We start from the raw sequence: 72089 nt of genomic DNA on the forward strand, positions 1-72089 counted from the left end.
CTGGGCACATTGCCATTGCTTGCAGTCTCTGTTTCATGCTTATAGTCATCCATAAGCTTTTGTTCGAGCATGAGGTTATCATCTGGTTCAAGCAATCAGAAGTATTTCATAGCTGTCTGGGAGACCACCAAGTAGAAACGTGGGTACATGTAAGTCCATTATTCTCCTCCAAAATCATGTAGCCGCTCTACCATCTATAAGGTACTCCTTATATAGTCCTGCATATGGCAGTCCTTAATTAGCTTATTTTGATATCTACTACACTTTGTGGCTAAAATGTTCTCCTTCACACACACATTCTGTATCTCCTCCTATGTTTCTTTTGTAGTTTCATGCGTGCATATGTGAACAGTTTGATCATTACTTGTCCGTCGTGCTCTCTTTCTCATTTGCTAGTTCTTCGTCTGTGGGCATATGGGACCAACGGAATGACACACATATGGGTCTGACAACAATTAAACACTGGGGTGGTGTTGTTAGGGTGACGTAGTACTTTAAAGATGTCACTTATAATTGGGCTCCAGTCCATCTCTTGAATGCATAAAGAATTTTATTTATGCTCCTTCTTGTTGTTGAGTAACTATATATTTCTCCAATACTTCTCTCTTGCATAGTGGCTTATTAATAGAACTCTCTCCTCATTCCTCCTACATATTAGCGTAGCTAAAGCAATAAAGTGATCAGGTCTGGATTGACAATCCTATCCAGTAACTTACTGCTGCACAGTTATTAAGCTTCATTAAGCTAATTATGTTGGGTTATTTTACACTCACATTTTCATCATTGGCCCAACAGACTCTTTTTTATACTTACAGGCAACAGCTGCCCTATTATAGCCCAAGCTTCTCATGTCTCATGGGCTGAGTACTCTTGGTAGACAGGCTGTCATCAGGAGCAGGCTGGGCTGGGGGACAGGGGGGCATCTGCCCCCTGAGCTGGTCCCATAGTGGGCTACATTGGGCTGGTCACCTTCATTTTTTTTCCCTTTAAAATGTTCCTAATAGGCAGCTGAATTGAGTCTTGCCCCCGAGGCTAAAATTTGCCAACCTCCCCTGGCTGTCATACTCAGTTACCCAGACTCTCACTGGAATGCTCTAATACACAGTCACCCCAGCTCTTAGAGGTACCTCCCCTGCTTCCTCCCACACTCCAAAAGACCCCCTAGCAATGACACGCTTGCCAATGCACTGCTCAGCCACACATGCTTAGGCTCCTACTCACCCTCCTGTTGATATCTCCCTGACGTCACCAGTGGGCATTGTCCTTGAAGGGGTGTTACACCAGCTTGGCTACTGTGAGCTTTATTGAGTTGCTATTAAAAGCCATTTTTCTGACTTCCCTGTTCTGTCCCAGGTTTATATTCTGTTAGCAGCAGATAATTTAGGACATTGACCAGGCATGCTGAGTGTTCTTATCATAGAACAAATCTTACAAGCTGCTTCTTACACTGCACCAACAGTATTATAACAGTATCTGCAATAGCTTAATGCTTAAAGCCTTACACTACACCGAGGTCAGGAAATCACGTTTTACAAGACTATTATTTCTTGACTGTTGCTACCAGCCAATGTTGGCAATAGGCCTGATCATCAGCTCTACTGTCCCCCTGATTCAGAGAGGTATACAGTATGTGGCTGGTATGTGGGAAGATAGGCTGAGAGTAAGTAATCTTCTCAGGCGAAGTTAAAGGTAGAAGTGTAGAGATGTGTGTTCAAGTAGTTTAACATCTTACTCTAACTAAGCTACAGGGCGTCTGCTCAAGTAGGAGTAGGGTCTAAGTCCAGTTCAAGATCAAACATACTGGTATAGTCTTGATTGTGTCTGATAGTTGAACGGAGGTACGCTGAGCTGAAGATTGAGAGAGAGAGAAAAAGAGGAAGAGAGCTGCAGTTGAGAGATACAATAAGTAGAGTTCTGAGTTGGAGATTAGCGAGAGACAAGTGTACTGAGCCTAAAACTGTCAATGTAATCCATTGAGCATGCAAGAGTGTTGAGTGAGTGTGAGCCCAGGTATCTGTAATCTGAATAATATACCTGTCTGTCAGGGATAGCTCCCTCTGGCTACTCCCTGAGTTAATAAGCTCTTATGTTAATTATTGTAGATTCCCTGGATAACTTTTTGAGATATTTATATATTTATATATCTACATTTATATATGTATATTTGTGCAGTATGGACATCAAGGATTTGCACTGTGCTAGTTAATCAAAGAAAAAAGACAATGGGCCGGAGTCATTTAGGAAAGTAAGGCAAAAAAAAAGAGTACGTTTGTTCCCGGACAAACCCTGTTACAATGAAAGAGGTGCAATTTCATTTATTATTTTGCACATGAAGAAAACACTGGCTTTTGTCTCACGTAGCAAACAAATACTTGATAGCTTTAATTTTACACTGAAATTTAAAGTTGATTTAGGACATGCTCTATGCCAACTATAAATCTGCCATCACATTTTAAATTTACCTCCCCCACCAATGCAACATGATTTTGCCAAGGTGCAAAGTTACTCCCTTTAATTTAATCTTTGCTTTCTTTAATGATTCATGCCCAGTATCTGAAGACCTTGGCTAGGGCTGTGCCGTTTAGAAGTCCCCATTTTGTGAAAATTTTGTTTTCCATCTATATGTGAAAGTAGGACTCAAAAAAAACACTTCCCTATTCCTAGAAGAGTTTGCAACACACAGGAAAAGAGTCAGACACATCTCTCTTACAGACGTAAATACACAAACATATACCTGATGTATACAGTCCTCAATACAGGCTCCACGTTTTCATGAAAACAATCATTCCAGACTCCCAGGATCATGAGCTAAACACAGGTAACTAGATAAGACAAGAAAACTAAGGAACAAGAGAGCAGATGGAGGAGAAAAAAATATTTGCTAAGTAACAAGATTATACATATTTGACGCTCTGATGACTAGTGTAAAATGTGATAGTACATCTGCCTCAAACGCACCTATTGCCTATACAGAGAAGCAGCTATGTTGTGGTCTGTAGCAATATTTATGGAAATACAGACATTACTGGAATATTGATAGGAGGTCTAGTAAAAATACATACATCAACTGTGTGATAGGTGCACTTTACAGGAATACAATTACAGTTTTAGTCATTGACATTTGTTGTTGTACTTGTTTTACCACTTAACATTGAAATGTACTGTGTATTTTTCTATACAATGAGACAGAAGAATGTATGATAAGTGTTTTTTCTAGAATGAACGGCAGTGAACTAAATTCTGAATGGTGAATTCTAACTTTTTTTTATTTGCATATTATTTGTTCAGATAAAGAGATGGTATAGGATATTGTATTATGTAAAATAAGAGGGCATCATAGAAAATATGAGGCTAAAAGCTACTGGCTAGATCAAGAGCCCTGAGTATATCTTACACGGATACTGCACATGTACAATGTGGTGCTTTAAACAGTAATAATGTAATGTCATCCACATATATATATATATATATATATATATATATATATATATATATATAAAATTATATGTATATATAATATATGTGTATATTATACGTATGTGTGTCTATATAATATATTACATGTATATATATTATATGTATATGTGTGTATGTGTGTGTGTATATATATATATATATATATATATATATATATATATATATATATATATATAAAGTGGGCCTTGAAATATGCTACCCCAATGAAGTATAACTGGAATTTGCAGAATGCATCCCATTTAAAGGTAAAGGGGGAGACGGCATCTCTGCTTTCTCAGAGCTGGTGCAAAATGTACGTAATTTTGCAGCGTGAAAGTGGCTGTATGCAATTTCCTCTCCTTTAATAATTTTAATAATTTAACTCAGCAATATGTAATCACATCTTTGCAAAACTAGGCCAAACAGCATGCCTACATTTTCAGCTTGTGTGCTGTGATTCTAACCATGGTGTCATGGAAAAAATAGCTGCACGGAGAGCTATAATGCTCCTCTCACCCTCTGGGTGGTACTGCAGCTCTAACTTTACCTGAGACTATGGCAGCACCAACCAGGTGCCTTTGAAATTGCTCAGTATGAGGGATTTCTGGAATACCAAGAGCTACAGTGCTACACTATACATATTGCACTTGTCAGAAATATAAAGCTTTTGAGAAATGTGACACATAGGTATATTAGAACTAGAGATGGGCGGGTCTGGTTCCCCGAGAACCGAACCCACCCGAACTTTGGGTATCCGAGTACCGAGCTGAGCAGCTCAGTACTCTCCCGCCCGTTCCGAATCCAAATCGAGGCCGAACGTCATCGTGACGTCGTCGGATCTCGGGGCTCAGTTCTCGCGATACTTCAACTTTATAAATACATGCCTCCACAGCAATCCATCGCCATTTGACAGAGGGAGAGAGCAGGGTGTAGTCACAGGCTGATTAGAGCAGGGACAGAGAATCCAATATTCTTCTTGCAATTGCTCTAACAAAAATCGCTAGTGAAGAGAGGAAGATAGAGGTTTAATATTTTTTGTTAATATTTGGCACTCCCCAGTGCTTTTGGGGTGTCCCCCATAATTGTGCATCAATATTTCTGCCTGTCAAAAGTCATATCTGTCAGCAGTATCTACCAAATAATTTTTAGCACTCCTCTGTGCTTTTGGGGTGTCCCCCATAATTGTGCATAAATATTTCTGGCTGTCAAAAGTCATATCTGTCAGCAGTATCTACCAACTAATTGTTAGCACTCCTCAGTGCTTTTGGGGTGTCCCCCATAATTGTGCATAAATATTTCTGGCTGTCAAAAGTCATATCTGTCAGCAGTATCTACCAACTAATTTTTAGCACTCCTCAGTGCTTTTGGGGTGTCCCCCATAATTGTGCATAAATATTTCTGCCTGTCAAAAGTCATATCTGTCAGCAGTATCTACCAAATAATTTTTAGCACTCCTCTGTGCTTTTGGGGTGTCCCCCATAATTGTGCATAAATATTTCTGGCTGTCAAAAGTCATATCTGTCAGCAGTATCTACCAACTAATTGTTAGCACTCCTCAGTGCTTTTGGGGTGTCCCCCATAATTGTGCATAAATATTTCTGGCTGTCAAAAGTCATATCTGTCAGCAGTATCTACCAACTAATTTTTAGCACTCCTCAGTGCTTTTGGGGGGTCCCCCATAATTGTGCATAAATATTTCTGGCTGTCAAAAGTCATATCTGTCAGCAGTATCTACCAAATAATTTTTAGCACTCCTCTGTGCTTTTGGGGTGTCCCCCATAATTGTGCATAAATATTTCTGGCTGTCAAAAGTCATATCTGTCAGCAGTATCTACCAACTAATTGTTAGCACTCCTCAGTGCTTTTGGGGTGTCCCCCATAATTGTGCATAAATATTTCTGGCTGTCAAAAGTCATATCTGTCAGCAGTATCTACCAACTAATTTTTAGCACTCCTCAGTGCTTTTGGGGTGTCCCCCATAATTGTGCATAAATATTTCTGCCTGTCAAAAGTCATATCTGTCAGCAGTATCTACCAAATAATTTTTAGCACTCCCCAGTGCTTTGCGCTCAGAATGGATTCAAAGCAGTCCACATATGATCAGAATGAGCAACCAGGTTCTTTTACCAGTCCTGATGTTAGTGTTCCCAGTACGTCATCTGGCCAAGGCAATGTCAAACAACAGAGTGTTTCCAAATTAGTGCAAAAAACAAAAACCCCAAAAAAATTTACTGTATTGAAGCGAAAAAGAAGTGTAACTGAGCAAAAGTTAAGTGACAATAAAAAAAAAATTGCAAGCATGCCATTCTACACACGCAGTGGCAAAGAGAGAATGAGGCCTTCACCTTTGGCTTTTAGTGGCAGATCCCAAAAAGTTACCCAGCCTACAATTGGTGCACAACTACTGTTACGCGTCAAAGTCGAGCTGCAAGATAACAGTAAGGCATTAGAGGAGAATGTTTGCTCTGATTCACAAATGACAACAATCCCTGTGGAGAGTCCATCCAACAGTGGGATGTCTAATCGTGAGCATTCTGCTGTGTGCCTTAATAGCCCGAGTGTAGCCGGTGATACCCAAATTGAGGATGCCACTTTGGAATTAGAAGAGGATGAGGGGGAAATTTGTGTAGGCGACGAGGGCGCTAATGAGGATGTTGATGAGGATGAGGTTGTTTGTGTAAGTCCTGCACCAGTGGCAGCAGTTCTGGCACGTGACAAGAAAAAGGCCATTGTCATGCCTGGGCATAAAACAAAAAAATCCACTTCTTATGTGCGGAATTATTTCTACCCAAATCCAGACAACAATTGTATAGCCATTTGTAGTTTAAGTCAAGCCACAGTCAGTTGAGGGAGGGACCTTAACCATCTTGGAACCTCGTCTATGTTATGCCATTTAACGAGAGTTCATGGCAAAGTGTTGGGAAAAGCTGAAAGTTCTTCCCAAAAAAATACAAGCACTCCATCATCAGCTAAGACCCTCCGCTCACCGACATCCCGACGGCTACAAAATACACCCACCACACCATCCTCATCAATATCCTCAGTAGCGCTCGGAGTTAGCCCGGCATCCCACTTAAGGCTGGATGACTCCTGCACTATTATTGATTCCTCTGAAGAAAGCGTTAGTCCCACTGCTGCTGCTGTTGCTGCTGCTGGGAGTGAATCGTCATCCCAGAGGCAGGTCAAGAAAATGAGCAGTCCTACATTTCAGCAATTAAATGTGAAACAATCATTTGCGAGGGGAAGCAAATATGACAGCAGTCACCCAGTCGCCAAGCGAATCACAGACACCATGGCTGCAATGTTAGTGTTAGATCTGCATCCAATCCCAACAATAAACGCAGCTGGTTTTTCACAGTTAATTGAGGTTTTGTGTCCGCGTTACAGAATTCCATCGCGACACCATTTCTCCCGTAAAGCAATTCCACAACTATACCAAAAAGTGTGTAAAAATGTAGAGATTGCGCCGAAAAATGCCATTCTGCCGACTGTTCACTTAACCACAGATATGTGGACAAGTGGAAGTGGCCAAACCAAAGACTATATGACTGTGACAGCCCACTGGGTTGGTCATTCACCCTTACCAGCAGGAACAGCAGCAGCATGTACACCACTACGTAACATTTGTCACAGGCAGGCCACTCTTTGTATCACCGGCTTCACTAACAGGCATACGGCTGACAATTTGTTACGCAAACTGAGAGATGTGATTGATGCATGGCTTATACCACTCGGACTCTCCCCAGGGTATGTCATTTCTGATAACGCCAACAATATAGTGCGAGCATTACAGCTGGGTGATTTCCAACACATTCCCTGTTTTGCTCACACCATCAACTTGGTGGTGCAGAGCTTCCTACGAAATAACCGTGAGGTGCAGGAGATGCTTTCGGTGGCCCGTAAAATTTCAGGCCATTTCAGGCATTCAGCCACAGCATGTAGGAGATTACAGCAGCTCCAAGAGCAGTTTAACTTGCCCTGCCACCAACTTAAGCAAGAGGTGGTAACTAGGTGGAATTCCACCCTGTACATGCTTCAGAGGATGGAGGAACAGCGCAAAGCCATCCAAGCATATTGCACAAGCCATGACATTGGGAAAGGAGGGGGGATGTATTTCACTCTTGCACAGTGGGGAATCCTTTCCGTGCTGTGCAAGGTGCTGAAACCATTTGAAGTTGTGACATGTGAGGTGAGTGCAGACTCTGCTAGTTTGAGCCAAGTCATTCCTTTAATTAGACTATTGGAAAAGCAGCTTGAGAAAATGAAGGAGGAGCTGAAAGCAAGCAATTCAGCAAAGTATGTTGGCCTTGTGGATCAAGTACTTAATTCGCTTCACAATGATCCTCGAGTTATTAAGATCTTGAACTCGGATAAGTACGTTTTGGCTACTGTGCTTGATCCAAGGTTTAAAACCTACATTGAGTCTTTACTTGTAAATGAGCGAGATGTGAACTTTTGCAAGGAGCTATTGCTCAGCAAGTTGGCTGCTGAACTGGGCCTCGGCTTGACGACGTGTCCTCCTTCACTTTCTCAAGCTGCTGCTGCTCGTAAAAAATTAAATTTCCAAAAAAGAAGTAGGGAAGACGCAGGGGGCAGACCAGAACAATTTAACATCTGGGCTGGTTTGAAGGATTTTTCAAAAAAATTTGTCACTTTGCCCATAACTCCATCCAATACGAGTATAAACATGCAAAGGATGGTGGAGGATTACTTTCAAGAGGTAGTTGATATGGAAATGTCAGACAGTCCCTTTCCTTACTGGGAAGAAAAGCAGCCCATTTGGAAACCCATGTACAAACTTGCTTTGCAATACCTAAGCTGCCCACCCTCCAGTGTGTACTCTGAACGAGTGTTCAGCACAGCAGGGAACTTAGTCAGTGATCGCCGTAGAAGGTTACTTCCCAAAAATGTGGAGAAAATGATGTTTATAAAAATGAACTACATCTTCCACGAGGAAGGCCTTCACCATCCAAGACATCCAAGCACCGACTGTTCTCTAATAGCGGATTTAAGCGGCGATGAATTGATAGTCTGTGATGATGACGTACACACTGATGAGGGTGAGGATGAAGCTGAAGATGATGACGATAACATCTTTTTAAAACTTTCTATGTAAGTGTAGGGTGCAATCTACCCCCAAAGAGGAAAGGGACTTGTGGCATTTCCATATCACGTACCATCTGGAAAGGCTGCTGTTAGGGCAATTTATCCTTAAGGGTAGGGTGTCATAGACAGAGTGACCCCAAACTGGCTTTGTCCATTTCTCATAATATTGTACAGTCTATAACGGCTGAATTTTTTGGTATTTTATACAAGTGGAGGGGGGCCTAGAGAGACAGAAACCAAACTGGCTTTCTCCATGTCAATTAATATTGTACAGTCTATAACGGCTGAATTTTTTGGTATTTTATACAAGTGGAGGGGGGCCTAGAGAGACAGAAACCAAACTGGCTTTCTCCATGTCAATTAATATTGTACAGTCTATAATGGCTGAATTTTTTGGTATTTTATACAAGTGGAGGGGGGCCTAGAGATATAGAAACCAAACTGGCTTTGTCCATTTCAATTAATATTGTACAGTCTATAACGGCTGAATTTTTTTGTATTTTTGACAAGTGGAGGGGGGCCTATAAAGGCAGAAACCAAACTGGTTTTGTCCATTTCAATTAATATTGTACAGTCTATAACGGCTGAATTTTTTGTTTTTTTAAACAAGTGGAGGGGGGCCTATAGAGACAGAAAGCAAACTGCCTTTTTCCATTTCTTTACATATTTAACTATAAGTGTAGGGTGTAATATACATCCAAAGACGATGGCTGCATTGCCAATATGCATAGATGGAGAGAAAGACAATCTGTTTTGTGTGTAGAATAAATGAAGGCCTACCAACGAAGAATTAAACTGTTTTTTTGGATGATTTATTACCTCAACAATTAGATTACTTATCTCTAAAACAGTTGGAGCACTAAATTGGGTTATTTTAGGCCCAAAAACATGGATTTTCCAACAAAATAGCAAAACAAAACCAAACAAAACCAAAACCAAAACACGCAATGGCGGTTTTGCAAAACCAAAACCAAAACACAACGGTAATCCAGATCCAAAACCGAATCCAAAACCAAAACACGGGGGTCAGTGACCATCTATAATTAGAACAGTGTTTCTTAAACCTGGTCCTCAGGATTCCTAACAGTTCATTTTTTCCATATCTCCTTGCTTGGGCACAGGTGCATTCATTACTGACTGACACATTGTAACAAATCCACAGGTGGTATAATTATTTCCCTTGTCACCTGGAAAAAAATGCACTGTTAGAGGGTCCTGAGGACTGGGTTTGAGAAACACTGTACTATAACAGCAGAATTGACTTAATAGGAGAAGCCCTGCTGTTGTGTTATATTATACATAATGCAAAGGTATTGTAATGTCCGTAACTATCGTCATCAATAAAGATTGTCCTATGCAATCAATGTGGTTCCAATGCACAAAGAGATTTAATAGCAAAATATAACACAGTATAACTGACACATACATGTGCGCACTGGATCCAGTAAGAGCTCATCAATCCTGAATTCTGTGTAGTGTAGTCAGAGAGACTGTTACTGTGCCAGTGGCCTGGTTTTATATAGTATGGACTAAAAGAAAACAGTGATGATGTCACAATGTACATAAAGATAGCACTAAGATCATTCTTCATTGGTTCAGGGTTTTAAGATACCCCAGTACAATGCAGGTCATAGGTCAGTTCAAACGATGCTTCTCCAAAGGTGGGGGGCAAATCACTCCAACAGCTGTGTAATTTTATACTAATCATTACTAGTGATCGCAATGTGCAATCGCTTATCCGATTATATAGAATTCCTGCTGGTGAAATGGGGATTAATATAAGACCAAACACATTACTTTGCTTATGACCTGAACCATAAATATCTTTAATGTAGGTTTACTTTTAGTAATAAATCTCATAATTTTTTATATTAATAAAAGAACGTGAGTTGGAAACTTTATTATAAGTGAACCATTTACAAATGTAGGTGTGAATGTAAGTGTATTTACTTTGTTTTACTATGCGATTGTGTAATTAGTGACAGTAAGCTGTTGTGTACTAATTGCAATCGCATAGGAAAACATTACAATCGGTATTTATTAATTTAAAACAACTTCATCCAATTATTTGACTTCAACAGTATTGTATGTAACATTGATAACCTTCTTGTCTTCTTCCTACATTCAAGGAAGTGAAGAAAATGGGGAGACCCAATCCTGTGCAAGGACTGTGTGTCCTGCTCTGCCCTCTTCTATACATGCAGGGGACTCAAGGTCTGTATACACTAATAGAGTTTCTTTAATACACAAATACTTTAATCATTTTGTTCGGATTAGCAGCAGACAGGCATGTTGCTTATGATCTTCGATAATGTTTGGTTGATACGATATTAATATCAAAACCCTAACTTCCAAGAAAAGATGAGAAAAGATGTGGCAACATTTTGCGTGAATCTAATTTTGTAGCCGAACAGGCAGTTTTGCATATGTACAAAGTTCCATCGATGCTCTAATCAAGATCCACTTTTGCAGTGCAATTACACAGAAATATTTTATATATATTAAATTATATGGATATATATATATATATATATATATATATATATATATCTCCCCACTCTGAACCATATTTGCTCCCCTTGTTTCAGCTGTGCCCTCTTCCACTTAGAATGTAAGCTCTCTAATGAGCAGGGTCCTTTTATTTTCATGTCTGCATTTATTTTGTGTGCCTTGTATGTCCGTGTTTTATGTATGTACTGTTTTCTCTACTGTACAGCGCTGCAGAGCACTGTGGCGCCTTACAAATCTATGATGATGATAATAATAATAATAATAATAATAATAATAATAAATAACTTGGTTTGCTTTATTATAACTACACTGCTGACAGATTTAGCCAACTGTATCCCAAAACTGCTGACGTCTCTCTGACTATGAGACACAGGCTCCAGCTATTTGTATGTTGCATTTGATAAAGTAATTCAGGCTTTTCACCATTGCGTATGCTCATTTATTAGTATTTACTCTGATTGTGCAGTACTGCTTATTGAATCCAGGGGTTCACGGAGGATTGTCGGGGGGGGGGGGGTTTCTCCCCGCCAACCCAAAAAAAAGAAAACGAAAAAACCGAGAGAGAGCTGCTGCGCATGCCCCCACGCTCCATTTCGCCAGCGCTGTCCTATACAGCAGCCGCGGCGCTGTCTAAGAACGTCTGCGGCGGCTGCTGTATAGGACAGTGGCCACTTAGTTAGCGCAGGGGGGGTTTCTAGAGACTCAGAAACCCCCCCTGCGTGCGCCACTGGAATCATCACATGTTTAGTATAGGAAATCACTTTTATGGAGCTTGATAAATAGATGCTTGATCTCTCATTCTGTTTCTTATTTAGACATCTGTCTTATGTTACTGTTTCAGGTTCTGCACTTCTAGACTCCCTTACCTGTGTCAATAACTACAAAACGCATTGGAAATGTAAATGGAAAGAAAGCAGGGATTCTCATAGACTACTTCCCATGAGCCTCTACCACTGGAACGATCTGGGCAGGTATTTTTGCATAGTGATCCATATTGACAAATGAGAAATCTGTATGGAAGCAATGATATGGGGAGGGCACATCTATTATGCGGTTTGCATCAGGCGATATCAGCAGATACAGATAGGACCTCATTTAGAGATAAACGCAAAGTCTGTGTAAGAAGTGTAGGAGTGGGAGTGTGCCGCAGCTTGGTAGGGTATTACGAGTATCAAGCAACCCCAGTTGCGTCCCACTCTTAATACCCTATCGAGCTGCGAGCAGTTCCTGCAGCTAGCTAACGCTTGCGCCACCTAATTCCTGCCGCACAGCTTTAGCCCGGTTTTGATGTGTGTTGCGTCTGCGCCTCACTGCGACTAGGATGTATTTACATGGTCACGCCTTCACAAATCCGTGTTCCTCCCATTCTCTCGTAGTGAGTCGCAAGCTGTCGCAAATGTTAATTGCGTCCAAGATGCAGGCGGATTTGGTGCTTTCTGCACATGCGTGGTAGTGTTTTTTTTCTGGATGCGCCTAAAACGGACTTTGCGTCTGACTCTAAATGAGGTACATAGTCTACAACTGATGCCTGTCACTTCCTCTTCATGGTACCGCTTGTGATCGATCCTTTTTATGGCATGCTCCCCATTTCCAAACAGCTAACAGCCAGTCCTATCACTATTTGCACTCGGGTACTGCACTGACTTGTGAGTGACTGGCAAAGTCCAGTACACAACACAAGACATTTATTGAATGTCAATTATAGATCCGTCAATGAAATTGGCTACTGGATATGGGTCTATATATTAAATTGGACTCTACATATAGGTCTGCATTTTAGAGTGGACTATAGATAAATATTTTGCATATTATAATTGGCACCAAGGAGAGCTCAGCGTGTTTGATTTGGTATAAGATATGACTTAACTTTGTATACTTGGCATCAGATATGGCTCAATGTTTGTGCATTTGGAACCAGGCATGGCTCAGCACATTATAGTTGGCACTAGATATGGTTTGGATTTGTATACTTGGAACCAGATATAGAACATTTTATTATACCTGGCACGAGAAATGGCACAGTTGCTTCTAACAATTTGTGCTGTCTCCTAGATTTGGGACATATTTTTAAGACTTGCTCATACTGTGCTGCTATGCTACGCCCCCCTAACAGGACTGCTATGTCCTGTTAGGGGGCGTTGTCACTGTCCAAAGTGCTAGGCCGGCCACAACACTCCTCCCCTAAAATCACACACAATTGTCAGGGTACCAGAGACACCATACCTCCCATCTTCCTGCGAGTCAGGACAAAGGTTCTCAGTACAGGACAGTCTACTCAAATCAGAAATGTCCCAACAGTTGGCAGGAATGCCTACTAGCTGTGGAGGAGAACCAAGAAACTGCTGTGCAGACATATGTGATAGGCTCCAAGTCAGTGATGTAGCAAGACAGGCTCCTTGAAGCACTGAGAGAAAGTTGCAGGTATGAGCTGTGGCAGTAGCTGCTTATTACATTGTTTTAACGCAGTAATGCACCTTCTCTCCAACTGCAGTAAAAAATAATAATTAATAAGAGCAAACCTTCCATGGATTTAGTAGTAGAGCTTAGAGAAGCAGCAAATTAAAGTTCAGACATTGGCTACACAGTGACAGCAGCCATTTTGTGAGCAGAACCAATATTCATAAGTATGCAGTCTATTAATTCACTAGTGACATCACTGAGGCACAAATATGAGTGCATGCTGATCTACAATCTAGTAAAAAGTGCCCTTTACTCTAGCTGGAGCACCAGAGGATGGTCTGTGCAGCCATTTTTTCCTTCATACCTCTTACAGCCCCAGTTGAACACTGAAGAGGGGTGTGAGACAAAGGACAAATCACAAACCGCAATCGAGGTTGCCTAAAAAGAATTGTTAATTCAGGAAGTGTTCATTCATTTTACCTTTCTGCTACCTAGTTATTGGCATATTACGGTATTATTAACCCAGCTTTCTGCTGGAAGCTCAGGGAACTGCGAGCAAAAAGCCGGCGTTAACCCTACCGTAATAACGGTATTTATGTGCACTATTACCGTAATAACAGTAATAGTGCGCAGGTCGCGTTTTTCAAGTAACGCGGCCAATTGAATTCCCCCTTAATATTAATAATAATTAATCACACATTAATCATTATCATAGAAAATAATAACTTCAATGTACATTGTGTTTTAACTTCTATTATAAGATTACTTGAATACAGGTGCCGTAGATCAATGAAAAGTAAAAAATTAAAACGATCCAAAGATATAGGGACATAAATAGACAGGGAGACACTATGTCCAGCATGTATACTCCTGCAATAACTTTCTGTTACAAACAGCAGCAAGAACAGACAACATTGTGACCCTGACAACTCGGACACTCAAAGAGATGAGGAAGGTTACAAGACCTGTCGCATTAATGATAGGTTCATCACGGCAATGAATACCAAATACACATTCCTACCAGAACGAACTGTGCATATAGAGACCCGCATCATTCCAGCCTCTAAGGGTAAGAGACCAGACATCAAACAGCCATAAAGCAGCATCTCTGATCCCCGTTCACACCATAATTAACCTAAACCTTAAAATACAATTTACCTTATGAAACACTGATAAATATATATGTCAATTTATCATACCTTTGGAGATTTGAGCTTGTATTTGCATATGCAGGTAAGTGCAAGGTATTGTTCTGTGTTTCAGGCATTTCTAATACTCATCAGGCTTCTGGGAGGTTAACAATCTGTGTAATTGTGTAATTTAATAGACTTTTAAACAAATATGCCCCATAATTCCAACTTGATCCTTAATATTTTACCATCCACTAAGCTCTTAAAAATGTTACATATATATTTGTGTTTGTTACCAGGTTAAGGGAGGAATCTACTAAAGGTCGATTTTACCACCTTTTTTAAAATTGCTTAAAAAAAGTTAAAACAATACAAAAAAAAATCCCCAAAAAATGAGAATTCATTGTCCAAATTCTCCACCGCTTTCACCATTCATTTCAATAGTGTTTCAAATATGTGTGCTATATATGGCAGATATATATATATATATATATATATATATATATATATACACACAAGTTAACCCGTGCATGATACTCATGCATTCTAGTCAAATCAAGCTACTTAAGGTGTTAAAAAGGTTCTTGTCATGCATTTGGGCCATAGCCAAGGCCTCCTCAGGGGAAAAGCGTTACTTCCCGACGCAAGCGCCCTTTTTTAACGTGGTTTTTGTCCACATGTCACCACCTCATCATTCTTCTCCATCGCCTCATCCTTCATTTTCATCGCTACATCTATCCAGATGTCTATCCAAACACAGGGATCTCTCTCAGCGGTCCTGAGTATCACACTCCTCTCACTCTGTCACCCCCGGCAACCACCAACCACTCCCCACTGTCACCCCTGGCAACCACCAACCACTCCCCACTGTCACCCCCGGCAACCACCAACCACTCCCAACTGTCACTTCTCCTTCTATAAAATCTTTATAAACACTTTTAACAATTAACAAATTAAATTAACAAATTAAAAATATCTTCGTATACCAAATTTCAGCCCTTTCTGAATTTTTTTTCCCACACACACTAAGAATTTAGTAGGTCAGTGTATAACTCGCCGAGCAGGTGGCGCTGCAGCTTGGTTTTATTTTTTACACACACACACACACACACACACACACACACACACACACACACACACACACACAGACTAACACACGCCACTAGGTATTTATATTATAGATATTAGATAATGCTAAGAATTTAGTAGGTCAGTGTATAACTCCGCCCAGCAGGTGGCGCTGCAGCTTGTTTTTTTTTTTTTCACACACAGACTAACACACGCCGCTAGGCTTATATATATATTAAGATACTGTCAGTGATATATTATAATGAATAGTGTTTCCTATCCAACTTTCTTGCAGTTCGGATGTCATCTCCAGAAGCTATAATGGTCCAACAGTCTGGAAATGGTTTGCTCAATGTGAGCTGGAAGATGCCAGATTACATTTACTCCCCTGTATCTCTGCTATACCAAATCACATACTGTAGAAAGGATTGGGAGACATGGCAGGTACAGTAACTTAATATTATTATTGCCTCTTATATCGCCTGAGGGGAAGGGTTATGGTTATTGTGGTTGTAGGTGTCTTCCCGTCGCTCCAGAGTTCTGGTCTTCAGCTAGCACTGAGGAAATGAAAGACTTCCTGAGTAATAACAGCCCTGAGTATCTCCAAGCATGGGACCCCCATGTTTCAGCTAGCAGGGATAGGGTGGGAGGTGGTAGTTATAGCTACGTCATTCGCTAACTGGAGCAGCTATCTTATTTTATATCATTGGTCTCTGTGTTATCTCTGTCTGTAGGACGCTGCTGTGCTTAATGTTTTGGGAAACATGGAAGTCAGCCTTAGTCCTCAGTTATTTGTGCCAGGGAGCACCTACCTGTTCAGAGTGCGTTCTGTGTCTGCCGAACATCATCAGTTACGCAGTACTTGGAGCAAAGAATCAGCCTGGACAATGCCCCAAGGTATTTTAAACAAGTATTGATTATTTATAACCATTGTACTTGTAAAGAATAAAAACAAATTGAACACATTTACAGATTTACTGGTATATTAGAGCTGCACCTAGGAACATATTTTCCTTCTGTGGCCCCTACTCTTAGCTGGAGCCCTGGGGGCTGCTGCTTGCTGTCATTTTTCTCAATTCACTGCTGGTTCTCTATAATCAATAAATCATCATCTTTAAATAGAGGTGGAGGGGATATGAATACTCGCCGCACGTCCTGGTTTTTGACTAAGGTTTTGAGAGAAACTGAGGTACCCTGGCTACATGTAGGGGGTAGGTGCTATGTTAGGGAAACATTTTACTAGGTGATAATGCAGCTTTAAGCTCACAATTTCAAGGGAATGGCAACTAATAATATAATAGAGCCTCAAACCTAGATTGTAAGCTTGCGAGCAGGGCCCTCTTACCTCTTTGTCTGTATGTATTACCCAGCATTGTTTTATTACCATCATCATTTATTTATATAGCGCCAACATATTCCGTAGCGCTTTACAATTGGGGACAAACATAGTAAACTAATAAACAAACTGGGTAAAACAGACAAAGAGGTGAGAAGGCCCTGCTCCCAAGCTTACAATCTATTGGACAATGGGAGTTTGACACATGAGGTTAAGTCTACACTTGCAGTCGGCCCAGCCAGACTGCAAAGGTAAAAGTGACTCATAAGCTAAGTGATCCTGTCACACAACAATGGTGATCAAGGGGTAGTTGTATAACAGGTGGTAATAGGGTAATGTAATGAGGTTAAAAGGGTGGTTGAGGAATATTATAAGCTTGTCTGAAGACGTGGGTTTTCAGAGAACTCTTAAAAGCTTGTAGACTAGAGGAGAGTCTTATTGTGCGAGGGAGAGAATTCCATAGAGTGGGTGCAGCACGAAAAAAGTCCTGTAATCAGGAATGGGAGGATGTAATGAGTGTGCATGAGAGACGCAGATCTTGTGCAGAATGGAGTTGCCGAGTTGGGAGATATTTTGTGACAAGAGAGGAGATGTATGTTGGTGCAGCTTTGTTGATGGCCTTGTAGGTTAGTAAGAGTATTTTATATTGGATTCGGTAGAAAACAGGCAACCAGTGTAGAGACATACAGAGTGATTCAACAGAGGAATAATGTTTTGCAAGGAAAATCAATCTTGCTGCAGCGTGCAAAATAGATTGTCGGGGTTTGAGTCTGTTTTTGGGAAGGCCAGTAAGGAGGGAATTGCAATTGTCAATGCGGGAGATGATAAGTGCATGAATTAAGGTTTTTGCAGTGTCTTGTGTGAGATATGTGCAAATTCTGGAAATGTTTTTTTAGATGTATGTAACATGATTTAGATATAGAGTAAATGTGGGGAACAAAGGATAGGTGTGAGTCAAGGATTACACCTAGGCAGCGAGCTTGTGGGGTGGGATTTATGGTCATGTTATCAACAGAGATAGAAATGTCAGGTATGCTCTTGTTGGTGGGTGGCAATATTATTAACTCTGTTTTAGAAAGATTAAGTTTGAGTTGGCGAGAGGACATCCAAGACAAAATGGCAGAAAGACAGTAAGTTACACGGGCAACACAGATGTCGAGAGATCAGGAGAGGATAGATAGATTTGGGTATCATCCGTATAGAGATGATACTGAAATCCAAAGGAACTTATTAGATTTCCAAGAGAAACGGTATAGATAGAGAGCTGCAGAGGACCTAGCACTGAGCCTTGCGGTACTCCAACTGATAAAGGAAGCGGAGCAGAGGTGGCCCCAGAGAAATTAAGAGTGAAAGAGCGATTAGAAAGGTAGGATGAAAACCAGGATAGAACTTAAAGCTCTAGGGATTGCAGTGTTTGTATGAGAAGAGAGTGGTCAACGTTGTCAAATGCAGCAGAGAGATCCAGGAGAATTAGGAGAGAGTAATGGCATTTAGTTTTAGCAGTGATTAGATCATTGACAACCTTAGTCAACGCAGTCTCTGTGAAGTGTTGAGAACGAAAGCCAGACTGAAGAGGATCCAACAGGTTGTTTGCGGAAAGGAAGCGTGTGAGGCGAGTGTAGGCAAGTCTCTCTAGAAGCTTGGAGGGGCACGGCAGCTGAGAGATGGGACGGTAATTTGAGAGAGAGTTTGGGTCGGAATCTTGTTTTTTTATAATAGGAGTAATCACTGCATGCTTGTATAGTGACAGAAAGATGCCAGTAGAGAGCGAGAGATTACAGATTTTAGTTAGAGGTGAGATGAGCACAGGAGACAGGGATCTACCAATTTGTGAGGGAATAGGATCAAGAGGACAGGAGGTAGAGTAGGAGGATAAGAAGAGAGTAGACATTTCCTCTTCATTTGTGGGGTCAAATGAAGAGAGGGTGTCAGAGGTTGGTGGGAAGGAATTGAACCAATTGCTTGTTGAGGAAGAGGATACCATTTCTAGTCTGATCTTATCATTCTTGTCCTTGAAATAGGAAGCAAGATCCTGGGCACTGATAATGGACGGAGGGTTTGCGGTGGGAGGATTGAGAAGAGCTTTAAGGGGTCTATTTATGACCCTTCATTTTTTTCACTTGATACTTTCAATCCTTATCTCCTTGATAAGGATTGAAAAGTAACAGCTATGTATTAAAAAACTTCTCAGGGACAGCAGTGTGGATAGACTGCTGTCCCTGAGAAGTGACTCACCTGATCATCGCAGTCTTTTCTCAAGTTTAAAGGCTGCGGTGATCTTCTCTTTTTTTTTCCTTTTTTGTTAGTGCGCATGCACCGACTGAAAAGTTGGTGCATGCGCACTAGCATAATGGACAGCAAACTGCAGGATGATTGACAGGGAGGGATCACATGATCCCTCCACACATGCGCTGTCCAGCTCTGCTCTTCAGAGCAGAGCTGGACAGCGCAAAAGTTTTCAGATATGTTAATGTACGTCAGCTTCAGATGGCGCCAGCTTCAGATGGCGTACATTAACATGTAAAAAAAGAGAAAAGTTTCTCTAAATAGACTTTCATACATAGCGGTTCTGAGCACTTCCCATACACTGTTATGGGGAGTGCTCAGAAAAACGATAGCAAATGCAAAGCAGCAGATATCTGAGATATCTGCTGCGATGCTTCAATAATACATAGCAATTTCACGGTAAACACCCAAAAACTGTTGTTTTCGGGTGTTTAACACAGGAAAAATCCTTGATAAATAGACCCCTTAATGTCTTAAAAAGGCGTTTGGGTTGGAAGCCTAAGCATAGATAAGAGATTGGAAGTATGTTTGTTTTGCAGTGTCCAGAGCATTTTGATAGGAGCGGTAGATAGAAGTATATGTGAAGAAGTCATTAGAGGTGCGAGATTTACGCCAGTGACGTTCTGCTTTACGGGAAAGTTTTTGAAGATTTTGCGTTGCTGTAGTCTGCCATGGCTGACATCGAAGTCGACGTGTAGTATGTAGTGTCGCTGGAGCCACTTGATCAATGGCTGTTGCTAAGGTTTGGTGAAAATGAGGTACTGCCATCTCAGGGGAGGAGAATGTAGAGATAAGGGAAAGAAAGTGTTGGAGAGAGGTGAAAAATTGTTGAATATTAATAGAATTAAGATTTCTGCGGGTATGAAGAGGTTTGGTAGAGTTAGACAGTAGAGAGGTTAGAGCAGTGGGGGTGAGCGTGTAGCTAATAAGGTGATGGTCCGAGAGGGGGAAGCGTGTGTTAAGAAAGTTAGAAAGTGAGCATAGTCTAGAGAAAACAAGATCAAGGCAATGGCCATCCTGATGAGTAGATGATTCAATCCACTGCGATAGGTCAAGTGAGGAGGTTAGAGAGAGTAGTTTGGAAGCAGCCTTGGAAGGTGGGTTATCAATGGGGATTTTGAAATCACCCAGTATGAGGGTGGGGATGTCTGAAGATAAGAAGTGAGGGAGCCATGCAGAGAAATCCTCAATAAATTGTTGGTGTGCTCCAGGGGGACGATAGATCACTGCAACACGTAGAGAGAATGGATTAAAAATGCGAATAGCATGTTCTTCAAAAGATGTGAACGTGAGTGATGGGACATTTGGTAGAACTGTGAATGTGCACTGTGGGGAGAGAAGTAGTCCAACCCCACCTCCTTGTCTGCCTTCAGGTCTGGAGGTGTGGGTGAGTTGGAGGCCACCATGTGAAAGTGCTGCAGGTGAGGCAGTGTCTGATTGCATGAGCCATGTTTCAGTTATTGCCAGAAGGTTGAGGTTTTTTGAGAGGAAGAGATCATGAATGGAGGTAAGTTTGTTACAAACAGAGCGTACATTCCAAAGGCCACATTTAAAGGACTTTGGAAGAGAGGGGAGACAGGTGATGTGTTTGAGGCTTGCTATAGAGCAGTAGTGTTCTGATGCATGTGTGTGTGAGGAGTGTGGGGGACCTGGATTAGGTGATATATCACCGGCTAATAGAAGCAGAGAGAGAGAAAGATAGGTAAGGGGATTGTAAGATGTGTGACCTTTTATTTTCTGGCGACAGGTGGAGGCTTTACTTGTTAGAGATAATAAATAGGACAAAAGTTCATGGGTATTAACTAGAGGTGAGTGGAGTAATGAAGGTACAATGTGGACAAATGTTTGTGTTGGTGGAGGGGTGAAAGATGATACAGTCCTAAAGATAATGCCATGAAAAGAGACCAAGAAGAGCAATTTGTTAAACATTGTGATGAGAGTAAAAGAAAAAAGTTAGGGGTTTTTAAAGAATTACCTCTTTGCAGTGTACCGTATAGATAGACAAGTATTGCAGAAATAGACTTTGCAGATATAGCTTATTCCTGGGAGTAATCCAATGTAGTCCAATGTTTGTCCAACTGTGTTGTCTAACTGTGCATTTTCGTCCACTTTGTGAGAAAATCCTACTTAGTGTAGAAATCACACACGTCTAACCCCACATACGTCACCCCATAGACTGTTTCTTCCCAGTTGCAAAGCACTAGGGAATTTGCTGGCACTATATAAATACATTTTTAAGATGAGGTTGATGATGATGAAACCTATAGTAAGTCATAGGACTCGATAATTATTGTTTACTGAACCAATATATTAGAAATTAAGGCTGGAAACTGTCAAGAATAGCCCTAGAAATTCCAGATAACCTGATTTGGGGCATACTGCCTGTATCTCCAAAAATGATTAGCTGTAATGTGTATGCACCACTCATAATTGAGCATAATCTTACACTAGTTCTACTTAGTGTAGGGATTTTGGTTGGGTCACTTTATGCTCACAGTGTTTTCTACAATACCCTGTGTTGCAGAAGACACAAAAAAAAAATTAGTTTAGGAAACGATATAGGGCCTGAATCATTGAGGAGAAAAAAAGCATAAAAAAGTAGTAGCTTTGCACCTCGGCAAAACCATGTTGCATTGGGGGGAGAAGTAAATTTAAAATGTGGGGACATATTTATAGTTGGGGTAGGGCATGACCTAGATCAACTTTAAATTTAAGTGTAAAAATAAAGCTATCAAGTATTTGTGTGCTACATGAAAAAACAGCCAGTATTTAACTTATGTGCAAAATAATAAACTAATTTGCATCCCTTGCATTGTAACATGGTTTGTCCCGGAAAACATTCACTCCTTTTTTTGCCTTACTTTCCTTAATGACTCAGGTCCACTATGTGGACGATTTATAAAGTTAAAGAAAAGACACACATTAAGGATTTTCAAATTTTGTTTTGTGGTCAGGCATTTAAGGCAGATGGAATAATTATAGTGCCACCTGGCCTCTTGTGTATTTCACGTGTGTCCACTGGAGTCATCATGTAAAGCAAGGGTTGGCTGGAAAATTTTGGCATGGCCCATGAGTAGCACTTCATCCTTAAATATTGGTTTTAGGTATACAGCACAGGCTTGTGAAAACCCCCTTCAGTGAAGAACTCACCCGGCCTATATAATAATGGGCATTGGGGGATCCTATTTACCAAGCATGAAAGTGGCACTTAATGTTGTGGTAATGCGTTCCTCAGAAATATATTTTAAAAAAATCTTTGTTCTTGAAAAAATGCAGTAGTCTTTATTTTTTTTTTTATTGATTTAGAAGAATAGAAATGTACTTGTTAGTTATACAGGTACCACTAAAGCTCACCTGTGTCTTCCACTTGAACCACTGTTGCAAATCTCCCACTTCCTCAGGGACAAACGCAGGATTTGCAGAGGGGGGTTTCCACACCACGCCGCCAGTGGGCGTGACCAGCATACATGGGGGCGTGGCCATAATTTTAGACAGTGCTTGGCTGCTCTTCAACTCTCCCTATCCCCATAATATACATGGGCAATGCTGCGTGCACTACTGTTAGGTGCATGCAGCTCTCTATTTTCGAGCAGAGCCGTGTGAAGCGGGGGCAGGGTCCAGGCACCTCAATTATTCAGTGCTCCAGGCTTGGAGGGGGTTTCCAGGCACTAGGAAACCCCTCCGCGGTTTGCCTATGTTCCTGGCTCAATGAATAAGGTATCACCTCAGCCAGACAGAGTAAGAAAAAAAACATTGGTTTAAGTGGAAGAAACACACGGTCATGGTGAGCTACAGTGTTGTCCAAATAATTAACCAAAACAAAATAATACACTTTACAAAGTAAAATAAGTTTAATTTAAAAAGAAAACATTAATTAACCCCTACTACGCCTCATCATAACAACTCAATCAGCATCATTAACCCCTTAATAATCATTAAATTCCATCATTAATTAACCCCATCTCATCAATTAATTTCATGCCCATTCATTAGCCCCTCATTACCCCAACATTCTCATTAAAAGAACCCCTTCATCGTAATTAACTTCATTAAGAATATTAACCTCCTTACCCTCATAATCAACCCCCAATCATTATTCCTAACCCCCCTGTATCCTCGTAATTATCCTCATTCATATTCCTCTCCCCCCCCCACTCACCTGTTGCTGATCCGTATGATAGTCAGAGCGTAATTGATCACATATGTCTAAAAACTATTTATATGCACAGTTAATCAATTACAAGTTATAATTAATTTAGAAATGTAAATGAAAGTACAATATAAAAATAAAAATGATGCAGCTCAGGGCCATACTCAGCTCCGGGTCTGGCATGTTGTTTTATTCCTACTTTACATATTCCACCGAAAGGACACACTTCTATTATAGCCCTTGTTTTAAGATCATTTTTTCTGCTCTGTACACCGCAGTGTGAACAGAATGTTACCAGGGCCTGAAACAGGATTAACTGATCCCTAATGAAAATAGACATTTTAATCACACCGACTTTGTTGCAAAACGGATGATGAACCTTGAATCCAACCTGTGCTAGTATGCTGCATATATGATCATAGGTGGGAATGTCTGACCCAGAGATGTCGGTGGTGTATTACCATGACAGTAATTGACATATGCAATATCTTTTCTAAAAAAGGCCCCTGCTGTCGTGGGATGCTGTTAATTACTTTGATGTTAATCCTTGTCTCCAATCCGCCAGTGTAATACACTGCCCAAATCTCCAGGTGAAAAATTCACACATATGTCAATATTCCCTCCTCTAATAGGCGTTAATAACTTTGACGTCAATCACTAGTGATATTCAACCAGTGTACTGTAATACATTTTTCAGGGGAGATATTTCCACCTATGTTCATGATTCAGCATTTATTTTATGTTCGTGATTCAGCATTTATTTCATGCATAGAATGCTCGGTCACGGTGTCACTTGGGATCTCTGGTCCGTATTTCCTGCTCTTTGCACTGTTCACATTGTGGTGAAAGAAGTGAGTGTGGTGGGGCTTACAAATTAAGGCTATAATGTGTTTCATTGCTACTGCACTTCATGTCCCAGGGCTGCACCAGTTTACAGACACAGTTAGCCAGACCCTCCCATATGACCTGTACTGAATGAATTACTGAATTTTGCCCCCCTCTCCATGTATAGCGAATAGTGAGGGGTTCTCCTGGGATCCACCTGTTACTTGAAACGAAGAGACAGCTTTTGACACTAGAAGACTCCAAACACAACATTTGAAAATAACTCTGTGGAAGCTTGTCAGCTTACAGTGTGCATAACTACGGGGAAATGAGCATGAATATGACAGGAAACATATCTGATAGGTTACTATGGTTTTAGTGCAGGTTTGAACCTTTGAGCATGCCTCCCAGTAGTCCCTATATTGACAGGACTGTCCCAATTAGCAGCCGGCATGGGTTCTAGGTAATCTGCGCTTGATTTAGGTGGATCATGGTAGAGGATTTTTTGTGTCCTGATTTTGCTTTTTGGAGTGTTGGGAGGTATACTTTGAACAATGTTAGTAAATAACTGTCAATATATATTTTATCCCAGTCAATGAAGCAGCTCCTCAAAACCTACATTGTGAATATGATGGTTTGACACAGATGAGGTGCAGCTGGGAGGTTAGAAAAGAATTGGTCAGTTCTCTGTCCTACACGTTGTACTACAGAGAGTCACCTACAGATGTCGATAGTGAGGTCTCCTCTTCAATCAGCAGTATATCGGCTAAAAGGTAAGCAAAGTGTTTTTGATGTTTATACTTACATTAATTATATATCCTTGTATATTTGTAATCTGTGGTCAGGCCTGCTCCATGTGTATGGAATATCAACTGGAAAGTCATTCACAAGTGGTTTTGCAGTCCCTCCTCAAAGGTTTACAAGAAGCAGTAGGTGATATCCTTACTCCACCAGTGGTCAACCTGAAAGAACCCTTGCCCAACTCACCAAACAGATAATATACACCTGTGCATGGGAGGTCAGGTCAACACAACGGCCTGATTCATTAAGGAAAAGAAAGTAAATAAAATGAGTAACTTTTCACCTTGGAAAAACCATGTTGCATTGAAGGGGGAAGGTAAATTTAAAATGAGATGACAGATTTATAGATGGGGTTGGGCATGTCCTAGATCAATTTTAAATTTCAGTGTACAAATAAAGCTATCAAGCATTTGAAAGGTGAAAAACAGCCATGATTTAACTTATGTGCAGAATAATATACTAATTTAGACCCCTTGCATTGTAACATGGTTTTGTCCAGGAGAAAACTAACTAATTTTTTGCCTTACTTTCCTTAATGAATAAGGCCCAACATGTTTATTACAGGGAAGTAGGTTTGTGATAGGGTAGGTGTATGGTAAAACATAAACACCATTCTAGTTTATAGATAATCTTGGTGAATAAAGGACTAGCATACCCATCTCTTGTGTAATAATCTCTCTCTAATAGTGCATATAACAGTGGAATGGCCAACCTTTCAGTAGTGCACATTCAGGACTCCATGTTAGTCATTATGAAATAGGACACTAGGGGGTACATTTATCAAGCTGCAGGTTTGAAAAAGTGGAGATGTTCCCTATAGCGACCAACCAGATTCTAGCTATCGTTTTGTAGAATGTACTAAATAAATGATAACTAGAACCTGATTGGTTGCTATAAGCAACAGCTCCACTTTTTAAAACCCGCAGCTTAATAAATTTACCCCTAGGACTCAGTCTTTATTCTGGGTGTTCCTGGGTAAAGTGCAAAATAAATCTCTCTTATAGAAAGTTCTGATTCTGATTGAAACTACATCCTATCATGGTTTAAATATTCCACTAACCTGATAGAACTTCAATCTCTAAATTGTCTCTAGGGAGTGCTTACCTATGTATCCTCATGAAACAATTATAGTGAGGGACATTAATACTCACAAGCCTTCTAGTTTAAGAATGTTAGGATGGCAATAGAGGCGCTTGTGCTTGCAGGGTAATATCAATTGATTACATAACACCTCCAAGTGACCTATCTTCTCTGCTGTGACTGTGGTGACTAACATTGAGCTAGTTTTTTAGCCTGATGATAGCAAGTCTTGGGGCTGCCCAAGGGGATTTCCAGCCCCTAACCTCTACACTGACTGGTAGTAGCAAGGCAGCAGAGGAGTAATAGATTTATATATTACAAGGAAGCAAGAAAGAATCTACAGCCCTAGGTTTTTATAAACTGAACTGTCTTCTATCTTGCTTGTGTGAGGTGAATCAGTGTTTAAATAAATCTCACAGAGAGGTGCTACTACTAAGCTGTTACACACATAAGGATAGTAATACAGAGCGGAGTTTATCTAGGGTAGTGCACTGACAGCCAATAGTATTAAAGGTCGATTACAATTTAATTTATTTATTGAAGTTAAAAGACAAAACTTTATTATCCATTCATTAAAATCCTTATAGAAATAAGGAGACAGCAAAATACTAAAATAACTCATAGGGGCATATTCAATTAGGATTCGCACCCACGATTACGCGCGGTAAAGTGTCATCCCTATGGGGTGCGCACGGAAATCCGTGATGTTGCAGTACCAGGATCCGTGCAGCCACGTGTAACTGCGGGCGCCAATCCTAATTGAATATGCCCCAAAGTGCTCAGTGTAAGGTGACAATACAAATAGTGAAGTTCAAATGTAGATCAAAACAATTATAGATAAATAAAATATTTATCAATCCTCCTATATTAAACATAAATATATATTATAAACACATACTTGCCCACTTTCCCGGAATATCCTGGACTTCAAGGAGAGCAGGCCACCCTTCCGCAAACTGGGATGGGAAACGTGAATTGCGCCATATTGGCCTTACCCCTTTAACACAATGACGCGTACGTGCCAGAATCTTCTGGGTGGGTGGGGAGGATGGGAGTCATAAAGTTGGCAAGTATGTATCAACAGTGCATGTAATAGGGATGTGATTGGATTACACATCTCTCTTGTTTTCGTGTTTATCATCTTGGTTATGACCTTTGTTACCAGGCCAAGCTTATCTATATTTCAGGAGCTATGGTAATCCACAAACTCAGAAGCTCCTTTAAAAAATATGCAGTCTTATCTAATAAATTGTACTGAAATATGTAACAAAATTATTTGCTTCTGAGGTCCTTTATTTAAATAATAAAGGTTTCTACCATTGATATTATGGTTTGCCTTTACCCCAGATTCAGCTTTCTTTGAAATTACCTCTTAGTGTAGTCACAGTATAAACATTTATACAAATCACAGACAGAGCGGGTTTGGCAGAAATATTTATCAATATCATACTGAAAGCTGAACACTTTTGAAAAGACTTAAAATGCTTAACGGGTGATAACACAACCATAGACCTTTTTGGTCTTAACCTTAACCCTTATGTGATATAATAAAAGACACCACATTGACTTGTTGGCAGATAAAACTTTTTTATTTAAATAACCGTTTGTTATTATGGTAGTGGGACAACACTGTACTCAGCCTTGTCTATCCATAAAAGCACCCTAGTATCTACATGTTAATGGGACAACCGTCTCCAGGCATTCCGTAACTTGCACCCTGTGCTAATCGTAACATACCGCAAGCCAGCCCAGAGGAGCTGTACTTACACCGAACCTAAGCCGACTCTTTGAAGGGAACAGGTTCCAAAAGCCTGACTACCATGAATGTGCGCTTCACCCACCTTGCTTATCCTGTACAGTGTTCTCCTGCCACGCCAAAGGCTGAACCAGCCTTAGGACTTCAATACGTGGATTGCTCACACTCACCAAGAGACTCCAAAATACTTCCAAAGCTAAACTAGCACCTGTACCATACCAGGGAACCTGCACCAATTGGCCTTCATACCTCCGGGGCTTAACCAGCACACCAGAACCATACCACGGCCTGCGTTCCTTGTTGGCCCAACATACCTCCGGGACTGAAGCAGCACACCCGTACCATACCACAAGCCCACGCACCAAGTGGCTCATCATTCCTCCGTGCCTGTACTGGCACCCGTATTTTAGAGAACTGGGCCCTCGCATCAATTGGCCACCAAGATTTGGTAATTGTCCCTCTCAGTACAGGGTACTCATATCAGCAGGAAAGGATACACCTCTACCAGGAAGCGATAATGGGAGAAAAGTGATGCTTTCCCTGGAACTAAGAGAGCTCACTAACTCCTCCCTGCTCTTTTAATCTATTCCCTTTGCTCCTGCCCCTTATGACACTTGTCCAGTCATCACCACACCTTCCTGCTTTGTTAACCCGCAGTGATTCAAATAGTTATGCACACAAACCTCAGCTTTTATCTTCCCTTGAGCTTAATCCATCCTTCAGTTGTATTTACCATTTGTGTTTTGCGGAACGTCTCATCAACAAAATTAACTTCTGCTGCAGAGTTGGGTACGATATGGCGACGGTGAATCTGTCGACACCAAAATGTAGACACCAAAATGACGTAAGTCAGGCTGTCGACAAATTCATTTTGTCTACATGTTTAAAAGGTTGACATTGTCAACAATCACAATGTCAGCATTTCAAAGGGCTTTCAGTTCTGACAGCGTGGCAGAGTCCCAGGTTATAAATAGACCTAGCGGCTGTCATTTTTTCATTATGCAATGGGAGCCTGTGTGCGTCGTTTGTAATGGCTTTTTATTTTGCCAAGCATGTTCCAGTGGAATATTATGCTTTATCAAGCTTGAAGAACAGAAGAATTTTCTTTTTCCAAGCTGGAATTAATTTTAACTAGGTATTTCTTGGGGGAAGGGAGGGGGGGGGGGGGGCGGTACCATGACCATAGTTGAAATTTTATTAGGTATTTTTTGGAGGGGACAACCACAGAATTATTACAGATGAAGATCCAGGAATAGGGTGACTATTACTGAGGTTTTTTATTTTTTTCCCAAAAAATTATTTAGGAAATGAGGTGTGTGGTTTATTTAAATTTTGTCTTGGTGCACTACAGGTCACAGTGGGCCCTGGGTTCCAAGGCATGCTGACACTTGTGGTTTCCCAAGTGCAAACATGCCCTGGCAGCCATGGGTATGCTAGTGGTTGTAGTGCTACAAGCACCTGCATGACCAAACTGTTAATGGCAGCCTAGGCTTGCTGGGACCTGCACGAAATGGTGTGTTTTACTATAAATATATATTTAATTGCCCCACACCCACCGCCGAGGGGTTGGGTACTCCTGGGGGGGGTCATCTTTTTTTTGCGGACCCCATCCCCTTAGGAAATCCAGCCCTTTGCTGACCAACATGGGGCTGGCTGTCATTATGGCTGCGGGTTTCCTTGCTATAGTGCCAGCAGTCCTGGCTGGCACAGCCTAGTTCTGGTTTTAGCAATATTGGGGGGGACCGTAGGCACTAGGGTTAATCTGTCTGAGGGCAGGGGAGCACGCTGTTTTTGTTGTTTTCGGGTATTTAACACAGGGGAAAAGTTTGATAAATAGGCCCATAAATTACAACCACAGTTCAAAGGTGCATATGGCATCCCATTAAAGTTGAGACTAAGGCCGGCCCAATCACTGCCAACTCTAAGGACATTTAAAAATTAAATCCTTTTTAGGGACAAAATAGGCTCTATACCCCCTTCTAAGCGACAAACACCCCATATGTGACTTCTTTCCCATCCTTGAAACTCATTTAAATATCTTTTCCCACAAAATGAGATCTCAGTTTTGCATGTGGTCATGAGGGTGCCTGATCCTAATATAAAAAGAGATGATCCAATCCACTCAGTTCCTCCCATCAAAAGGAGCTACATTTTAAAAATGCCACTGTTGTCTTGACCTGTTAATCCATACACTTACCCATATTATCAGGCGCAGTGCAGAACAATGGGTGCATTTATACTACAGGTCTGCAGGTTTACAACTTTGTAAATGATCTTTTATGTTTGTATCGAGATATAATAGAATTGTATTCTAATCAAGTCCATTGATAATGTCTACAGCATTATATACCTGCATAGTGTAATAGAATTACTTTGATCCAGTAACCTAATTAGTATTGTAGAAGCAGTGGCTTGGACTCTACTAACTAACAAATTATTTGCAATTTCAAATATCTTAAGGTCAGATGTACCAAGTTTTACACCATTGTTTATAAGTGTCACAAGATACATTATTATATAAGATCTGTTGGCAGATTTCCCAGTCTAGTAAATACCTGACAAGTAGTAATGAATGTCCAACATGTGTTCCGAATTGCCTGTCGAAGGGGGTAGGTCCCCGAAATGCGTAGCAGGAACACAGACGCTGGTTAACCTGGTTCACACTGTACAAATTGTGATTGGGATTATACTGTATGTTAACACCGTGGCTAGTGCTCACCAACCAAACACAGATGTGTGTCTGTCACAATTACTAGTCCTTGAAATGTAGACTATGTCTCTTCTTCTGCAGAGAGAAGTCATGTGTCAGTGAATCAAATCAAATCAAAGATGGGGTTCCTTATGTACAGTACAGCTGCACTTTACAAGTACCTTCTTCCCAGGCAAATAACTCGTTTTACATCCAGGTCAGACCCAAAGAGGAAGTGAAAACTTTCAAACCTTCTGAAAATAGTGAGTATTATGCTACATAATAAAATTCTCACTCCAGGCAGCTGGAGTAGGATTTCAAGAAGAGTGTTGTATGTAGTAGGGCTTTCGGTGCTAATAAGGTGCTTAGGCCGTTTTAGACCTAATTGCCCATAATCGCTGTGTAAGACATTTGACACTGTGTCCACCTGTGTAAGTGTGCGCCAATAAACTTATGCACAATCGCACATGCATAGTTGTCATGTACATTGTGCTCTTTCAGTTTGACCTTCAGAATGACTTGCAAGAAGTTCAGAAACTTTTATATCTGCTTATTATAGCCCTCCTCTGTTTTGTAGCCCCTTTTTGTTCAAACGTTTAGACGTGTAGACGTTAAGGGCCCTTCACATTAATTAATTTAATTTGCTTGCTGTACAGGATGATTACGGAATGCTGACCAATGGATGGATAGCATGCACAATGTCACTTCATGTGACAGCACGTCTTAAATTCTAACGCACCAAAAAGTATCCGTTTTTGGTGCACTGGCCTTTAAGATACATCCATTGAATATAAGGATCAATGTTTGAATACAGAAGAAATGATACTAAGATAACAAATGCCAGTGGAAAAAACCAAGACTTTTCTGGAAATAACAGGTCAAACCTTTACATTCAACGTGATCACATTAGTGTATTTTTCTTTGTCTCAGTTCAGACTAAGCCTCCCAAAGATCTACAAATAAAGGATCGGTTAAGCCATGGATACATGATGAGGTGGAGCCAACCGGTGGTTGAATTTTCCACTATCCAATTGACATACCAGTTGTGCTACTGGAAGCAGGTACTACAATATGACCATAAACATATGGAGCCTTTTCAGATATTACAGTGTTCTCCCCAGAAAATTTTGCCAAATGGGTGACGTTAAGGAATAGCTGGGTGGGACAGTGTAATACTTTGCAATAATAAACTGCATATGTCATATGTCTTAACCAGTGTACTTAAACCTTAATAACAGTAAAACTTATAACTTTAAATCAAGAAATAACCACACGACAACTAAGTTGGCAAAAGGTAAATTATTTATTTATTTAAACCCTGACCTAATTGGTGGCGAGAGCAGAGCAGTCAGCAGGCAAACGCAAAGCCAAACAGTGGTAGATCCCACTGGTCCCAGGAGTAAACTCCTTTACGATTGACCTGGTGTTAAATTTGGGCTAACGAGGCAGCTGCGCCAATCCTGGACTCGATATTGGCCCCGCTCAAAGCCTGCCAAGGGATCCTTCACTCAGGAGGACCATGAGTCATAATTCTTCGGAGGGTGCAATGGCCCCAGCCATACTGGTAACACCATCTGCTTATTTACGGCTGACTGCCCGCTCTCCTACTAACGATGGCAAACGATGAAGGAACCAAGAGACCGGCCACACCCACAGGGAAAGGATATATACTGAGCACTCTGTCCCTCCCTGTGCCCCTATTGGCCGGATTCTGCACTGTCATAATTAACCCCTTTCCAATGTTAAGTACCTGTCAGACCATATACCATCAGTTTAGGCTCGGTTAGCCTACTTCACTCCTCATAATGAAAACTTTTGGAGGTTATTGCCCACACCTGCCAGAACTGGTAGTCAGTGGTCTAACACACACTGCTGGCTGTAGTGCTCACATAGTGTATGTTCTAATAGAAGATTCAATGGTTATTTTATTATAATTGGACTCTGTTGGGCTCCAAGAACCGAGTGGCAGGTAAAAACAGACAGGTGGTGCACCCAGGAAATAGGTGCTGGGGAGAACACTGTATTAGTATCACTCCCTGCCTCTCTCTTTCTCACACTCTATCTGTCTTTTACCTCTTCTTATTACTCATTTCCATTCTTTGTTATAATTAGTCCTCCAGCTATTTATTAGCTAAACATTAACTATATATTCTGACTCTTTTAGCTTACACTTTAACATGTATATATTCCCTTAACCACTGTGTTTATGACTTTGTAGGGTGACTCAGAATGTCCTGATCAGTCACTGGTCAATGTTTCTGGCAACCTGCCTGAATATTGCATTCCAAGTTCTGAACTTCAAGGTTCCACTTACTATACAGCCAGGGTGCGTGCAAAGCCTGATGGGAAGTCTGGCTATAATGGTCCATGGAGTGACTGGAGTCAAAGTTACTCATGGAAGACCGACAAAGGTAGCGACAATTTTTTACTGTACTTTCACATTTCGCATCTCTATTTTGTCTTTCATTATTCACCTACAGCTCTGTTATTCATCCTTTCAAAGTTCATTCTGATGCTCATTGTCTTTTAAATTTTCCAATATTGTTCATCACATTTCCACAGATTTTATCCATTTTCTGCTGAGCCCTTTCATTTAGCACGCACTTCAGCCAATTGCCACTCTGAATTTTAGCCGATCCATCCAAAAAATCATTTCAGTCAGTGGCTGTCCTTTTTACATGCTCCTTGCTTGCATGCGCCAGGTGCTCTATCATTTGGCAAACATTTTAAAATAGTTTCTAGGGACACTGCTGCAGGTGAATCTAAACATCACGCTGGATACTGTCTCAGTGGACCTCAGCGCACTACAATCCCCATTATGTCATGTGTACTGAAGTTGATTCTAATGCAGTTTTTTTACATTTGAAATAGTTTTCAATAAATATAATTTTATAGAATAGACATTCAAAATAGATGGTAATAATTACATCTAAAAAAGGGTCCCAGTCAATGCCCAATACAAACCTTTAATTTAGAGAGGGAGAGTTAAAAGGTAAGCATAGGTGCCACTATTTTGAAGGGTTGAGGTGTAGTACAGGTGTCAGCATAGGGTATCAGTATTGTGCATGGTGGTAGTGTTTTGTAGCTTGCAGAACAGTGGAAGTCAGTACTGTATTTGGTGCAGTGTAGTGTAGATTTTTGCATAGTGTGGGTGTCAGTATGGTATGTGGTAGCAGTGCAGATTGCAGCTTAGTGTGGGTGTCAGTATGGTATGTGGTAGTAGTGCAGATTGCAGCTTAGTGTGGGTGTCAGTATGGTATGTGGTGGCAATGCAGATTACATCATACTTACCAACTTGCCGAAGTTGGCTTCCGGGAGCGGTGGGCGTGATGGGGCGGGGCCCCAAAATTTGCGTCATTTTTTGGCCCCGCCCCTGTGACGTAATGACACAAACGCGTCATTTGACAGTAGGGGGTGGGGCCAAATGCCGCAATTCTCGGTAAATCATGGCGTTTTGGACCTAATTCTGCCAACTTCACAAGGAAGTAGGCAGAATTCTGCCAGATGCGGGAGATTGCCACACTCTCCCGGGAGTCCGGGAGATTCTCGCGAAATGCGGGAGTCGGGAGAGTTGGCAAGTATGGATTACATTTTAGTGTGGGTGTCAGTATGGTATGTAGTAGCAGTGCAGATTACAGCTTAGTGTGGGTGTTAGTATGGTATGTGGTAGCAGTGCAGATTACATCTTAGTGTGGGTGTCAGTATGGTATGTTGTGTCAGTGCAGATTGCATCTTAGTGTGGGTGTCAGTATGGTATGTGGTAGCAGTGCAGATTACAGTTTAGTGTGGCTGTCAGTATGGTATTTGGTGGCAGTGCAGATTACAGTTTAGTGTTTGTGTCAATATGGTATTTGGTGGCAGTGCAGATTACAGTTTAGTGTGGGTATCAGTATTGTGCTATTTGTATTACAATGTGAATGCCCTTTGTTTTTGAAGTAGAGGTGCATTGTTGGATGTAGCATAATGTAAGTAGTTTAAGTCATAGGCAAACCGAGGGGGGGGGGTTCCTAATGCCTGGAAACCCCCTCCAAGCCTGGGGCAATGTATAATTGAGGTGGCTGGACCCTGCTCCCGCTTCACACAGCTCTGTTTGAAAAGGGAGAGCTGCGTGCACCTAACAGTAGTGCACGCAGCATTGCCCATGTATATTATGGGGATAGGAAGAGTTGGAGAGCAGCCAAGTACTGTCTAAAAGTATAGCCACGCCCCCAAGCATGCTGGTCACGCCCACTGGCAGCATGGTGTGGAAACCCCCCTTTACAAATCCTGCGTTTGCCCCTGTAAGTATTGTGTAGGGTGACAGCATAGTGTAGCTTGTAGTGTGGTGAGGGAGTACTGTGTGGCCGGGATGCAGTATAGTGTTGGTGGAAGCAAAGAGTTAGTATCTGTACTTTGTGAGTGTACTAGGCTAACTAAGGCTGTAGCACAATGTTTGTGTCTATTGTGCAGGGGGGAGGGGGGCAGTGTAAAGACATTGGATACACAGTGCAGGTGTCAATATTGTGTGATAGTAGCAAACCTCCCAATAAGAGGGTGAGAGGTAGGAGTGCCAAGCAACGAGGAATTGACTGCATATGCATATACATGGAAGTGCTACATAATGATGTCAAGTGATGTTTTCAGGAAGGACAGAGAAGGACAAAACTAATAAAACAATCATAAAGTGTGGTATGGTGGACCGTGACCTGTGGAGACTTATGGTAGTAGGAGGACAGTGTAGGGTGAGGATGTTACTGTAACAGGTTGCCAATTCCAGCAAGGGGTCATTTACAATTTGCATTGAGCAATGCTACACTTGTTACCTCAGAATTAATAGTACACATAAATATTAACATAATAATTACAGGAGTTTCACAACATTTTGGTAGGAGGTGTAGTTGTATCAATAAATCTATATTAAAGCAGCAGTCTCAAGAAAAAAAACATATTTTGTTTTTTTTTAGCATAATAAGAAGATTGTCGGTATTAACCATTTGCCTTGTAGGTTGTTCTTCAGGCTGCTATTAAAAATGTATGATGCTGGACTGCCATGGCAACACCACAGTCACATGGCACATATTGTAGTGAGCAGAGAGACTTTCGATTGCCCTTCAGAACTCTATTTGCACTGCGACATCCTCTTTTTTTCCCCACTCTGCCATCACATAATATGCAGTAAGCCTGTGTAATAAACTGACTGTGTCTGGCTATGGCAGTATATTTACATTGCCTCCTTGTTGACAAAGCCACAGCTGGCAGAAAATTAGGGTCACCGTAGTTGGCATAGCCCTCAACCCACCCTCAACATATAATGAGAAGTTTCCTGTTGTCTTGTTGTTTTGCAGTTGTGGATACAAAGACCATATGCATTTATGCATTTGTTATCTCCATAGTGCTCTCAGTTTGTGTATATCAGGGGTACAAGTACTGCAATAGGTGAGTAAACGCAGAAACAATATGATGGACGCTAAAATAATCACTTGTATTGACTATTCATTACTTATTATTTACAGGTACGTTTCCAATACTAGCTCACCTATACATAGTAACAGCAATTAATAGTGACAAGAAAATTAGAATTTTCCTTAATATGTAGGACATTATTCTGCTAAAGGGCTTGTACGTATGGGCTATGTAATCAGGTGGCCTTAAAGCCGGCTACAAACACAGTTTTGCTTTGAATGCTCTATAAAAAGTGAGAACAGAGTACAAAGTTGTGTCTCCGCTTTTAACAGGTATTGTTTTCCAATGCTCCTTGTATGGGACCTAATGGAGATGAGGTAGATTTTCACATAACAAGGCCTTTCTCTATCTCAGGTCTTCTCTCAAACTATCTCACTCCATAGTCTTGAGGCCAGTTTGCCCACTCTTAACAGTTGAGTGAATCTGTCTGTTTCAGAGAAGCTTGCTTTGACTCATTTTATAGTTCATGAGTGCAAATAAGCCATCCCATACAATGTGTCGCCATTAAAGACTTGGCACAGTCCTCCCAGTACAGGTCTGGTAAGAAAACTAGTGTACAGGAACACGGTGGGGTTGCCTATAACAATGAATCAGATGTTTGCATTTCTTTTTCTAAACTACTCTACAAAAATGACAACTGGAACCAGATCGGGCAGTGACACAGTTTTCCCGTGTACTAGTTTTTATAAATGTTCCCAAATGTCACTTCTGAAAACATGGCAAGTGCTGGTATTGAGAACCATAAAATTCTCATGAACCCCTAAACCCTAAATTACAATTGAAAATCACCACCCCCCCCCCCCCCCCAGAAAAAAAATTAATTAGTTCAATTAGTTATAAGTTAGTTAAATACGGCTCCGCCCTCTGGAATTATAATTAATTTCCTGCCAGCGTGGGTGAATGAAGGTGTGTTTATATCACAACTTACACAATCTGCAGTGTTCTATGTGTATGTCCTGCCCCACCTGACATCAGTGCGTTTGTATTCCACAGTGAATAGCTTGCCCTGTGGATTTCAATATGCAGAGCACATACATGCCCAGAAGAATGACACATGTTTACTTTGCAGGTCCTTTAATATAAGCTCTTTTAACCAAAAATATAGGAAATTTACAAACATGGGTCAATAACATACATTAGCATTAAATAATAAAAAAATGTCCACAAAAAAGGGACTAACCATTTAGTTATACTTCCACAACCTCCCACTAACAAAAGTAGAAACTATTGTCTGGAGTCATCTAGCTGACGACAGGGATCTAATAAAATGAGTTTCACACTGCTATATAGTGAGGAGTCTGTGTCTTCATCGGATGGCACTTCTACGATCAACTTAGTAAATGCAAGATGGTAAAATGATGACAGACAACATCTGGCCTGAACAACTCTCCAAACTGTCTAAACTTCTTTCTCACAAAACAGAGGGCGAGTAGGCCCAAGGGAAGACAAGTGCAGAGAGTGGGCCCTCCATCCTCATCTGCACAATGGGGGGATGGGTGGGGAAGAAGGGAGGTGGAGGGAGGGGTTAGGAATAGGGCCAATAGGAATTCAATAAGACAGAAAAGATGTGAGAGAAAAGTCAGACATTAGGGAAAAAATGGGATTTAAAAGAGGCTACAAGAATGCTGTGGGCAACCTGCCTTTATTTTTTCCACATATGTCACCATGATATTATTATATTAAGTATTAAATGGTTGATGTATTTTGTGGGCCACAACAGATACATACACCGTGGAAATATACTATTTTAGTCTAATAATATAAAAACATGCAAATAACATAATTTCTACATTAAAATGCAAATTAGTGCTGAGTAATCACAGCACCTGTATCAAATACTGCAAATCCATAAATACAATCTCAGTGGCATAAAAAAAATCACAATGGGATAAATTGGTCCTCTAATGCATATAGATTTCCTCCAGAGGAAAATAAGGGATATCCAAATGTCTGTCTTTTTCCAATTCCTCTGAGTTAAGAGAAAAACTCAGAGAGAAAAAAATACCATAGGCGTCATTGGCAATAGGGAGATCAAGGTTCCAAAACTAGATTTTATTATATCCGCAGAATAGTGACTCATGACAGTCACTTGAAGAGTTCAATTAAGCTTTTGATAGATATGAGCACAACATAGAACTGCGCATATCTCTAAAAGAATTTCCTTGGGCATATTCGCATCAGACCTACTTTCCTAGTGCTGTTTTATATATTGAGACACCTGTTTGGAGCGACTGAATCTTTTTGATGCTTTTGCACTATATCGCTGCACTTTTCAGTAGTACGTGTGGAGATTGCGGAGAAGGAATCTTTGTGGAACCTCTCGGTTCTTGGGGGAAGGAGGAACAGTATAACCACCGCATATATTGGGTTAGATTTACCCACTAATTAGGCTCCGATGCCCAACGGAGCAGCGTGAACATCCAGTCATCTGCTAAGGTGGTTGATTACTTTATACAGGCTCCTTTATGCTTGGAGAAGAGATATACCCCCTCGTACATATTGACTATATGCTCATGATATCAAGGAGATTCTAGTTCATTCCCTCTCACACTATCATCATTACCATCATCATTGGCAGGGGCAGGGGGGCATCTACCTCTGGGGCTGGTCCCATAATAGGCTACTTTGGGCTGGGTCACTGGGCCAACGACATTTTTTCTTTTAAAATAGGCTTCTGCGTCGAGTCTTTTGCCCCCCTGGCTAAAGTTAGCCAGCCCTCCCCTGATCATTGGGCAGAGTTATGTGCAGTTCTATGTTGTGCTCATATCTATCAAAAGCTTAGTCAAGCTCTTCTATTGACTGTCATTAGTCACGATTCTGTGGATATAATAAAATCTAGTTCTGGAACCTTGATGTCCCTATTGTCATTGGCACCTATGGTAATTTTTTTCTCCTTTATTCAACTCAGAGGAATGGATAAAGACAGATATTTGGATATCCCTTATTTTCATCTGGAGGAAATCTATATGCATTAGAGGACTTATCCAGTTTATCCCATTGCGATTTTTTCATGCCGCTGAGATTGTATTTATGGATTGCACTATATGATAGAGGTGTTGTGATTACTGAGCACTAATTTCCATTTTAATGTAGAAATTGTGTATGTTTGCATGTTTTCATATTATTAAGCTAAATTATTATGTTTCCGCAGTATATGTGTCTGTTGCGGCCCAGGTACATCATTGCATTTGCGTTTTTTCAGATACTTGTTTCTTTGGGGGACCAAAGACCACTTACAATTGGTGGCCTCGACCACAGCCTATCAAGCGCCCAAAGATTTACTGTGTTTGTTTGATGTATTTTGTGGCTGGTGGGGGTGGCGAGGGCACCAACTGGTATGTGACTTATTGTTTCTCTCTCTTTAGATTGAGACAGAGGTGGAATGACTCCCTACCCAACCCCAGCAAAAGTGAACTACTCAGCAAGCTCCCACTGGTGAGTACCTCCCAGCAGAATGATTAAAGGTCGGAGAGACAAACGACATTAAGATTTTAAAGCAGAGTGAACTAAAGATAAGAGGAATGCATTGCTTAAAGAATGTATGTTATTAACAAGATTATGGGGTATGTTTATTAGAGGTTAAAAACCCCTATTGCCTGCAGAAGCCCCTACCGACAATAAGATTTGCTGGGTATTGTGGTGGTGCAGGAGAAATTTAATGTAAGAAATGCTTTATTCTTTGAACAAATCATTTTTTTCAAATGACAAATTATTTTATTAAATATTATATTTTATTTTTTATTATTATTATTATTATTATTATTATTTTATTTTTATTACTGAAAAGTCGAAGTCTCCACTGAGCAATGTGTGAACCGCTAAACCATTTAAACATGTATTAAAGAGGTGTGATAGGCACACTAACCCTTAATCCATGCAATGTAAATAATAAATATAATAGACGATATTACTGTTACAACACTTCATCTAGTTTCTAAAAGGTTATTCCTAAAGCTTAAACTTGTTTACTTACAGAGCCATTATTTTGTCTATATCTCATAATACCGTTATCTCCTCCACAAATCATCTTGTTAGTCGTTTTCATGTGTCATAATTAGAGATGGGCGGGCTCGGTTCCCCGAGAACCGAACCCGCCCGAACTTTGCCTATCCGAGTACCGAGCCGAGCAGGCTCCGTACTCTCCCGCCCACTCGGATTCCAAATCGAGGCCCGAACGTCATCGTGACGTCGTCGGATCTCAGGGCTCGGTTCTCGCGATATTTGAAAATTATAAATACCTGCCTCCACAGCAATCCATAGCCATTTGACAGAGGGAGAGAGCAGGGTGTAGTCACAGGCTGATTAGAGTAGGGACAGAGAATACAATTCTGATTACAATTCTGATTACAATTCTGATTACAATTCTGATTACAATTCTGATAACAATTCTGATTACAATTCTGATTACAATTCTGATAACAATTGATAGAGAAGAGAGGAGGATAGAGGAGTCTTTTTTTTTCAATATTTGGCACTACAAGTGCTTTGGGGTGTCTCCCATTATTTTGCATTAATATTTCTGGCTGTCAAAAGTACTATTTTTCAGCAGACTAAAAATATAATATTTAGCACTCCCAAGTGCTTTTGGGGTGTCCCCCATTCTTTTGCATTAATATTTCTGGCTGTCAAAAGTCATATTTGTCAGCAGTATCTAAAACAATTTGTAGCACTACAAGTGCGTTTGGCTCATAATGGATTCAAAGCAGTCCACATATGAGCAGAATCAGCAACCAGGTTCTGTCACCAGTCCTGATGGTAGTGTTCCCCGTACGTCATCTGGGAAAGACGATGTCAAACTACACAGTCTTTTGAAATCAGTCAAAAAAACACACACCCACAAAAATTTTACTGTGTTGAAGTGCAAAAGAAGTGTAACTGAGGAAAAGTTAACTGCCGATAAAAAAAAAATTGTCAACATGCCATTCTACACCCGCAGTGGCAAAGAAAGAATGAGGCCTTCGCCTTTCTCTATTAGTGGCAGATCAAAAAATGTTACTGAGCCTTTTTCTTGTACGGACACTCATGACAAAGTAAAACCAAGTAATTTGGAGTCTAAAAGTGGTGCAGTGGTGCAAAAGTACTGTTACGTGTGAAAGCCGAGCTGCAAGAAAACAGTAAGGCATTAGAGGATAATGTATGCTCTGAATCAGAAATGACACCAATCCCTGGGGAGAGTCCATCCACCAGTGGTATGTCTAATCGTGAGCATTCTGTTAGTGACAGTGTACCCATAAAGAAGGTTCTTTCAGCAGTTCTGCTGATGTGTGCCTTAACAGCCCGAGTGTAGTCGGTGATACACCAATTGAGGATGCCGCTTTTGAATTAGAAGAGGATGAGGGGGAGATTTGTGTAGGCGATGAGGGCACTAATGATGATGTTGATGATTATGATGCAGACAGATACCAAATTGCCTTTCTCAATTACTATTTATATTCTAGACTCTATAACGGCTGAATAGTTTACTATTTTACTCCTAGTGGAGAGGGGGTCTGATGCAGACAGATACCAAACTACCTTGGTCCATTTATTTTTACTTAATAATTCCACAGTCTATGCAGGCTGTTTTTTTTCTATTCAACTACAAGTGTAGGGCGGGGGGGGAGGCATAGATAGCCACTAAACTACCGTGGTCCATTTATTTTTACTTTCTAATTCCACAGTCTATGCAGGCTGCTTTTTTTCTATTCAACTACAAGTGGAGGGTGTAATATACACGCAAAGACGATGGCTGCATTGCCAATAGGCAAAGATGAAGAGGAAGACAACCAGGTTTGTGTGGAGAATTAAGGATGGCCTGCCAGGGATTAAACTGTTTTCTTCCTAATTTATTAGCTTTAGAATTACCTTACTTATACAAGAAACAGGTGGAGCACTAAATTAGGTTATTTTATGCCCAAAAGCATTGAGTTTTAAACAAAATTGCAAAACAAAACCAAACAAAACCAAAACCAAAACACGCAAGGGCGGTTTGGCAAAACCAAACCCAAAACACGACGGTAATCCAGATCCAAAACCAAAACCAAAACACGGGGGTCAGTGAGCATCTCTAGTCATAATACAACATTCTGGCTGATGTAATTTATGGTGTGCTTTGATGTCACTGGTAGCATGGTGAGGCTGGAACATCTGAAATATTGAAATAAAGCAGATAACAGGAATATGTACACAACAGCTTCTTTCTATGAGTAACATCTGCATCCCACTTTATAAGGTATAATTAAGTGAAAACATATGTTTGAGGATATACTGCCTTATTGTAGCCCACTCATGTCAGGTAGACATGGTGTGTATTGTTTTTATGTGTGTACACATAAGGGGTCCTGCATCTGCCATAGTGAGTAAGAATTGATATTTGTGTTTGGGCTGGGACAGTCTGGGCTCTGATTTGAGGAACTGGATATGTCCTGATTGGTCATGTTATGATTGATAGACCATTTATCCAACCCAATGTTGTAATGCTTTAAGGGGTTGGCCCTTGAGGAAATTATTTAAGTAGTTTATGAATGAAACAGAGCATTACACCCCAGTGGTGAGGTATCCAGTCTACAGGATAAGGTGACTGGTGAGAAACTAGTGTGAGTTTTACTTGCCTCTATCCCAATCATCCTCAGCCTCCTGACAACAGTTGGTACCCGCTGCTGCTCCCCTGAGTGTAAGTTCCATTGATAGCTTTCTGCTGACTTAAGAAGCTGTTTGCTTCCCCTGAGTTATTCCAGAAAAGCATTTGAAAAGGCATTAGTGATTGGTGTCCATTACTTTCGCAATCAACCATATGCCAATAAGAATCATCAGAGCCATGAGGGCTGTGGTTCAATCCTTCCTACATTTTTAAAGCTTACCTTATCCCTGATGATACTATTCACACTAATGCACCCTCACAGTTGTTCCAATCTCCACTCTGTGCCACACTTGCTCCTTTTGTTTCAGCTGCGCCCTCTTCATCTTAGAATGTAAGCTAATGAGCAGGGTCCTCCATACCCTTTGTTTTCATGTCTGCTTTTATTTTGTCTACCTTTTCTGTCCCTGTTTTATGTATGTCCTTGTTTTATGTATGACTTGTTTTCCCTACTGTGCGGCGCTGCTGAGCACTGTCACGACTTGCAAATCTACGTTCTTAATAATAATAATAATAATAATAATAATAATAATAATAATAATAATGTAGCATAAGGATCCTTACTACAGCTGTAGCCCTCTGGCTGGAAGGATGGTTTGATTTAAATAGTACGTTTCATTGTTTTTCCCTTTGATTGGACTATGCCTCACCTCACATATGGTCATTTCCATTGTTTTTACCCATCACAATTAGAGATGGGCAGGCTCGGTTTCCTGAAAACCGAACCCACCCAAACTTCGGGGATCCGAGTACTGAGCCGAGATGGCTCGGTACTTTCGTGCTATTTCGGATTCAAAATGAGGCAAAACATCATCGTGATGTCGTCGGATCTCGGATCTCACGAGTTTTGGAATCTTTAAACACCGCCCTCCACGGCGATCTAGCGCCATTTGAGAGAGGGATACAGAAGGGGTAGGATAGAGTGGCAAAGACAAGAGCTCCATTGCTGAAATACCAATATACAAGTCCTTGCAGGGTTTTTTTCTGCATTCGCACCAATAAGTGTAGGGTGTGATATGCACCTAAAGAGAAGAGCTGCATTGATAATTTTGTCATTGCTGAAATACAAATATAATATACTAGTCCTTGCAGGCTTATTTTCTGAATTTGCACCAAAAAGTGTAGGGTGTTATATACACACAAAGACAAGAGCTCTATTGCTGAATTTGTCATTGCTAAAATACAAATATACTAGTCCTTGCAGGCTTTTCTTCTGAATTTGCACCAAAAACTGTATGGTGTTATATACACTTTTTGCTGGGAATTACAATGGCTCTCTTTAGTGCATTGCCTGGCACCCTGGATTGCTGTGTGTCTGAAGTCAGTGCGCCCTTAATGCCTTTAAATTTAAAGCGCCAATGTGAAGACCCCGCAGGGACACTGTTTAAACACTGCATTGGCGCTTTAAATTTAAAGGCATTAAGGGCGCACTGACGTCACACAGTGCTGCTGGAAACCTGCACAGTCGGAAGGAGGTGCTGTCAACCTTCTGCTGGCATCGGAGATCTGGAGAGTCGTTTTGCAGGTAAGTCTGTCATTGTACCTGGAGTTTTTTACTTAAATCGTTCTTATATTGTAGGTGTCCTCTGTGGTGGTGTTATGGTAATCGCTTCAGCTCTTATTCCGCTCTTATCACAATGATGTCACATTTTGTCACATCCACTTCCATAATGCTTTTTACTATGGATACATATGGGCTGAGAGATATAAGTTTAAAAGAAAATTACACATAAAATGGAGCAATCATTGAATAAGTGCGTATTATAAAGCCAATAATTATTATCATATATACAGTAAGATGAATGACAAAGGGACTCTAAAATGACAATTTTCAATAACACCTTTTTCTGCATTTTTAAGGGATATTGGAATCTGAATTTATCGCCATTCATTGACCAAGATTTCTATGCAGAAAAGGAAGGGCTCTCAGTCTGTTTACAAATCAGGTAAGAAATGGGGCGGCATTTGTTATCCTAAGGTTAAAGAGTTACAAAGGGTTGTAGCCGACAATGTCTACACAGTTTCAAAGTTGCTGTCAGTGGCTGTTCTCACCAGAGTTTGTGTATAAACAGTGCTCATAGTGAGTCAATATTATGCCGTCACAACACACCGGCACTTCTTACTACTTTCTTTGAAGCTGGTCTAAGCTGCCTGGGTTTATATATAGTTAATTCACAGTTTCTATATTTACATCAGTGCTGTGTTTATGGTCGGCCTGGGAGGGAATGCAAGGATAGTGCCACTAGGAATCACCCATTGGCGGAACTACCATTGATGCAGCAGGTGCGGTGCACCAGGCCCCATGGAGATAATGGGTCCCACTGCACTGGGAACTAGCGAGCTGTGCGCCCCGGTTTCCTCCTCCTCGTTTCCCTGCATCGGACCCAACAGCTCGGTAGTTGCACCTCTGTAATCGCCCACCTGTCAGTTCCAGAAGACGGAGTAATACATTGCGTGACCAGTGCAATGTGAAAGTGATCTATTTGCTGCATTTCATAGTAAAGCCGCAGCAGCTCTATAGTGGCTGTAATAGGGTTTTATTTCTATTGGCGCTATCCTGGCACTCCATCCCCATAAACCCAGTCACGTTCCTCGACAATTCATTGTTACATGAGAGGCTGTCTGCAGGTAGTAGGACCAGCTGGTTTTGGCCATTGTCTTTTAAAACAGTCTGTGAATCGATGATGGGAAATTTTATTAAAACATGTTGTGGAAGGGGACAGGGGGTTAACATCATGAAGCTTGGTGAACTTGTATTCCTTTTGTTTTTATAAATAAAATACAGTTACATTGATTTCCATGAAAACCTTTCGGGCCCGATTCATTAAGGAACTTAGGCAAGAATTTGAGTAAGTTTTCTTACTTAAGTTGTATGGACAAAATCATGTTACAATACAAGGGGTGCAAATTAGTTTATTATTTTGCACACAAATATCAACTTTAAATTTAGGTGTGTAAATAAGCTAGTATAAGTATTTGTGTGCTACATGAAAAAACAGCCAGTATTTAACTTATGTGCAAAATAATAAACTAATTTGCACCCCTTGCATTATAACATGGTTTTGTTCAGAAAACTTTATTAAGACAACTTACTCAATTCTTGCCTAAGTTCCTTATTGAATCAGTCCCTTCATTGTATTAAAATTGACCCCTTAGCAACACTATATTTACTATATACTGTATGCTTCCTTTTTTGGTCCTGCCCAAAATGTATGCTTCTGTACATTTACAGATCAGTCACGTTCATCAATTAAAGCATAGTATAGTATTTAAAACTCATACTAGTCAACTTGTAAGATGTTCCCTCTGGAATCTGCCAAAGGAGAGATGTGCGAGGGTGTGGCCAATGAGGTTCCAGTCATGATGGCCGCGCACCAACTGTGCAATGCCGCGATTTACAACATTGCACAGCGGGCCATGATGGGATTCAGTGCAAATCGTGGGAGGAAGTGAGAGAAGTGGAGGTATTGGACAGAAGGGGAAGAGGGGTTACCTGAATGATATTGGGGAAAATGGAGAGACAACGGAAACAGCTAAAGGAAAGGAGATGGGACACATGGGAAATATAAGGGAGAGGTGAATAAACAAATGGACACAGGAAAAGGGGGGAAAGGGCAGATAGCACTGCATTATTTAACTGTTATACAGATACAATATAGTGTTGTGCTATGGGGTACATACACAAGACAGATAGCCAGCCAGATGTGATGCAGTTAACACTACTGGCTGATGAACAGTGCGTCCATGTGTGTGATGACATTATTTCACACATGTGGTCACTAAGGACACTTGGAGGCAGATGGGCTTTGTAAGCATGGACACTGCCCTCCACAGGTCTCTATTTATCGGACATGGCAAAGACAACAAGAATTACCATTCCCCGCTACCCCCCACCTCCTCTTTCTTTCCCTTCTTCCCCACTATAGAGACATTATATGGGGTTACAGCCTATATGTGAATACAGGCTATAGGGTCAGCTACATGTCCAATGCTGGGAAAGCTAAACTGTGCTATGGAGACACTATAGGGGGATAGTATGAGGAGGATTTAGTTTGAGATTGATAGATATGAGGGCACTGTATGTGTGAATGATGCATATGGGACATGTGGAGTTTGTGTTTGATACATATGGGACGTGTGGAGTTTGTGATTGATACATATGGAAGATATGGAGTTTGTAATTGATGTTTATGGAACATATGAAATTTGTGATTGATACATATGGAACATATGGAGGTTGTGACTGATGTATATGGAACATATGGAGTTTGTGATTGACACATATGGAACAAATGGAGTTTGTAATTGATGTATATGGAACATATGAAATTTGTGATTGACACATATGGGACATATGGAGGTTGTGACTGATGTATATGGAACATATGGAGGTTGTGATTGATGCATATGGGGACAGAATAGTTTGTGATTGATGCATTAACAAGACCAGTGTACGTAAATAGTGTAAATTTAATACATGCCATAACTCCCACTAAGGACCCTGTTTCTTATGAGTGTCTTTGGGGTCAATCAGGCAGGGGAAAATTAAGTGGAATATGATTCCCAGGGCAACAACTCTGCCTGGCTGATGGTAGCCCTAATCCACTACTGATACGAACAGATCTCTCACTAACTAGATTACAGAAATATAACAATTTCTGTAGATTTGTTTAATTTCCCAGCAATGCTTCTAAGTTGGCATTAAATCTTGACTAAACAATTTGAATTATATATATGTACTTTACAGTCTATTCTATTTAATATGCCATTTACTGTTCTTCCCAATCTATAGAAAAACTTACTGTAGATGTAAGTGTGCTTGTCAATAACTATGTTTATGTGACAGCTTTAATATCACTTTATAGCTTGAATTGTATTCAGTTTTATCCTGCCTTGTGTATCATTAGAGTAAAGGAAACTGCTTGACTTGACAGAAACTAGGCTTTCGGTTTCTCTAGAGACTTGTTAAAGCTAAGATACATTTAAGACATTTATACAAATCTCCGTCTTTACCCCTATTTGTCTCATGCAACATTTTGTACATTTAACGTAATCGCAAGTGAGAACTCCTATTCATACTGCATGACCAGTTTCATTGGTCACTCAGAGTAATTTGGAAAAGGCTATGTTATATAATATGCTAGACTGACTTTGTCAAGTATCTACTGTCTATTTAAAAATCAGTGTGAAGTTTTAAAATGCAAAGCAGATGTACAGAACCATACTGATCCTTTGGTCATGAGGTGAGTGAGGTCAAAGGGTAGAGCCAACAGAGGTTACCTCTGATTTTTTTTTATTAAAATGACAGGATCTGATTGGTTGTTATATAGCAACCACCAGATTTTTTCCTTTGGATCAGTTTTTCTGAATGCTACCCAGTACATTGTGCAGCACAAACTGCATGGTTATGCTTCTATCATCTCATTCTAGTGCACCAATACATTTCCAATGACAGACTGAATCAGATATTGATTCATATATTTAATATTGAATGAGGTCCATGATTGGTAGGTGATGGTTTAAATGTGTATGAATAAATATGCAATGGATAAAAAGTTTAGCAAAGGGCACAAGTCCAGGCAAAGGAAAATAAGTGGACACACTGAGCTGCGAGCAGAAATCAGGGTTAAAATTATTAACAGTAATAGGTTTAGCGTGTCATTACTCTGGGGGGAATTGAATTCCCCCCATAGACTGTTCTGTTCAACAGATGTTCTCCTACTAGCCAATATCTCAGCTGAAGAATGGAGGCCACAAATGTCCTGTATAATGTACACAGTATACCAGATACACAGAAGTAGTTTCTACACATACCAATCAATAGCAGACAAGTTTTCATGAGTATGAACACACAGCAAATTACCATTGCATAGTACTCATCAGACAAACTTCAATTGCCAATATTATCCTTGTGAAAAAAAATAGTGATAATTTTATGTGAAGATTGTATTCCTCTCGATGGAATACATGTACATTAATAGAGTAGATAAGGCTCTATAATCTATAATATAAATGTCTAGTGGCGTGTGTTAGTCTGTCTGTGTGTGTGGAAAAAATAAAACCAAGCTGCAGCGCCACCTGCTGGGCGGAGTTATACACTGACCTACTAAATTCTTAGTGTGTGTGGGGAAAAAAATTCAGAAAGGGCTGAAATTTTGTATACTAAGATGTTTTTAATTTGTTAATTTAATTTGTTAATTGTTAAAAGTGTTTATAAAGATTTTAAAAAAAAATATATATATATATTTCTTGAAGGAGAAGTGACAGTTGGGAGTGGTTGGTGGTTGCCGGGGGTGACAGTGGGGAGTGGTTGAGGCCTGGGCTATGGCCCAAATGCATGACAAGAACCTTTTTAACACCTTAAGTAGCTTGATTTGACTAGAATGCATGAGTATCATGCACGGGTTAACTTGTGAGTTTATAAATAAGCATATTTCTATCTGAATCGTATGGAACGGTTCATTCAAAGACAAGTGAATTTTTCATTTGTATTAGACAGAAGACTAGCTATCACCAGAACCACCAGCATTTCATATGCATTTTATTTGAGAGCAAACTGACCAATAAAATTTCATGAATCATTATAATTTTCTTGGAGTGTAGGAGGGAACTGTGATCTGTCCTGTCATTAGTTTGAGAATAGTGTGGACATATTAGCAGTAAGACGTGACCTTTGTAGGCCCGTGATAATGCAAAAGGAAGTGTGGAACATTACATGATGAGTATTATCAGACATGTGATACTCCTCACACATTCATTTTCACATTCAGCATGTCACTTCTCACACTTGTCATTTCTCATACTCACTCATCATGTGACTTTTTATAGAATTTGATCTCATGCCACTTCTCAGTTTCATTCACTCACCAAATGTAATTTCTGATTTAATGTCTCGGATCTCACCTAAAAATTCAAATGAAACAAACACCGGCATCATCAAAATGTCCAAATATAGTTATTGCTGCATTGGATTTTCCTGATCATCTTGTTTCACCAATTAGCTTTAACCGTTTCATTTTTTCTTGTCCTAGATGTTTTCCAACAACTTCTATCCATACAGCCTTTCTCTTGTATGATATTTTCACAAAAAGTTGCTAAATTCTGGAGCAACTTGATAAAAGAAGCTGCAGGCACGCAACATTTTGGTGTTTCAGTTATCACCAAATTGAAGACATGGGCATAGCACCATATATGAACATGCTGATCAGCCACATCAGTAATTTTACTGTGTAAGCCATTATACTGGTCATGGTAGCTTGTAGCTCCATCTGTACTATCAGATAATCATTTTTTGGGATCAGTAATGTAAGTAAGTCAATAGATCAAAAAGTCCCTGTCCTGTACCACCATTACTTGGCACACCTGAAAGTAGTCACTCACAGATAACACCTGTAAGCACATAACGAATAATAATGCTAAACTGATTGATGGATGAATTATCTTGTGCTGAATCAACCTGAATAGATGAAGCACACTCAGACTGAGGTCGACGCAATGAAAAATAATTGCTGTCTTTGCAATGTATGCAATAGCTCGATACAAAGTTGACTCCGGCTTCACGTCACGATCCCAGGCTGGAATTCCCAGCTAAGCTTCATTGCGCTGTCGCAATAGTAAAGAGCCGAGCCTGTATAACGTATGCGTCGACCTCACATAACCCGAATCAGAATTATTTTTTCAGAGTTATTTATTATATTCTTAAACATAAAGTATCCTCGAAAATTGATTTTAATAAATTAGTAATACAACATAAATTGTAGTTGCATACAGTAATAATATTGAATCTTCTATTATATTTTCAAGCTACTAAACGGTCATTAACATTTTTAGCATATGGTCCAATGTTTAAGGGGGTCCACTGCATCAGGGGCCCATAGAGCCCACTTGCCGTAGGGCAAGCTGACACCCTAGCCTATCCACCACTGGACTTATAGAACTGCATATATTCTTTATGTGTATCAGTCCTATCTTAACGTTGTTTTGAGGTTAATGTGAATTGTATTTCATGATAAATACCTCTCCTGCTCTCCTTCTGTCATCACGTTCTCAACAAATGCATGCTATGATGTTTATATGTCATCTTGGATTGCTCATTCAACACTCAATCAGTAGATTAGTGTACACCTGAAAAATTAGAATGTTGCGCATAGCGGCTCATAAAGACAAAAAAAACAATGCGCAAGTGTGATCTGACTGATAATCAGAAGAGAATGCAAAGAGGATCATGAATAACCATGAGATATGTATGAGCAGGTAAAGGTTTCCCATTATTGGTACACCACAACAACCACTTCTTGCAGCCGGCAGTTATGAATTACAAGTTACCATATTCAAGTGTCCTTTTTTTATGTACTCAGAACATACATACGTGGGTCATAGGCGTTATAGTACTTGTCTACATTTTACTTTCACATTTATTATAATTAAAATATATTGTCTATGTTCACTACAATGTAATCTCACTGCAAAAATATAGTAAAACAGCCCATATTGTACTTATTTCTTACAGTCCAATGGATATGCCAGAATCAACAACTGAGGAGGTAGAAGAATCTGTGATAGAGGTACCTCCAAAGCCGGATGTTTGTCCACTTGGACCTTATTCAGTGCCTCCACCTATAGAGGAGAATGCTCAGCATCCTCAATCCACCTGCGAATTACAGGACACCCTTGGGACAAATGACATAACTATGGTGTCCATATTACAACCTGCAAATAATCCCTCTAAAATGTGTTATAATAGACTCTCTTCCACTAGTGCCCATTCAATGTCAGATTTGGAAGTAAGGCATTCAGAGTATTTTGCCATTCCCAAAAGCCAAGCAATCTTATTCAATCTCCCTAATGAGGTAACCACAGTTTGCCAAACCGAGCCCTCTGGAGGTCAGATGGGTTATGTGTTAAGTATGGAGAAACAATTTTCCCCACAGAAACCCCAAATGCCAGATGAGAAGAGACATGAGCCTGAGAAGAACAGCTACTTTGCCATTCCTTCATCCTCTGACTTTCAAGTCTCCCCAGAAGGACCATTGATGATAACTAACCCTGATGGGACTGGGCCACTTGTGTTGAAGCAGGTAGGAGATTACTGCTTCTTCCCCGAACTTCACACAAGCCAAGAAAATTTAGAAGGAAAGCTGGCACTACCCATTGGACACAAGCAGCAGCAGATACTTCAGGACCAACCTCTGCCCGTTGTACAAGCATTCAAAGTGATGCAAAGAGGTTACCTTTCTTTGGAACAGACTTAAGCACTTCACTCGTTTGATGTAGAAAATTGCATGCTGTGTTTGGGAACTGTCTGAGGCGCCCCAAGGTTTTAGGCACATATATATCAACCATATGTATAATTCAGTCAGTGTATTGCTATTGCAGGTTTCATATTTTAAAGCTCAGATATCAATAGCTAAATCCAGCAACCAGTTTTGCACATGTTCCTCTCGTGTTCAGGCACCATTTTCATACCTCCTGTTACTTCATCCAGTCGATAGCACTATAGTTTAAAGTCCAGGCACGAATAGTTTACGGTACTCTGACCTACAAATATAGTATCATCGATTGTATGATTTGGCAGGTCACAAGACAGAAAGTCTACACCTCTGCTGGGATTCCACCAGGATGGAGGAGTGTTGATTATCAGTCTCTTAGAAACTCGTTCCAAGGTGATGGATACCACTATCATACAAAGGTACCAGGGTATGTGGTGAGGGGCATGCAAGGGAGGCATCTTACATATAGAGATTAGTGAACTTTAAGTTCATGCAAATCAGATCTTTTTGCAGAGTTGAAAAGTTCTGAAAATACCATTTTCAAGTTTCGATTTTTCTTTGACATTCCACGGAATGCATTGCACACTGTTTTCCGAAATTCACATTTCACAGAAATATATGAATAGAGTTGGAGCAATAGTCAATTCATTCTGCAATGTTTGTGTGCTTTGGGTGGGACTTGGAACAATCAAGGTTAAATTCTACCAGCGAAACATGCACAATTTCATGGCCAACCATGAAGTGATGTGACTATTCAGTGGATTAAATTTGAAAATTTTACACATCTCTATTTAAAAGTTTATATCTCATCCAGCATTTCTGAAAGATCAGCCACATGCCAGACATTTTTATGAAATGTAATAATTTTCTTACCCATGCTGCAGTATATTAGAATTAACTTTGTAGAAGTTCTATCGAGGGGTGAAGGTCATACAAGATGACTCCTGCAATTGATTTTCAGGCAGATCTTTCTTCTTGACATATTTCAGAAACATTATCAACTGCTTCCATTAAATTCATTCCTATAAATACATACCCTGGACCTTGTACACACGTGCCAGGTTTTTTTTCTAGAAGCATGGGTGGTACTACTGTCTAGCAAGGACACATCTGCAAGTTACAGTTATGAGACCTTTTACACAGAGTTCTGATATCCATAATGTTGTGAAAGTCTTAAGTTATTTTTGCTAAGTGATGTCATAGATGTTTAGACATGATCACTGACTGCCTTCACCTATAGTTACTGTGGACAATTCTGTTACATATGGTTAATAGAGGGCAATCCTGGCACAAAATGGGAAAAATGTAGGGTAAAGATAAGATGTGTAAGTAGACTTTAGGTATGGTGCTCCAAACTATGGGAAAAGTCCCAAGCATTCTAGATAAAGGAACTCATACCACTATGGGCAATATTCTATATAAGAGGTTGCATGGGAATGTTGTCTTAACCAGTACTGTCCCTGTTTGCACTCGCTATTCTATAATGTTATACTGCCATTTTTTCAATAAAGGTCACTTTTATAGAATTCACATTCTGTAATCTTACTTATTTGTTCCCACTTAACCAGCACTCCACGTCAAACATAGTAATGGCAAATTGTCCTAGCTGGGTTCACCTGTGCTCTTGCTAATGTGAAGTGAGCACTACCTAAAACGATGGTCCTCCTCCTAGTAAGACTAGTAAAAGGTGTTATTTAGCTTGTGACTGCCTTGGGGCGCTGGGTAGAGTAGTAGTGGACTGATGTCAATCCAATACCACTCTACCCAGCGCTCAAGCTAATTAGGCAATGTGTCTGTCTGAAGAGAATAGAGAATGACTATAATATGTCTATGAAATGTCACAGAAAGAAGGTATGTTTTAAGACAATATGGTGTAAAATTGTAGTCATTCCATTTTAATTATTTTAAAGAACATGCTACACAATATGAGGCTTCCAGCCAATCTTTCTTCTCAACCTTATACATTTTTTTTTTACTTACGGTATAGTAATCTATATGTTTCGAATCGCTTCAGATTCCTTCTCTGTGTTCCGTTTCATTCTTTAGTGTGCCGTAGCTCACCCAGGGGCGAGTACTTGTAGTAGTAAACTGAGCAGCATGCGGGCAAAGTAGTTTGCACTTCTGCTTCACAGTGCTGGGGTCATGAGTTCAATTCCCGACCATGGCCTTACCTGTGTGGAGTTTGACTGTTCTCCCCCGTTTTTGCGTGGGTTTCCTCCGGGTGCTCCGTAGGTTAATTGGCTGCTATCAAAATTGACCCTAGTCTTTCTCTCACTGTCTGTCTGTGTGTATGTTAGGGAATTTATACTGTAAGCTCCATTGGAGCAGGGACTGATGTGAATGAGTTCTCTGTACAGCGCTGCAAAATCAGTGGCGCTATATAAATAAATGGTGATGATGATGATAGTAATAACCGTGAAACCCTGAGATATCCCCAGCAATACACCAACAAGCATACGTGAAAGCAACGAGCCAAACTTTATGAAACAGGAAATGGGCTGTTAGAGTAAAATTAATTAATGGCAACTGTTAAAGGATTTCTAGGGTAACTGGGGTTTTAATTTCCTTAATAGTCTGGCAAATGTATGGATCACCATTTAACAATGTTAATTATGCAACCAACTCCTCGAAAGGTAATTCTGATTTAACTTAAGAAATATAATTCTTATTTCCCTTAAATCCACAGGATCAATATTCATCAATACTCAACTTCTGCTTATCTCTTCAAGAAAAACTATGCAAAAAATATAGTTTAATTTAAAACGTGTTTGTATTATTAACATTCTAATTGTAAAACGTATGTATATATTATAAAACGGTATACAGTGTAACAAAATTTTACACATAGTATAGATTTTGGTGCAATACATTACATTCATTGTGTCAGGCACCGTCTCCGCACTGACACTTGGTGCAGGAGACGGACGCCTGCATCTTCCAAGCAACCATGTCCTGTTGCCTAGCAGCAGGACGCTATCTCTACTCACCTGTCTGCAGCCAGCATGTCTTGCCGCCAAAATCTCCCTAACCCTATCAGGAGGCACCTTAGGGTATATAAGGCACTATCTGACACATGTCTAGTGCCAGAGTATTTGGTCTTCAGCCTTGCTCCAGAGTTTGTTCCTGTGTTGCTGTTATTTGGATTCTGACCGCGGCTTGTTCCTGACTTCTCCTTTGGTTCCTGATTCTGGCTTAGAGTGATATTTGGTATTGACCCGGCTTCCTGACCATTCTCCTGCTTCTGATTTGGCTATATCCGTTCCTCTGGTTTTGACCCGGCTTGCTAACTACTCTTCCATCCTGCATCCTGGTGGGCTGTCACCGCTGCCTCAATTTGTTACCTCGCCAGCTGACTGATACTGAGGGACGCGACCTGCACATCCCTTGCAGCGAAGTCCATACCTCCTTGCGGGGGTTCCTGGTGAAAACCAGGGGCGTGTTAGACTCCGCGCTTCAGTACTCAGTAGCGCCAACTCCTGGCAGGTATCATCAATACCACCTAGTGATTCTGACACATTGCCTGTTATATAAATATACAAGTCATTATGTGTGTGTTTTGACTAACTACTGTCCAAAGGTGTGTGTGTATGTGTGTGTGTCAGAGCCGTAACTAGACATTTTAGTTCCCTGGACAAAACAGAACACTGGTGCCCCCCCTTCCCCACAACGTACCTTTTATGGGGGTAGATGCTGCCTCTCAGTGGTTAAGCATCACCGGTGTCTTCTGTCTGTTGGTGTCTTATGCTCTGTTGCTGTTTAGACGGATCCTGGAATATTGGGGTCCTGTTTGGAAAAGAGATTGTTATTACTCACCTCCTAGAAAGTTGAGCAGTGAGTGAAGAATCTAGGTCTCCCTCTCTACAACCAGACAGACATTAAATAAGTAGCTTTTTCTGACTAAAAACAAGCCTCCTTCCACCCAGTCAGCTCCAGAATTTAATTAATAGCAATTACAGTTAATGTCTATTTCCCTCCATATAGCCACGACATCAAATTAACAACATCCACGTTTCATAAATAAGCCTCCCCAGTCCCGACATTAAATTAATAACATTCCCATTTAATAAACAGACATACCCCACGCATCAGCCCATACATTATATTAGTAGCATTCCCATCTAATTAATAGACATACTTCACCCCTCACCAGCTCCAACCATTAAATTAACAGCATCCCCATTTAATAAACCAAATTATTCCTCACCATACCCAACATTAAATTGAAAGCCTCCATATTTAACAAACAGACTCTCACCAGTCCCGACATAAAATTATTAACATTTCCATTTAATGCAAATGCCTATTTCCCCCACCAGCTCCAAAATCAAATTATGGCTTACAATTTTCCCCATATTTAATAGTAATTATTATTATATAATTAATATTTTACTGATTTTTTACATTACTTATGTTATCATACTATGCATCATATATTTATGTACTCCAAACCCCTGCATCTCCATCTATTCTCTCCAGACCCCCCCCACCTCCGGACTCCCCTCTCATCAGACCTGTCACTCCTCCTCACTAGACCCCCCCCCATTCACTCCAGACACCCTCCTTACCAGATCCCTTACTCCTCTCCAGACATCCTCCTCATCAGACCCCTCACTCCTTCTCTTCAGACACCCTCTCACCAGACCCCTCACTCCTTCTCTCCAGACCACCCCATTCACTTCAGACCCCCCCCATTCACTCCACACACCCCCATTCACTTTAAACACCCTCCTCACCAGACCCATCACTCCTTCTCTCCAGACCCCCCCCATTCACTCCAGACCCCTCACTCCTTCTCTCCAGATACCGTCCTCACTAGACCCCTCACTCCTTCTCTCCAGATTAACTCCTCACGAGACCCCAGACTCCTTCTCTCCAGACCCCCCATTCACTCCAAACACCCACCTCACCAGACCCATCACTCCTTCTCTCCAGACCCCCCCATTCACTCCAGACCCTTCACTTCTTCTCTCCAGACACCCTCCTCACCAGACCCCTCACTCCTTCTCTCCAGACCCCCCCATTCACTCCAGACCCCTCACTCCTCTCCAGATACCCTCCTCACCAGACCCCTCACTCCTTCTCTCCAGATTCCCTACTCACCAGACCCCTCACTATTTCTCTCCAGACCCCCTATTCACTCCAAACACCCTCCTCACCAGTCCCCTCACTCCTTCTCTTCAGACCCCCCATTCACTCGACCCTTCACTCCTTCTCTTCAGACACCCTCCTCACCAGACCCCTCACTCCTTCTCTCCAGACACCCTCCTCACCAGACCCCTCGCTCCTTCTCACCAGACACCTTCCTCTCCAGCCCACTCTCCAGCTCTCTCACCAGCCCTCGCTCCTGTCCTCTCCTGCCCCCTCTTCTCACCAGCACAGCAGTATTTTACTTACCTTACTTCTTCTGTCATCTTCTTCCTTCTGTGCTGGCTCCTCGTCGCCTGTGTTCTGACAGTGTCCTGACGTCATTATTTGTACGTCAGGGTACTGCAGGAGCAGGAAGCCGGCACCCTCACTCTTGCGCTGCTGTCTACAATGGGTAAAGTAGTCCTGCGTTGCTGCCACCGCAGGACTAGATTGCAACTTCATTGGGGATGAATATGTAACGGGCCACCCTGCCCGTACCAACCTCGTTACGGCTCTGGTGTGTGTGTGTGTGTGTGTGTGTGTGTGTGTGTGTGTGTGTGTGTGTGTTTGGAGAGGGGGAGGAGGGGGAAGGGGTGGAGACCTGTGTGGGGGGGAGAGAACACACAGGCAAGATTCCATTATTCTCACATATATACGGTTACCATTTATTCTTCTATTATTTAATTTCACTTATCTCAGTCAAAGTCCAACAGCCATTATTCACATTACCTTCACATGAAATCTTTTAGATGGCAGCCATTTTACAAGCTTGCCAGCTTCTAGATCCATTTTCTCTATTGTCTGAATCAACCTGCTTTGAACACATGGTATTTCACCTTTATGCTGCCATATTAACTACATCAAAATAGAAATAAACAATATTATTTCATTTATTACATGAGATCAAAAATCTTTCTTGTGGGTGAAGTTTACCTTTCCATATGAAGTGCTCACAGCATGTGTCCTGCTTCAAAAGCTAAGACCTGATTTTCTCAGGTTTTCTTTGAGGGAAAGAGCTTTGTGCCTAGTCACCTTCTAATTAAATTGTGGCTGAATCTGTTCATATGTTATGTTATAAAATATAAAATAACAGATAATTTATATACTCTTCATCAGCAACAGAGACACTCATCACATTCCAGTAAAACCGTGAACGCATTTTAAAACCACAGTAATACCATACTTGCCGACTTTTAGTTTTTTAATTCCGGGAGGTCCCGGATGGGGGTGTAACAGGAGGGTCGGCGGTGGGGGGGGGCGGCAAAAATGACACAATTCCCTGTGAATCGCATCGTGGAGGCTTACATCCTGCCCACTTCCTAGTGCAGTGGCCAGGATTCAAGTTTGCTGTGACTCAGTGCTTGCAATATTCATCCTATACTGTAGTAAGAGTCAGTGGATATAATTTATGAAGTGCAAATCATCTACTGTGCAATGCAAAAGCAGTTGTAGGCCCTTGAGATTTGCCAAAGCGTGCTTTGATTTCCACTGAGGCATCTGGGATCACAGAGCAAGATGGCAACACTTGTGGAGGAGCAGCAGTGGACACATCCAGAAGGAAGGAGTTGAGCAGAGTGAATGCATGAAATGTGTATAGTAGAGAGTCAGTGCATCGGAGAGCCTAGTTTTGCTGAGTAGTGCTCATTTTGTGGAGCAGGATTATTGTAATTAGATAATAGGGTAAAAAGGGCACTTTTTATGGGTGTTCAATACCACGCAGAGGGCAGACAGCCAATCCTACTCCACAAAAGGATCTAAGTTTCATCTGACTCAGAGCTGGCCATCTTCATCCTATACTAATAGTGGAACTGGTTATGCACTCTTATGTTCCATTATCTTTTATTCTTGAGTCTGACATACAGGAGTGCATGGACATATACTGCATGCTGAATTTACTGCCAGTAATCCCTCTTGCTTCTGAGGTAGGTGATTGGCTACCAGTACAATGCTCACAGTAGCCATTATGGAGATGGGCAGCACAGTGGCTTAGTGGTAAGCACGACTTCCTCACAGCACTGGGGTCATGAGTTAGATTTCCGACCATAGCCTTATCTGTGTGGAGTTTGTATGTTCTCCCTGTGTTTGCGTGGGTTTCCTCCGGGTGCTCCGGTTTCCTCCCACACTCCAAAAACATATTGGTAGGTTAATTGGCTGCTTTCAAAATTGACCCTAGTCTCTCCCTCTCTGTGTGAGTGTGTGTCTACATTAGGGAATTTAGACTGTAAGCTCCAATGGGGCAGGGATTGATGTGAATGAGTTCTCTGTACAGCGCTGCGTAATTAATGGCACTATATAAATAAATGATGACGATAGGTACCCTGAATTAGACTATTTTATAAAATGACACAACTTCAGAAGGAAACAGTTCATCAACATTGTTTATTTGTGAGGTGCCAGAAAACTGCAGTGTTCTATAGTCAGATTAACAACAAAATACAAATCATACATAAAAAATGAACAAATACATACAAGATTAATAAAGTAGGTACAAAGGTAAGACAGTGGGGTACAGAAGGCCCTATTCATGAGAGTTTACAGTCTAGAATGAGAGAGCAAGGCTAAGACAATAGATGGGACTCTGGCTGGTAGAACGCCCTAAGGGGATAGGATCAGGTGGGTGTAGGATCGGCCATAGAGGTGGGTTGTGAGAGAGTGCTTGAAAGGTTGAAGGATGGGGGAGATTATGGCAGACAGGGGATGGGGCCCATAAGTGGAGAGCAGCATAAGAGATATGTCTTGAAGGTGGGAGTGAGAAGTGGTTATCAGAGAGTAGGTAAATAAAAGGTAAGACGCTCGCTACGTCCACTAGTAAAGATCAAAGGAAGAAATAAGTGTAAAGAGTTTGGCAGTGCCAGTAGTGTTGATGGGTATGTTGAATCTCTTAGAATGAGAAATAAATTAATCATGTCCCCAAAAGAAACAAATGCATCATGCCTCCAGTAAAAATAAATGAATTATGCCCACATAAGAAAAAATAAAATCATGTCCCCATAAGAAGTATATTAATCATGAAATATGTACATTTTGGGATACAATAATGAATGCAGTATATTTATATGCATGTAATGGACAAGAAAATGGAAACACCTGGATAAACTAGAAATTCGGAGCATATTGAAAGCCAAGGCTTATACACAGGAGTGGCTCATGCATTAAATAAACCAATAACATTGTACCATACTCAGGATCATATATACACATGAAGGACTGTCCTGGTTGCCTAGAATTATAGCTAACATCTCTGCTCTGCGAAAGAAGACCTCAGTAGCTTTGATATTGGAGGGAGTTAGGCAAGAGCTTCAGTGACCAATAGTAGCTCAACTTGCTAATTTTTCAGAGCAATTGTGTCAACGGGAAAATCAGCTTGGGACTCTGAGGGGAAAACACTATCAGCAAAGGGAAACAATAAATGGAAGGACATACTTCAGGATTGTGAAATCCTTTCATTGGATTTAAAGTGCAAGTCAAAAGAGGTGAGCAACTGCAGTCCAATTAATACAAGCAGACAGTTTCATAAAAAAACATTTTGATGACATCTCCACCAAGCAAAATATCATAGTCGGGTTGCAGTACATAAATCGCTCATCAAACCTGGCAACAGATATTTGAGAGTTCAGCGGTGTAAAGAGCAGAGTCAGCTGACTAACAAACACTGGATGTGATATGGACAGATGATTCATATTCCACATATGAATCATCTTCTTGACCAAGAGATGAGTGCACATGTAGCCCCAACATAAAGCACTCTACAGCCCTGTATGCTTGTCTCCAAAAATGAAGGGTTGTGATGGTTCAGTAATGCTCTGGGGTACATTTTCCTGCCATGGTTTGGGTGCAGTCATTCATAGAAAACAAAGTCAATGATTTACCCCAATGTTGCAGAATTTATTTCCTGATAGGATGGGAGACTTATAGAACGACTGTGCCCCCATCCATAGAGCACAAGTGGTTGCCCAAAGGTTTGATGAGCATGACATTGATGTTCTCCATAAGCCGTTACCTTTTCAGTCACCAGATCTGATCTTAATAAAGCTAATCAAACATTTATGGGATATTCTGAAACGATGCCTGAGACAGCGTTTTCCACCACCATCATCCAAGCATCAAAAGTAACTTTTTTGTGTAAGAGTGGTGCTGAATCTCTTCTGCACAATTCCAAACACTGACAACGCCTATGTCACGGAGCATAGAAGCCGTACTATACAGACATGATCACCCAACACCCTATTAAATGACTTCATATTGCTGTTTCCACTTTTTTTGTTCATTACATCCATTATTTTTTGAAGTGTATGTGTCTTATGATAGACTACAAAATGAATGAATAAAAAAATGATATGATATAAAGTTTGTAGCAGCTAGACTACTGAACCATTGTATCACTCTCTTCCAGCAGTATGCCATTTAACACTGATTTAGGGAAAAATGGCATTTTACAGTGGAAAGACATCATTGAATAGGTTTATCATAGAAGTCCCAGAAGTCATCCTCCTGTTTGGGCTGTGCAATGGGAGGAGGCTGTACCTCTGGCTTCTTAGTCTTAGTCTTGTGTATCCATTTTCTAGGCTTTTCGATTGGTGGTGGCAGCGGCGGAGGATCATCTCTGAGAAGATTTTTTCGAATGGGCAGAGGGAAGATGCAAAATGGTTTCGACTGGCTCTGGAGGATCTTGTCAATGACATTTCTCTTCATTAGCATTTGAGACCAAATGGCTTATACAATAAGAACAACAGCAGTGAGTGACACAGCGAATTGGGAGGTGATCAGTAAGAAAATCATCATCATCATCATCACTTATTTATATAGCGCCACTAATTCCGCAGCGCTGTACAGAGAACTCATTCACATCAGTCCCTGCCCCATTGGAGCTTACAGTCTAAATTCCCTAATATAGACACACACTCACACACAGACATAGACAGACAGACAGGCATAGGCTAGGGTCAATTCTGATAGCAGCCAATTAACATACCAGTATGTTTTTGGAGTACAGATCGATGTAGACGACAATCTTGCATGTAGGACCCTCTGACCTATTTATCTGTTTGTTAATACCCATATAGTTTAGGGGGTATATTTGCTAAACTGTGGGTTTGAAAAAGTGGAGATGTTGGCTATAGCAACCAATCAGATTCTAGTTGTCATTTGTAGCATGTACTAAATAAATGATAACTAGAATCTGATTGGTTGCTATAGGCAACATCTCCACTTTTTCAAACCCACAGTTTTGTAAATATACCTCTCTGGCTGCATTTCTATGTTTGCTATGTATGTGTAATGCTATTTTCAAATTATACTCAAACTATTTACATATCTGAAATTCGTGCACAATAGCAGCCCTGACATTCACCCTATATTATGTTTTCTTTATATTTTTACCAATCCAATTTTATCCCAATTTTATACAAATATTTAGAGGTAATAGTTGAGGATGTACTGTACAATAGGGGAAGCTACAGCATTTTTCGGTGAGTTGTGAACAGTGTTCAAACACAGGCAACATTCACATTTAAAGAAAAAGTCCAGTAAAATTTAGTTAGAGATCAACTCCACTTCCCCAACTGACAGAAGTGCATGTGTGTCCATGGAAACTGACCCCTACCATCGGAGGTGACAGGTACAACACCCGGGAGAACTCTGAATGATCGCTCAGGTAACATATTAATAAAGCTGAATCTGCCATTACCCAGACATGGAAACCTCAGCTGGACTTCTTCTTTAAGATAGAGTATTCTACCAATGTATATGAGGAAATAATGGGCAACTTGTGTAGAGGTGTTTATAAGGATTTATTTGTGGAAAAATAAAAATAAAGTCTAAAGATAAATTTGGGTCTCAGAGAAGTTTTATTATGACAATTATTGTTTCTCTTAAGCCTTCCTGTAGTTCTGCTCTAGATTCTTCTTTAGGTCCATGTAATTAAAGTTTCTTGCATGCCATCTACCTGGGGAAAGTAGAGGACACTGGTCAGCATCAGCCCATACTCTGTATTAGTTCTAATTCTAGAAAGCCACCCTCACTGTCCCTATACACATGCACTGGTGCCTATGAGGGTAATTCCCTAGCATTGCTCTAAGGTGTAGATCTGCACTAAAACCATATCAACCAATCAGATTAGCTTTCATCCATTTCGTCTAATGGCTAATTCTCCGTTTAGTTTTTTTATTTATTGTTTGAAAGGTTGACTAGAATTTTTTGTGGACTAAATAAATTACATTTTATTTCATATGAGTATACATTATAGTGTCTTTCATCCACAGAAAGCTTTTATGGAGGAGACTTACTAATATTCCAAACACAAAGGTCATTAAAGATGATGTGGGCTTTTGGGATTTTGCACATTACCTCTCTCTCCATGACTAGAAAAATATGGTCAACAAGAAACAGAATCCTGTATTCTACTGCCATGGCACCTGGAGAATTTGAGGGTGTAGGACCGTGTCAGCAAGACTCTGATTATATGCCAAAAACATCCAAGGACACCGGTGGCTGACATAATTCCAACATTGGAAATGTCGGCCCAATCACATTGCCGATATTAAAAGAGCAAAGGCGGCTATACCCTTGACCCGGCAGCTTGCTCTTTTAATGTCGGCAATGTGATTGGCAACACTGTGAATGTCGGCAATCACACTATCGACATTGTCAACCTGTCAGCACAATGTTCATGTTCATGTCGACAGGTTAAGTGCCGACATTTTCAATGTCGGAATTAGGTACCCTACTCAATGACTCACTGCCATCCCAGTTATACAGATCTGACACCCATGGAAGTTTTCTAGGCACTTTAGGTAATTACAATGTTTGGTTGCTTGTGTCATGGTATTGACAGGAACCCCATAATTCTGCTCCTTATGTGGAGCGGAAATTGATGTAAAAAAAATAACAGTCTCCAAAGGTGCGTATCCCCTTTAGGACAAAGATGAACTTAACTAGACTTATCTGACATACCAGAAATGTCCTTAAAGTTTTGATAAATATTAGATGTGATGTTTCTGAAACATCATCATGATCTTTTCCCACACTCCTGGTTTGGTTTTGATAAGAGACAAATCAAAATGACATGGAACTGCATTTACATGGTGCCATTATTGGTTGGAATAAAAGATTTGTAGCAAAGTTGTTGGGCATTATTTATCAAACATCGATTTTTCCAGTGAAATTTATAACAGCAATGTTATAAAAGACACAAACAGGCGTTCATTTTATGAAAAACACAAATGCAATGGTTGGAAAATAGATAATTTTCAACCCAATGCGCCAAGTTTTGCCTTTAATAAAATTGCTGTTTCAAATTATGCGGCAATAATAACAGAAAGTTAGCGATTTTAAAAAACCTATATTTGATAAAAAAAAATGTTTGTTATCTTCAACAAAGTAACCAGTGGATGTTGCAAAAGAAGTCATTGTATTTAGAAACAATGCCCTAGGAGTTAATCCTATATAAATCAAGAATTAAAAACAAAACGGCGGACAAAAAAACACAAAAAAGTGGAAAAACATGCATCCTGGTACAGGAAGTTACAGTACCAGTACTGCCAGGGAATAGCTCAAAAAGATTCAAAAGTACTCCAGCTTGTTTGATTAACCTCAAATAACAGTTTCATGTATTAGTAAAGAATAGAACTTATATAGAACAAATTAAATGTAGCATTATCTCTATATTTAAAGGCAAAAGGTTGCTTGGTGTGTATATAGATAGATGGATAGATAGATAGATAGATAGATAGATAGATAGATAGATAGATAGATAGATAGATAGAGATATTTATATGTATAAATATTAGGGGTATTTGGAATATATTAACATATTTTAAAGGGACGTTTAGGATAAACTGACACACAGTAAGGTGTACTTGTTTAATATTTACAGCTATAAGTGGAATCCATAATTGTACATTTTCGAGAAACTTCAATACAGTAGATTGTGAATGTACAAACATAACCTTTCAAACTTTGGGCAAACTGCTAATAAAACGGAACAAAATAAAAATAGGTGATAATTTGCTAATGAAATGTTTCTAAAAAAGACCATTTATTTCAAGTTTTCATAAGGGTTTTTTTTTTTATAGATTCCATAGGGGAACACAATCCAAAAAACACATAGAAGGCCATTTAAACAGCCAATGTATGCATAAGGATGGTAAGTACCTAAGTCATCGGTCTTCCTTCCATACCAGTGATGTTTGTTGTGTTTATCCAATATCCCTCGTTCATTCACAGCTGCAGTGTAGGAATCCTGCGTCAAGCTGCGCTGGTTTATGGGCACCCCTGCAGGAGAAGAGAACTGTAAGAGACATGATATAATATGTAGAATATGGATGAGACAACTGATGGATCAAGAGGAATACAATGTTGATAGAGAATATCAGAGGATATAGGTCAGGTGACAGATCTTTGCACACCGGCTTTATGGACAATAGATTACTGACCAATAGGAGCATAATTTGCATCCTTAAATGATCTCTCACCAGCTAAACACCTGTTATCATGGTTTAAAGGAGAATGTTAGCCTTATCATTAACCCGCTTCTCCTAAATAGTATTTATGGCAAGGTACTGACATACTACCTATCATTTAGAGCCACTCCTTTAATTTCCTTTATTTCATCTTATATACTCTTGATCTAGTCTCATTTATGGCTCAAATTAATCATGAGTGTGATAGGACATCGGGACTGATTTTGATCTGCTGCCAATAGGACTGTCAATTTGTAGATGATTAAACTGATCCCAGAATCTTCAGGTAACAAAAACCAAATAAAATGATAAAGGAAGAATAACACAGAGGAGAGATATGAAAAAATAATATGTGAAGTACAGTAGCATTCAGAATAGAACAAAGCTAAGACAGATTGGCTAAGGATAAAAGAACAAGACCTGGGAATATATTACTGCGTAGACACTGTCCTAGATCATCATACATGTTGCGTGGATATTCCTGTGTGAGCCAGGATGTCATGCTACGTCTGTGTATGCCATGCGCCCGGCTGTACTGTGTACTGTCCTGTAGTTCTCTCAGGCAGCTTCTCACCTATATAGGACAGACAGAAATGCTGCAGTGAATGAGCTGCGATAATGAACACATGAAGATTTCCCCAAATCCCCATCTCACCTGCTCTGGAGAGATAAGTTTGTCAACCACAGAGCTACCATACTTGTGCCGGATGTAGGCTGGTATAAGGTTCCCTAGTTCTTTTTGTTTGTTTTCCAAAGTTCTTTGAGATATGTCATTTCTGCCACTCATAGGGTCACCTCCTCTACTTTTACTGTCCCTGTGGCATTGATCTGCATTACTCCACATTGTAGGGTCCCTTCTTATCTTCTCATTATCGGGTTGGACTTTATGAGAGGATCTTTTGGAGGGTGCAGATATACAGTATCTGAGGACTGCAATCACAGAACATTTTTATTAAGAAAGGGATTCCAGGCATGCAAAATAATGATCAGATACGTGACCTGTAACCTAGTCAAATGTGGATATTACAAAAAGTAGATGCATCTTCAGAGCTGGACAGCAACTGAGTGACAGGAGGAAGGTTTGCCCTTCAGTTTGATGAGTGCAGCTCTTATGAACAAAATGCCATTCATTGCCACCCTAGAGCTAGTGTCACGTTGGCCTATTAGACCTCTGTAGTTCTCCAGGCAGTGTTCTCAGGCTCCTATAGTGACATGTAGGTCTGTACGACTTTTCCCATTCACTTATAGACGATACAGCTTTTCTTGACGAGGGAGAGTGACGCACATCAAAGTTTGTCTTGAAAAATAACCTTTAGTCCAAATATTAAAAAGTCTATACTATAAGTAATAATACATTTGCTGTTTAATACATATTCATTAATTAATAAATGTTTCTTTATGTTTAACACTGAAAGCAATATAGCATTTCAGAGTGGAACTAGTCATTCTGACTATTTTAACAATTGAAATGATGCACTTCTCATCCTTAAGATCCATAAGAATTTGTATACAAGTGTACACTATAAAGAAAATATTGCATAACTCCCAACTGTACTGATTTAGGTGTGATGGTGCTGGCTTGAAGGACTCTGTCCAGCCATACGGCCTTCACCATCTTTGTCTCAATGGTCATAATGTTGGGAAGTATGACCCACTCACCGCCACTCTGCACAGTGACCACACCCCCTTTTCTCCTGATTGTCCCAATGGCCGGAAAGTTGGGAAGTATGACCCACTCACCGCCACTCTGCACAGTGACCACACCCCCTTTTCACCTGATTGTCCCAATGGCCGGAAAGTTGGGAAGTATGACCCACTCACCGCCACTCTGCACAGTGACCACACCCCCTTTTCACCTGATTGTCCCAATGGCCGGAAAGTTGGGAAGTATGACCCACTCACCGCCACTCTGCACAGTGACCACACCCCCTTTTCTCCAAATTGTCCCAATTGAACATTTTCAAAGGTTGTGAGGTATGATATTGTTATTCTAATCATTATCAGATTATTAACTAAAGCAGGAACCACTGAAATAGACTTTAGCAGGAAAACAATGACCCTTATTATAGGTACAGCTCTGACAGAATTACTGAGTGTTATCACAAGGTAGCAATTCAATGTCACGTTTTTCCAGCTTGAAAAACTCTGAATTGCTCACACAGGGCATATTTGCCAACTGCCCTGAGGGAGTCTTCTGAAATAGTGAGTGATCTGGACCCTTGAGTCTGGAATCTCACTAAAACTGTGCCAAAAAGAGAAGAGGTGGGAGCAACCTAATGACATAATGCGATCCACTAAAGTGGATGTACACCAGTTTATGTGCATTATGGTCAGATAGGTATAATTGCTCATAAAGATTTCTTATGCATCAGCATTTTTAGGGTTCCTAAATGAGCCTCTCATCTGTGGAGAAGTCACAAACCTTCGATGACAAAACAATAAAACAATAAAAACTTTATTTAAAGAAGCAACCCCACATATTATTTTCTTTCATTTACAAGTTAAGCATCTTTTAAGCATGCTTATAATAGTCATTTTTCTTATCTGTCCTCCTAGCTATCCTCCTACATTATCTCCTTTTCAGTCTCTCAGGAGGGCATACAAGTATGACTGCCAGTCAAATTTCCCTTTGAATATGGATAAAGTAGACAAAATGGCATAGGCATTAATTTTAGTACTATTTCTGTACATGATTAAATAAAGTTTAACAATTTGTTATTCATGGATTCCCCAATGATGACTGTTAAGCCTCCAAAAAAAAATAATACATGTGGATTATAATTGTTACCTATTACTAAGACCACTACCGGACTGATCCTTGTGGTGTATGTACTAAGAGACAGCACCAATGAGATCTATCTTGTACTGCAGGCCTGTGAGGTTGTTTTTCCAGTGTTCTACTCTTTTGTTTTGTGTATGTTCATTTTTTCTGTTTTACTTATAACGTCAAACACATATGGCATTTGTCAACCATTCCAAAAAAATAAGTAACCTTTTTTGTCTAACAACCCAAATTTTGTAAGAAAATATACTGATCTGAACAATGATGACATCTCACATACAATAATAAACTATATAACATACAAACAACATACTTACAACATACAAATCACTGGTCACAAACAATCTTTAGCCAGGGCCGGATTTACCACTAGGCAACCTAGGCAATTGCCTAGGGCCCAGCAGTCCCCAGAGGGCCCTCCCTGGGCCGGCGGTGAGACCACCCTTTAAAAATGGACCGCTACTTCTGGGCAGGGCCGGATTAACCATAGGGCTAACTGAGCTACAGCCCAGGGGACTATGGCATCCAGGGGGCCTTTGAAAGTGCTCAGCAGCAGTATTGATCGGTCGGGGGCGGGGGTGCCGCCCGTGCGATCAGTGCTGCTGAGCACTTTCACTCCGGTCCTTCCCCGGCGAGTTGTAGTCTCCTTACTGAGGAGATCTTGTGAGTCTCACTCTCAAGAGATCTCCTCAGTAAAGAGCATACAGCGCGCCGGGTAAGGAGATAAGTGCCGGGGGGGGGGGGGGGGGGGCGGGCAGCTCGGATCACGGGGGGGGCAACTTGGATCGGGGGGGGGGGGGGCGCGGGCAACTCGGATCACGGGGGGGCCCTCACGGGGAAATGGAGGCCCCCTTAGCCCATTCCCTTAATCCGGCCCTGCTTCTGGGCCAGTGCTATATGCTTGCCCCCCCCTGGCTAAAGTCTGCCAGCCAACCCCTGAATAGGGGTATATGTTATGCTAAAAAAACTATAGTGCTATGGATTTTTTTCAGGGAGGGGGCCCCAAACCAGTATCTTGCCTAGGGCCCCATGAGGTCTAAACCGGGCTCTGCCTTTAGCAGACTGTATCTACCAACTGGCTTCAGGTAGATAATTCGTTATAACACTTATTCCATTAAATATAATGGGGATTATATATCTATTATCAAATATATGTATATATATATATATATATATATATATATATATATATATATATATATATAATAAATAATAAATAAGTAAACCTTCTTATTGGTAAATGTACATAACATTATTACATAATAAAAAAATGTATACCATAAGTTATTTATAAGTGATCCAGTCACAATATTTGTCTATTTTAGTTGCCCTTGGATATGACAATAGATGTTTCAGATTAACTACATTGCAGGTATGTTGTCATTTCCAAAGGCAACGAAAATAAACAAATGTGCATGGACAATAGAAATGTTAAAGCTACTAGTGTGATTCGAGAGTAATAACATTATTACAAAAAAAAATCTCAATTGATGGCAAAGCAGCCCAGCTGTTACATAATTATATAGTTGTTATGCATTCATTTATGAATATCATAGCATGCCTTTTCAAATTGCATCAACAATAGATGTTTGATATCAAAAGAACTAAAAAAAATCAACAAGCAAAAATCTTTCAATATGTTGGCCTTTAAAATGTATTCACAAATTCTTGAGAAAAAAACGTTCTTACTGCCTATTCTGCTTAATAAAATATGGGGTGAAATCTCAAGGCACAACCTGATTCTCCATGTCCAAGCAGCAGTTCAATTCCATTCATCGTTTCAACTTGTAATCATGGATAAGCTCTGTGGGGTCTGTGTCTCGATTTTTATCTCACCTGAGGTTTCAGACTCCATTGCAAATGTTTGTTAGCATCCAGAACAAACACAGTTCTTACTGACTCACCCCTGTCATCAGTTGCTAAGCTGCTTTATTAGCGTTGTTACAGCGCAGGGGGTAAAACAACGAAGTATCTATGAGAATCATTTTCACTATTACCTCTAGGTGGCAGTGTGACAAAGCAATAGAGAGCACTGGAGGTTATTGATTGGGGAAACATTACCTTAATATTGTTCAGGGACTTTAAATAACGTACTCTATGTGTATTAAACGTTCAATCACTTACTTCTTTTCTTTCAGTTATTTGACAGAATAGAAAATGTTGAAAGAAATAAATTTTTCCAACAACACCGACTTGCCCAATGATTTGTAAATATTTTAAGTTAGAATATGCATAGCTATTTTCATTTTCAAGAGTACTGTGCTTAGGCAGGTTCATGAGATCTTATACACAGATACATTTTTTCAGAAAAAAAATCAGATGTTAAAATTCTTACAAAAATGGTGTAATATTGTGTGTATTACTGCATGGTAAGATATGTGTGGCTCAGCACACTATTTTAAATACATTATTTTTGCGGGCCCAATCCCCTAAGGGGATTCAGTCCCATGCTGAACAGGCTAGGGCTGTGTAACATTAAGTTAGGGGGACTCCATCCAGGGCTGCCAAGAGGAATTTGAGGCATTGGTACAGCAACTTCTTGGGACGGCCCTCCATAGATGACTAGGACCATGCTGAGGCATGACCACGGCGGGGATGTAGTAACAGTGATGATAGTGTCATACCTGGAGTGACCAGTTTCTATATTGAACTACCTGCATACTTTAGTCCACTGCACTTAATTCTTGTAACTAACTGTGCCATTGTCACAATGCCAGCACACACAAGGGGGTGCACTGGTTGCCATTGATAATTGGGTAATAAGCTGCCAATACAGTTACTTGGATATTGGGATTTATAATGAAGATCAGTTCACTACAGTGCAGGGGACATTTACTTGGAAAGGTAAAACAGCTCAGACAATAATTGTTTGGTTAGTTTCTCATTAGATTTGTGCAATTCATAGCTGTTGTCTTAATTAACTGACTATCTCACATTTACAATTGTGAACTCAAAAGATGTGAACTCTTCTTAAGCTCTACCTGCCGAAGGGATTCTCCACTTGTTTGTTCCTAACCTCCCGGCACTTGTACCTGCTCCCTCCCTTTTGCCTAACCCCAAGCAGTTGATTCTACCAACCCAGGCTGGTGCTGATTTCACCTCTTGGTTTTTTTTAAAATCATTTAGTTAATTTCTACTTTTAACAATGGCAACAAAGTCTGTGCTAATGATGATGTTGATTAGCATGTATATTGCACCTGGAGTCAAGCACCCTCAACACATACATGTCCTGAAAGGCGTAACTGCTGCTGCTTCCCTCTCTGATTGTGCCACAGTTCCGCTAACATGCCGTTCCTGTACTTGTTCAACGCTCGTCCACCCTTCCCCTTCTCCGCTCCTTCTTCTAAACGTAAAGAGTAGTAAGGGTAAGATGCTGCTGAGTCTACATACGGACACAAGGCTATACATTTTTTGTGTGCATGCACAGTAAGGAAAATAAAAAAGCAAATTTACATACAACTCTAAATGAAGCCTATGATGTTCTGCAAACTCCAGATGGACAAGGGCAATACTCTTCACAGTAAAAAAGGGTTATAATACGGGTGTAGTATATTTAACCTAAACACAGATGATTCCAGCCTTCCACTGTCTGAGCAGAATTACGGAATACAGAATGTAAAAAACAATACAAACTCCCAAAGAAAGAATTGCATTGTTTAGTTAAACGTGTACTCCAGTCAGGTAGTCCCTGTTGCTGCAGCCTCCATCTCCCTGGTTTGGAGGCTAAATTTACCAGCTTGAGGCAGAATTTGATTTTGTGAGTGGGAGAAGGGGCCTGATTCCTTAAGGAAAGTTAAGTA

General features: G+C 40.5%; 2 protein-coding genes and 1 long non-coding RNA gene across 4 annotated transcripts; 2 read left to right on the forward strand and 1 right to left on the reverse strand.

The window, feature by feature from the left end:
• Positions 1-2653: 2653 nt before the first annotated feature.
• On the forward strand, positions 2654-53451 carry CSF2RB (colony stimulating factor 2 receptor subunit beta). Of its 2 annotated transcripts, none has more exons than XM_075183063.1 (14): positions 2654-2818; positions 10692-10776; positions 11915-12044; positions 14373-14542; positions 15967-16115; positions 16406-16568; positions 24861-25041; positions 30697-30857; positions 31525-31655; positions 32813-33005; positions 35919-36009; positions 39402-39471; positions 44513-44598; positions 51162-53451. In XM_075183063.1, the coding sequence occupies exons 2-14, from the start codon at positions 10704-10706 to the stop codon at positions 51901-51903; spliced, it is 2340 nt and encodes a 779-aa protein (XP_075039164.1). In that variant the 5' UTR covers positions 2654-2818; positions 10692-10703; the 3' UTR covers positions 51904-53451. The 2 variants fall into 2 exon arrangements, with proteins under 2 accessions (XP_075039164.1, XP_075039163.1); XM_075183062.1 differs by having other exon boundaries at positions 2656-2818; positions 14370-14542.
• Positions 53452-59148: 5697 nt separating this feature from the next.
• Positions 59149-62875, forward strand: LOC142099533 (uncharacterized). Its single transcript, XR_012678568.1, has 2 exons — positions 59149-60765; positions 60801-62875. It is a non-coding gene; the product is annotated as an uncharacterized LOC142099533 (long non-coding RNA).
• Positions 61420-66586, reverse strand: CIMIP4 (ciliary microtubule inner protein 4). The gene is made up of 4 exons (XM_075183054.1): positions 66163-66586; positions 65928-66081; positions 65200-65319; positions 61420-61760 (listed from the first exon to the last, which is right to left on the reverse strand). The coding sequence occupies exons 1-4, from the start codon at positions 66349-66351 to the stop codon at positions 61498-61500; spliced, it is 726 nt and encodes a 241-aa protein (XP_075039155.1). The 5' UTR covers positions 66352-66586; the 3' UTR covers positions 61420-61497.
• Positions 66587-72089: the final 5503 nt, after the last annotated feature.

The sequence above is a fragment of the Mixophyes fleayi genome, chromosome 8, assembly GCF_038048845.1.
Source record: "Mixophyes fleayi isolate aMixFle1 chromosome 8, aMixFle1.hap1, whole genome shotgun sequence".
In the NCBI taxonomy this organism is placed as follows: Eukaryota; Metazoa; Chordata; class Amphibia; order Anura; family Limnodynastidae; genus Mixophyes; species Mixophyes fleayi.

Coding starts and splice junctions, on each gene's coding strand:
- CIMIP4 (XM_075183054.1), bottom strand. CDS start 66,351: ATGTGGAGTAATGCAGATCAATGCCACAGGGACAGTAAAAGTAGAGGA. Junction 66,082..66,162: donor AACTTATCTCTCCAGAGCAG/GTGAGATGGGGA, acceptor TGTCCTATATAG/GTGAGAAGCTGCCTGAGAGA. Junction 65,320..65,927: donor ACGCAGTAATATATTCCCAG/GTCTTGTTCTTT, acceptor CTTCTCCTGCAG/GGGTGCCCATAAACCAGCGC.
- CSF2RB (XM_075183062.1), top strand. CDS start 10,704: ATGGGGAGACCCAATCCTGTGCAAGGACTGTGTGTCCTGCTCTGCCCT. Junction 10,777..11,914: donor ATACATGCAGGGGACTCAAG/GTCTGTATACAC, acceptor TTACTGTTTCAG/GTTCTGCACTTCTAGACTCC. Junction 36,010..39,401: donor GGGTACAAGTACTGCAATAG/GTGAGTAAACGC, acceptor CTCTCTCTTTAG/ATTGAGACAGAGGTGGAATG.